Consider the following 72,089-nt stretch of genomic DNA (forward strand, 5'->3'; position numbering starts at 1 on the left):
TCACTCCTCCCTCTCTGTTGCCTCACATACCCAGTATGGTTAATAGGCCCCATCTGAGGCCATGCAAATGGGATTAGCTTCAGCCCAGCCAGTTTTTTCCGTGGTATGCCATCCCATTCCACTCTGCCCAGTAAGCCAGAGCCATTCCTTTGCTCTTGTCATTCTCGTCCTCCCCCACAAGGATCCTAGCTAGTTTCTTAGCACTATTATTACTCAGTTCCCCATAGCTTTCCGTGGTTGCAACCACTGGTCCATCCGCCAACCAAACATGTTACCTGCGCTTTGCTACCCTCAGCCTCCAATGTCAAGAGGCTACCTACCCATCCCCAACAACCAACCTCTCTTAGCCTCCCATTATTAAATTAAATGATGAAATGATATTAATGTAAAAATTTAATATTAATATATTTTTTGTTAATATTAAATTTAATAATTTTGGATTAATATAATATTATTGATTTTAATATAATATAAATTTATTATATTATAATATATACTAGCACAACCACATTAATAAATGTGATTTATATATGCCATAAGCTTGAACAAAAGTTTCATTAACACAAAAAGAGTCATACAAGTTGACTCAAATATGTTAATTTTATTTAACCTTATTTTTTTTATAAATCTAACATAATAAAATATATAATAATTTTAAAATCCTCAAGTAATCATAACCTAAAGCTACCTTTAAAGAAATCAAACCTAAACAACCTCAATTAGAGGACATGAAACGCTCTATGTATCTTTGATGGCTGGAACATTAATATTTTAGAAAATTGTAGACAATATTCCATGGAAAATTAGCATTTCCCCCCTAGGTAAATATACAACACACATTTGAAATCTTGCATTCTAAATATGTATTATATATAGAAAAAAAAATGTTGTAGGACATCTCTCTCTCTCTCTCTCTCTCTCTCTCTCTCTCTCTCTCTCTCTCTATATATATATATATATATATATAGATAAACAAAATATTTTAATTATCAAAAATTTTAAAACTTTTGAAATATAGAGTGAGAGAGAAGGGTAAGGGAGAGAGGGGTGGACACAAATATGGTGATAGGGAGAGGAGGAGAGAGTGGAGGAGAAAGAGAGGGAGCTCGAAAGATGGAGTTGGAGGAAAAGATAGGGAAAGAAGAAGTTCAAGACATATAGAGAGAGAAAGGTGGAGAGAGAGAGACAAAGTGATAAGGGAGAGATGGAGAGAGTGTGTATGTTTGGGGGTGAGATAGAAAGACAAAGAAGGAGAGATGGAGATATGGGGGAGAGAGAATGAGAGAGGGAGTGAGATAGTCAACAAATTTGCAGGACGAAGCTCAAGAGATAGTGAGAGAGTGAGTGAGTGTTGCACAATATTTTGCCTCACTCCCCATATCGTATCTTGAAGTGTTGAACTTTGTGTCGTTAATGCCACAAATGTCGCAAAATGACGAAAGTTGTTAGTGTATTCATCATGAAACATGTTCATAAGTATCCTTGAAGAAAAGAAGAAAACTTGCCTTGAAAGAATTCTGGAAAAATTTGTCAAAAACCTTGCTTTTCAGGATCAACGCGTTATGCATGCCTAATGACCCATGTTGGTAATTTGTTGAACTATATAGTCCTAGCACTGTTAGTGCGACTTTTATTAGGAAAACCCACGTTGAACCTCTTCAGGCAGTTTTTCCCAAAATGGAGGAGAAGCTTCTCTTACTAGAAATCTCAAGAACGATGAGATGGTTACAGGTGAATGCGAATTGGAACGTGACCTCCCATTCCTAGTCCTTGATCCTACTTTCATGAATCTTTTCTTGATCCTACTCTCACGGATCTTTCCCTTGAGATGTGGAATGTATCCCTCCTTTCATAGATCCTCAACTCCCTCTCCTTCCCCATAAATGATATCCCTACTATCCACTAATGGAGGGTTATTGATTGGTTGCCTTCCTAGTGTTGAACTATGCCCAAACGCTGCCCTTTTTGCTAAGGAGAAAGGAGTGCTTGAAGGTTAAGGCTAGGACCTGGAAAATCACCTAAATGAGGCTTCCAACGTCAAGGCTTAAGTTGTTGTAATGCTCCCTTTACCATCTATTAATAATAAATTATGTGTTTTCTTTCAATAAATGTGTCAATTATTGCTCATTTAGTGTAATACTCCTTGATTTGTTACATGGTTTATATTGGAATGAATTTTTCTATGTATACATTTGTTGTCTCCACATGATCTTCCTTGCAGGTATTCATCTATAACAGTGAAGAGGAGATTGAACTTGGAAGCGAAAGAATCAAGGACGACACCAATGGATGTTAGCATCAAAGTGAGGTAGGTCATCTATCCTCCTTTGTTTTTTTTGGTATAAACTAGGAAATTTTACATATATTTGTCTTTGTTTGTTGCTAGATCCTCGTATAAGACTAGAGGAATCATTTCTATCCACGTAAGGGATTGCCTGCACAAAAATATGGCGACTCTGTTAGGAAGCTTATAACCCTTCAAACCTCATTTTATGTTTGGTATTTTTGATTAGTTCGGCCAACGTCTTAGTGATTTGTATCTTAGGTTCATTATGGATCAACGTTCTGAGTAGTATGTTCTTTAAAGTGTCAAGTCTAGATCTCTATTTGAATTTATTTACATTTTCCTAAGTATTTCTCGCCCAATGTGTTTTCTGAGAAACAATTGCGTTGGCAGCCATGATTTTACCTAGTACAGTCACGCTTGTACCTCGGTCTCACATAGTGTGCCCGCGCCGATCCAAAAAAATCGAGAATTTTTAGGGTTTTTACCAGTAAGGTCTAGTGTATCTTGATCTTTGAAGTTTCCTCATACTCTGTGTGCGTAGAATTTTCCATTATTTTTGTTGATTTCTTATTGGCTGCAAAATTCGATCCCATTGTTTGAAGTAGTGAAAGTGAATTTGGTTGGTTCTTTAGTTCTTTGGGTCAATTGAATTTATTGTTTGTTGCTTAAATGTGTGGAAGGAATACTAATTTTCCTTCCATATATCAATCTTCTAGCACAGGGAATTCGATCAAATCACCTCTCTTTGAACTGAACTTGGTGAAATAGTAGAAAAACAGGAGGACATAGAAAAGGAATTGGTCAACTTCTTCTTTGATATTTTGCAAGAACCTCAACCACAGCGTTGGAAGGCCATAGACTAAATCACAACAAATATCCTAGAATTAGTCACTAAGGAACAAAACAAAACTTATATCAGACTTGTCTCAGAATTAGATATTATAGAGGCTCTCAATCAGATGGCAGATGGTGAAGCCCCTAGACCTAATGGGTCCATTGTCACCTTCTTCAAACAATGTTGTCACTTCTTTCATAGTGAAATTCATGCCATTTTTGAGGAATCATGAAGCAACAAAACCATCTTACTGGCCTTTAATGTCACCTTACTATATCTGGTTCGAAATGAGGACGATGTTGCTTCTCTAGGTAAATATCACCCCATCACTCTTTGTAATGTTATTTACAAAATCCTAACTAAACTCATAGCTAACTAGTTGAATCCCATTCTTCCCTCCCTCATATCTCCTAAGAAATATGGCTATGCGGAAGGTATACAAATCCTAGACAACATAATCCTTCCTCATGAAGCTATCCATTCCCTTAAAACCCTAAACAAGCCTAGAATGCTGATAAAGATAGAAATGTATAAGGTCCTTTACAAGCTCAACTGGGACTATATTGAAAGCACCCTTTATGCTTTTAGTTTCTATACCCACTAGATTCAATTGATTATGTACTTGATCTCCACTTCCTTCTTCTCCATCCTTGTGAATGGCTTCCCCATGGATGCCTTCCAACCCTAAAAAGGCATAAGGAAAGAGGGTCCTCTCTCCCCATTCCTTTTCATTCTCATGGCAGAAGGTCTTGGTAGATCCATCGACGTATCTCTTCAGAAAGGCTCTATCAAAGGTCTCACCATTCATGGCAGCATCACCCTCTCTCACCAACAATATGATACCCTCCTAGTGAACCACTCTTTTGTTCATGATACCAAGGAAGTAAAAACCATCCTATAACTCTTCTATGAAGCCCACGATACCTCCATCAATCTGGCCAAATCCAAAATCTTCTTCTTCAATACCCTTACCATCACCTAGAGGAACATCAATTGCATGCTTGGGTTTTCATCAACTTCTCTCCCTTCTAAATATCTGGGATCACCCCTCATTGATTCTACCATCAAGAACTCTTCCTGACAAGAACTCCTTAACAATCTTAACTACAAGTTGAGTTGTTGGACATATAGATCCTTAAACATAGCAAGTCTATTAGTCCTCTTAAAATTTGTCCTGCAAACCATGCTTATATTTTTTTATGTCTTGGAAACCCCCAAATGGGTCCTCAAAACTATCAAAAATCTCCAACGTTCATTCTTTTGGGGAGGAACATATTTAAAGAACAAATGCCCCCTCGTGAAATGGGAAATTCTCTTCCTCCCAAAAGAAAATGGAGGGCTAGGCTTACACAATCCAGAAGTGCCAATAAGGTTCTAGGTGGAAAAGTCTGGCAGAAATGGATAAAATACAAGAAATAACCATGGGTCCATTTTTGGCACATAAAATATGTAAAGGAGACCCCAACGCAGGATCTCATTTTACTCTCTTCTCAACCTTCGAGATCTCTCATCTGGAATATGGTCAGCCTTAACATATCTTTGGTTCAAATGCGCAACTTTTGGGAAATCCATGATGGAAAAACAACCATATTTTCGAATGACTCCTGGCAACAACTACCAAGATTAAGCAACATCATCTCCACTCTATTAAGTCAAGCCTCGGTCCAAAGCACAGGCTGCAACCTTGTTCATTAGTTCTAGACTAACAATGGGAGCAATAAAGCCCGCACTTGGATTCCAAAATATCTTATGCGAAAAGGAAGATTCAAAACCCAACAAAACATCCCTTCAGTAGGCTCTCCATCAAATATTCAATAGGTAGAAAGAATATATCCTCTGATGTGGCTACAACAGTGTAGGAAGCTTGTCGGTCAAGGGGGCCTATCACCTCCTAACCCAAGAAGGATCCTCTGATATTTATCCCTTTTAGAATGAGCTCTAGCACATGAGAACCTAGCCCAAAGTTTAAACTTTCACTTGGCTTCTCATCAAGCATATAACTCCCACATGGGATAATTTAGCCAAAAAAAGGTTTTCAAGGCCCTTCCTTGTGTTTTCTATGCAAATCTCAACAAGAGACCATAAACCACCTATTTATCTCTTGCACGTATGCTAACAACATATGGAGCAATATTGAGCACAACTTCCAAAGATATGATCGGGGGGAAGGAATCATCTCCCAAACTACCAAGAACTAGCCAAAAATCTATTTCCTTAATCCCATCCTCAACAACCTCTAGTCTATCTCTCTGAGCCTCTTAGCCTAGGAAATATGGAAAAAAAGGAATCAAAGAACCTTTAACAATAAGGAAAGACCTTCTAAGAGCACATGACAACTTTTCCACAAGTACTTTAAGGAAGCCATACCCCTCGCCAAATGGAATGCTAAAGACTTCCAAGCCCCATAATCAGAAAAAGAAATTCTTTCCTAGCGGAGCCTTAAGCTCCCAATGATCCAAGAAACTCCCCCTACAAGAAACACAAAAGACCGTTCTCCTGATACCTAGAAGTTGCCACCTTCCAACCATTGCAATCTCAACTTCAATGGAGCCTTCAAAGGCAACCCTGGGGAAGCAGGCATTAGAAGGGTCATTCATGATCACATAGGGTAGATTCTTCAAATCTACAAGGGATGCATAAGCCACGATACCAATAGTTGGAGGTGCTAATTCAAGGTATAAGCATAGGATAATGCCACCACTTCTTTCCTTTAATAACTGAAGGTGACATAAGAATAATCATTCTTGCAGCTCAACGAATCCTCAACGGAACAAAAATATCCACCAATGCATACAACAAATGGCATCCCTCCTTTCCCAATTAGAGGCCATAATATTCTCCTACAAAAAATGCAAATCCAACTCAATAGCAAACTTCTTAGCTAATAAGGGAGTAGAAGAGCGTGATCAATGCGAGGACTCACCCTTATCCTCCCCAACCATCGAAGCCTAGTCCCCTCACTCCAAGAACATTGCTGCTAAGGACCTTCTCCATTGGATCTAGGTGCTCCCATCTACCCAACCACTTTCTCAAGCCAGGCATGAATCTTCCCTACACTTGGCAGTCTCCCTCTTCGAACCATATATCCATGCATCTGTCAACCATTAATTCTTGTACTCTATCGAGTCTCCACACACTCTAGTTTAGCACACTCCTAAAAACCACCTTGTATGCATATATGTTGCTCACCATGCCTATGTTTTGGAATGTTCCTCCTACCTATTTGGTCATTTCGCTCCACACCCAACCCTATATTAGCGCTTACTCTTCTCTCTTGGGTCCTGTTATCCCGATGCCTCCAGTGAATTTCACCGCCATCCAACTTAAAACCATGATTCGAGAAAGAGGACAAGTTTGTCGTGGTGGTCATGGGTGGGGATGAGGTCGCTCGCTTTCCACTCCAACAATGGAAGAGAACATGGGTGTTTTTGAGAATGACATCCCTGAACACATTCGGTGTCAGCTTACAAGTCTGGAAGTTGAGGAAGGTCAAAGGGGGGGCGAGGGGGAATGAGCTTTGGGCATTCTACAATCTCTTTGCCTGACACCTCATGGCTCAAGAATGGGAATGCAACAATGCTTCCAGGATGATAGTTGAAGATAACACCCATACCAACGACATATATTCCTCCTTTCGTCGTCTCTCGCTCAACCTTGGTCTTGAATTATCCCTAGAACTCCCCTCCTCTTCCTCTCCTAGTCCCTTTGCTTTAATTTTGGTCCCTCTCAACTCCTCCTCAGCCTCCATCATCTACACTAGTGTTTGGTGCAATTCTTAGGTTCATGGGTCACTTAGCACCTTATTCCAATATATGGACGTCCAACTGGTTGGTGAAAGTCTTCTTCCCCTCATCCCAATCCATTTGGTTGTTTCATTGTGGAAGAAACACTAGAAGAAGGCCCTTCTAGTTCCAACACCGATGGTGAAGTTGTTCCAATGAATGGAGAATGTGCACATAAGAAGTCAGTCCATGCTTCCTCCAACCCACAAGGCGCTAGCTCAACATGAACAGGGCCACATCTCGACATGGTATGTTTTTATTTTTGTTCCTCTTAAAGTTGATATAGTGGTAGTAGCTACAAGATCTCCAACAAATGTTATGTTTAGCTCTTTTGTTTTTTGCTTTTTTCCTCTTAACTGTAATAATGGCACCAAATTTTCTCTTCTTAGGAAGACTATCTAGTTTCCCCTCCTTAGGGTAGATGGTCTCCCTTTTGCCTCTTTTTGTGGTGCCTATGGGCTGTGTCCCTCCAAGCATCTCTATTTTTACTTTATGTATTCCATTTTTCTTAATATAATGTAAATCGTTTGCCAACAAAAAATAATATTACGATAATCTGAGAAGATATTGCATCTTTCTATAGAAATGAAGAAGTATAACAACTTCTATAAAATTTGCCACTGAAGTAGAGGTGTTGCAATACAAATTTATGTGTTGGGATGGATGTGCAATTGGTTGTACTCATTATACTCATCTCACATCCCCATTGTTGATGCTTGAATTCTAATATGCTATTGGTCATGTTATATCAGATTTCAAATTTCTAAGTGGCAAACAAAGATAATTTCTCATTTACTTGGGCGATCGGAATAGTGAAAGTAAGATTTATTTCTAAGGCATTAAATTGATGGGTTAGAGTTGATCTCACTAATGAATTTTCCTGTCTATGCGAACATATAAAACAAATGAAAAATTAGGTAAAATTCAATTATTTTTAGTCCAATGCTTTAGTTAGCCAACTATGTTTTGTTTTTCTTTGTGTATTTCTAATCAGACATTAATTCTTCCTCATAGAGATCAAATTAACTCCATAATGTTTCTCCCTTAAACTATTATTTTTTGGGCTAGAATTATAGCCATGTCCACTTTTTGAAGGAAAATGATTTCTATCTTTGTCACTTGACAAGTGAGAGAAGAAGTAAATAGTAATTAATTCTTCCTCTTAGAGACCAAATTACCTCCATCGTGTTTCTCCCTTAAATTATTTTTTGGGCTAGAATTATAGCCATGTCCACTTTTTGAAGAAATATTATTTCTACCTTTGTCACTTGACAAGTGAGAGAAACCGTAAGTAAGAATCAAGGCTGTGTAATGACGTTCTCTCCACATGCAAGCTAGTTGTAACCACCTTGATTGCAACACATTAAATAAGTATAGGAAATTTAACATAGATGCAAAAAAGAAAATTAGAGTTTATTCAATATTTCATGTAGCTTCAAACAACCCTAATTACATTAACAAATTTAAGGTTGATTCAAAAAAGAAAATGAACTTTTATTCAATATTTCATGACTTTGAGAAACTGTAATTACATTCTTTCTCTTCATAGAGACATAGATAAAATTGGAATGATACCGTAAACATGACCCTGCATAAGGATGACACACACAATTTGAGAAATAGTCCAAAATTTATTAGCCCCAAGAGTTATCTCAATTGATTGAGTTCCATGGTTAAAACGCCTTGCTAATGAGAATTCACAAGGTGGACATAACAACCACTAGTATTTGTAAACCACACATTAATTAAAAACAAAATCCTAATTACATTAAAAAAAAATTGGTTTTATAACCTACATAAACATGCTACTTTAAAAATAACATCAGTCATACTAATTATTTTTGTCACATTTTGTTGGAAACAAAACTCAACAACAATAATTACATTTTTCATATAAATAAAAAATATAAAATTTATATGAAAGATTTGAAAAGACAAAAAATCCTGAATAACTATTATTTAAAATAATTTTTTTATACTTTATAAATAAATATAATATTGTCATAACTCCCATAAAACATTACAGTAAAAACATAAAAATTTTAAATATATAACCATTATGATGTTTACAAAGTGGTGCTGGCATATCTAATCATAAATTTATTAAGAGCATACCATAGAAATGAATGCGACATGACTCAGCTGTAAAGATATTCTCGGCATATTGTTTTGGGTTGTGTGTCCTGTGTTGTCACATTTAATTCCCTTGCAAAAGGATTTATCCTCCATGTTTAATATTGTCGGACCCATGGTAAATCGACCCTCTGGTTTCACTAAACATATCAGTTTATAGTTTTGAAGCATTGTTGTTCTCATTATCGGGTTGTAATTTAATTGCCTGCTTCGTTCCTTGGTACGTGGCGTGGGCAGGTCTGTCCGGCGACCACTATCACCTTGGGGTTCACGATGCGTCGGCGATGGATAGACAGAGGGGCGATCCTATGGCTGGTATGTTCTCGAAGTCATTCACCTCCCTTTTCCCTGAATCGATGAACCACTTTCCTTATGCATCCTTGGCTTTCGCTCTGATTTTCTGCTTCCAGTCGTGAGCTTTTCTTAGTCATTGTTTCTAGAAATCAGGTGTAGAAGGAGGTCCTTTCAGAGGTTCGGGTCTTAGATTTTCTCCCGACAAGCATACCATGGTGAGTTTAGTAATAGAAGGGTTGCTGTGCCATTATTTATATATTTTCCTAACAGTCATATAAGTTTTTCTCTCTTGAGATATAGCTGCCATGAAATCTAAACATGTTTGCAGTGTATATTTTTGTAAGGAACCTCGGCTACAAGCCCGCAGACTATAGCTGCTGCAGAATGGCAATCGTGACTATCTTGTGCAGAGACACCCTACAAGGGTTTCCATCGGGTATGAGGGTTTTCATTCCTGTTATAAGTTTGGCACTCGTATATGGCTGGGTTCTGAAGACAGAGCTTCAATTTGATAACAAATGGGTTAATCCCTTTTCCACTGTTTAGGTTAATAAATTTCTGGTGAATACCCTTAAGGGTTTAAGATTTGTATACTATGAATTCCGTTGTTTATTTCAAGAGTTCTCCACTTCGGGTTTTGTTCTAGAGGCTGTTATCATGTACATATTTGTTGAGTTAAGTTTATTCTATGGAGGGTTTTTCCCTGGTGATAAGAACTATTGAGCCACTTGGCCGGCCTTCAGGGGTCACGAACCATGTGGATTTTGTATTAAGATCAGGATTCCGACTATTACTTTATTCCTAGAATTTCTTTTTGTTTATGTAATTATATTTATATCGTGTCGTTTTGCAAATGATCTTTGTGATCCTGGTTGTATACAATCTTAGAATGGTTGCATACTTGTTCGAACGTTATCTTTCTGTATAGAATTCGTCTTTGTTCTCCTTGAAAACTAATTCTCGACTTGCTTGTCTATCTGGTTTGAAGTTGAATTATGTCGGGTAGACCATATGTGGGTATGGCCCAGTCTGACTTTTTAGTGAGACTGTCGCCAGGGTTATGGGGTTTGCAAGTATGGCTACAAGAAAACACTTATGGAACCTCTATAAGTCGCCTCGGCGCCCTGCGGTTCTCCGAGGTTCAACCTGTGGTCGTCTTTCGCACTGCATGAGGTTCTTACCTTATTGCACGCTAATATTCACTTGTGGAACATAATTTAGATTCCCTGTTCGCAGTTTATTTCTATGCATGAACAATAAAAATAAAGGTTCTCGGTTTTTCTGTCAAGATGGTTCTATTTGTTTTTTTTTAAGAAGAATATTTGTCTCGATTTTACATCCTATGTGCATTTTTAGTTATTCACTAGCTTATTTCAAATTCATGAATGTTTCAGCTATAACCTCATTCTGTGCATTTCGGTTATTTGGCTAGGTTATTTTCGAGGTCACAAATGTTTACAATTATATATAATTTTTAGTTTTGAAATACATATTCCAACTGGTTCTGGAATAGTGGGTTTTCAATTTCCTAAGTCCCAACCAAGTATTCAATTTAACAGAAGAGAAAGTACTATTATAACAGAAACATTTAAATGAGTACTTCCAATTAATTTATCTCTATTGCTTGTTTTCTCGATACTTAATGAGTAAAGAAAAGTGTTTTCTCTATTGTAGGCTTCAGATTCATCACATTACTGGTAATGTTTCTTGCACAGTAAACCCCTTTCTTTTCCTTTTGTTCTACGCTACAGAGTGTCTTTTCCAGGAGTTTCCACTTACCTAGAATGTCGTAGTTAGGAAAACTCTCCAAAGATCGGGAACACCTCTGTTCTCCCACTGCTAGTCAACCACCTGTCCTTGAGATTCGTCTTTCGGGACCAGAATCTCCTTCCTAGCTCACTTGCAGGACTACAGTCCTCAGCAAGTTGCTCGCACTCTGTGCATCGCTATCTGGTCATCACCAGACATAGCCAATCCCCCTTTCTGCCTGTCATAACAGCACAGTTTTTCCCTCCCCCCACTTCCTTTTCTTTGGAAGCCTTTTCAGTTAGGGGAGGTAGTTAGGGTTGTATTTTCAACAACTGTCTTTTCCAACTTCCCTTACCCAGAAGTTACCAGTTTAGTTGATACTTAAATCATTTTCTCATTTTCAATAATTCAAAATATTATTCAATTCAAAATAGGTAATAACACTAAATACCCAGTTTTTTCTTACTGCGGTAAAATGAGATATTTACATTTTCTTGGGGAAATTACATCTCCCCCTCCTAAAATCAAACATTGTCCCGATGTTTTCCAGCCATGAACAATTCTGGATAAGCTTCTCTCATGAGTTGTTCATCCTCCCAGGTGGCCTCATCTGGCCCAAAGTGCTGCCATTGCACTTTAACCTGGGTGATGGCTCGTTTCCGTAGCGTTACTTCTCTCTGATCGAGTATATTCAATGGATCAACCAAGATTTCTCCTCCTGGCTCAACCTGTAACACACAATATCTTAAGTCAGTTTTCTTCTTTCTTAGCCACAATCTGATTGGTTTATCAGAGATAATTTCTTACCTGTATGTACTATCAGTTGATTACATGCTTAGGGTCATAGACATATTTTTTTAATACCAATACATGGAAGACGTTGTGGACCCGTATATGACTTGGCAGAGCGAGCTGGTATGCCACCGGCCCAACTCTCGCTAAGACCTGAAAAGTTCCACAAAACCGAGGTGCCAGCTTGGCGCGCCCACTCCATTGTAACATGCTCCTCTTAGCTCAAATTCTCACATACACATGATCACCTACTTGGTATTCCTTAAAATTCCTCTTTCGGTTAGCAAAATTATTTTTCCTGTCTTGGGCTGCCTTTAAATTGGACCGTACCTTCTTGACCATTTATTCCATCTCCTTAAGCATTTTGGGTCCCAACATCAACTTGTCTTCTGGTCCATCCCATCTTGAGGGTGTGCGGCATTTTCGTCCGTACAACACTTTAAACGGGCTCATTTGCAAGGACGTATGATAGCCATTGTTGTATGAAAATTCGACTAGGTGCAAATAATATTCCCACTTGGTTGGTTGCTGCATTACAGATGATCATAACATATCTTCCACAACCTGGCTCACCTATTCTGTGTGACCGTCGATTTGAGGATGATAAGCAGTACTGAAATTCAGCTGAGTTCCCAATTCCCCAAACAAGGTTCTCCAAAAAACCGATGTAAATTTTACGTCTCGGTCATAAATTATTGTTTTTGGTAACCCATGCAGCCTAAAAATATTTTGCATAAAGATATGGGCAATCTGCACAGCTCTATAAGTAGATTGCACTGGTATAAAATGAGCTGATTTGCTTAGTTTGTCCACCACCACCATGATGGAATCATTGTTTCTTTTTGACTTGGGTAATCCTGTTATGAAGTCCATGGAGATGGTTTCCCACTTCCACTCAGGGATTGGTAGTGGATGTAATAACCAAGCAAGGTGCTGGTGTTTCGCTTTAATTTGTTGGCATTCCAAGCAACAGGTTAAGTATTCAGCTACGTCTTTCTTCATCCCTGACCAATAATACTCCTTCCGAAGTGCAATAATCATCTTCTGATAGCCCGGGTGCCCAGCATAATGAATTCTATGAAATTCATCTAGAATCAGGATTTTAATGTTATTCTGATTGCGCACATACAACCTCTTTTTATAATACAACATGCCATCAACATCCATAGTATATCCTTGCTGATTTTCTTTGCTGGTTAAATTTTGAGCTTGCTGTCCTATTTGTTGATATCTTGCATCCTGTTCTGCTGCTTTTTTAATCATCTCATCAAAGGTACTTCGCCCCTCGCTGCAAGAAATCTCGTAGAGACATTGTATTTTCCGACTTAAAGCGTCCGCTACCCAGTTCTCCTTTCCTTTCAGATGCTTAATCTCAAAGTCAAAACCACTTAGAAAATCCACCCACCGTGCTTGTCTAGCATTTAAAGTGGGCTGACTAAAATAATTAGTCAAGCTGTGATGATCCGTTAATAATAGAAATTTTTTACCCATTAAATAGTGACGCCACATCTTTAAGGCGTGAATAACAGCTGCCAACTCCAAATCATAAGTTGAATATTTCTGCTCATGTTATTTTAATTTCCTAGACTCATAGATGATTACCTTTCCTTCTTGCATCAGTACTCCTCCTACCCCTTCCTTACTCGCATCCATACACACTACATAGTCCTTACTCGGATCAACTATACTTAATATAGGTGCTGTGGTGAACAGATGTTTGAGTTGTTCAAAACCTTTTTGACATTCTTCGGTCCATTTAAAAGTTCTTCCTTTTTTCAGCAGGGAAGTGATAGGGTAAGCTACTCTCGAGAATCCTTCTATGAACCGCCTCAAATAACCAGCTAGCCCCATGAAAGATCTTATGTCCGCCACACCCTTTGGCACGGGCCATTCCATTATGGTCCTTATCTTTTCGGGATCCACAACGATCCCGTCTTTAGTGATTATGTGTCCCAAGTACTGTATTTATTCCTTCAAAAAGTCACACTTGCTCTATTTGGCATATAATTAGTGTTCTCAGAGAGTTTGCAATACCAATCTGAGGTGCTCCTTGTGTTCCTCCATATTCCGGTAATATATCAGTATATCGTCAATAAAAATTAACACAAACTTGTCTAAATATTGATGAAATATGATGTTCATTAAGCACATCAAGGTTGATGGGGTGTTGGTTAACCCAAAGGGTAACACCACAAACTCATAGTGTCCATATTGTGTTCTAAAAGCACTCTTGGTTATGTCCTCCTCTTTAATTCTGATTTGGTGATACCCTGACCGTAAGTCAATCTTTGAAAATACTGTTGCCCCTTTCACCTGATCAAAAAGTTCATCAATACAGGGTAACGGGTATTTATTCTTAATTGTAAACTTATTCAACTAACGATAGTCCATACACATACGAAGGGTCCCGTCCTTCTTTTTAACAAACAGTATCGGAGCTCCCCAGGGTTACACACTAGGGCGAATGTAATTTTTGTCCAACAGTTCCTGTAACTGCAATTTTCAGTTCTGTTAATTCTGGTGTGCTCATTCGATAAGGAGCCCAGGATACCGAGGCTGCCCCCGGCACCAATTCGATAGTGAAGTTTATGTCCCTCTTCAGTGGCAGTCCTAGTATCTCCTCCAGAAACACATCTGCAAAATCTTGTATCACCAGGATACTTTCCAATGTGGCAGTTTTGTCTTTTGAATTGGCGTAACCCACTTGGATGGCATAAATCTGACATCCCTTTCTGATACATTTTGCCAACTGGGAAGCGGTTATTGGCCAAATCTGCATTGGCCTCTTAATACCTTGCATCTCCTGCTTCTTTTCGAGCTCATCCCTATAGCGGATAGTTTTTGTTTTACAATTTATAATGGACCAGCGTCTATCCAGCTAGTCCATACCTATCAACACATCATACAAACCAAGGAGAAGTACATTTAGATCTGCCATCATTGGCTGTCCTACTATTTTCAAGGGGCAACTATTGACCTTAAGTTATTTGATATGAATGTTTATATTTTAAGTTCATAAATGGATTTATCATTAAAACATAAAATTTTGAAGAAATAATGTTAAGAGAACAATTATATATATATATATATATATATATATATATATATATATATATATATATATAGATATCTGTGCGTGTGGGGAAAAATATGGGCTTTAAAGAAAAACCATAATAATATGAAGAAAAATAAATAATATAATATTCTAATAAATTAAAAAAAATGATGATGATATTGATGGTTAATGTCCACTGAGACCAAACTTTGGTCTATCGGACCTAAAGAAATGAATTATTTTAAAGATTTTATTCCTATGCTCAAAAAGCTTGGAGAGAAACCTCCTGAGCTCACTATAATTTTGACATCGTAAAAGGCTCGGAAGGTCAGTATTGCAACAAAGATTATGAATTGAGATCTAATGTGGTTGTACCCGGGGCACTATAAGAGGAAGTGATTTTCATCCTCGATGTTCATATTCTCAGAGAGATGGCAGATCCTTTCCGTCCATGGTGTTTTAGGAACTGCCCAATGCCTCATTTCACTATGGAGCTCATGAGAGTTCGTTCTAATCTTGGCTATATTAATTTTCTTCTTTGAGCTAGTTAAAACAGAGAGATACTTTTGATCTTCTAGGGTGGGGTTGATGAACTCCTTATAATATCTTAATTTTCTTTTAGCTGCTAAATCTTTCTCACACCACATTTTTTCTTTGAACTTAGAAGTAACAATATTTTTAATGTTATTAATGTTTTGCAATGCAACATTTTTGTTGTTCTCCCAATGGTTTGATTAGGCCCTGGTGTCCTTATACCAACCTCGTTTGAGCCTTAGGTGGTTTTGGCTGGAATTTAAAGTTAGGTTAGGAAGTCTATGGTCTCCTATGTTATTGAGTTTGTGCTTGTACAACAGAAGCCTAGTCATAGCTAGGCTCTGGATAGGGGAAAGACCCACTTCTATAAGGAGAATATGATAGGGTGTATTGCTTTTAATTTTGAGGTTATGCTTTATAAAACGCTTCTGGCTTTGCTCAATATTTCTCCAGGATTCTGTAGAGATGCTGCAACCGGAAACCTCACATCCATACAAGATAACAGGAGTGACTAAAGTTTCAAAGAGGAACTTCTTTCTATCCCACATTAAAAGGTTTGTTGTTTTACAATTATTTTCAAGACCAAAATAAGCTTTCCACGCCCCATTAATCCTTTTCTCAATGCTATAATTCCAGTTGAGCTTGTGATGAATATCAATTCCTAGGTACTTGTAAGAAGATACTTCCTCCAAGTTACTATTGTCATAAATAAAATTAGCGTAAGTGTCCTTCTTGGATATGATAATCATAACTTTTGTTTTGTCAGTGTTAACAGTCATACCCATGGTAGAGCAGAAATCCTTAAGAATTCTAGGTTTCTTATCAAGACCAGATGGGCACCTTGCGAGAATAACAATATCGTTAGAGAAGAAGGATGATGACTATCCCAGCTAAGATCGTGTCAGCACACCCTATTTCCTCTAAACAACTTTCTAGCTTGTTGATGTAAATGCCAAATAGGGTAGGGGAGAGGGGGCTAAAATATATAACCATAATATTTTTATTACGTTGTTAATATATTATTATTAATGTAATAATAATAATACAAATTAATGTTATTATGAGATTATGAAATAATAATATAAAATACTATGAGATTAAAATTATTAATGATATATTGATATTAATTTAAAAATATTATGATATTGAAATTACATCATAATAGTATTATAATGATAATAATACTATATTAATGCTATTATACAAAGTTACAAATTAATATTATAATTAATTAATTTTAAGTTAATAATATGTATTAATTTTTATTTTTAATTAATCTTAATACTAGTATTCTAATATTAAACGTAGTGTTTGTTGTGAATTATGCAGGAGTGCGAGGGAAAGAGGAGGAAAAAGGGAAAGATAATCTATGGAGAAGGTAAGGGGTAAGAATATGGTAGAATTTAAGATTTTTTAAGGAGGGAAATCTAAGTGTTTGATTTTAATGTTATTTTAAATAGAGGAGGAATGACCTGTCATAGAGTTTTATGAACCAACATTTTAGATTTTTATTTTTATTTAATTAATTATTATTTGTTTAATTAATTAATTAATTTTATTATTTATTATTTATTAAATTAATTACTATATTTATTAATTTTTTTAATTATTTAATTTATTTGTATAATTAATTAATTAATTAATTTGTTTAATTCAATTTTTTTTAATACATCTATTTATTTGTTTCATTTTTATTAATAATTCTTAATTTTAGGTTCCTAAATGGAATGTCTTATATATAATTTAAACCCTTAAAGATTTGGTGAGTTAATTCACTATAATTTTATATATAATTCTAGTGTTAATTTCCAATTGTTTTAATTTGAGTTATTACGGCTATATGCTTAATTTAAATTCATATGTTACTATAATATTATAATTAATAAATTATGATTTTAGTTTTATTTCAATATTATCAAATGATTAATTATGAAATAATCAATTATTTATTTATATGTTCATATTTGTTTTTGTTTTATTGTTTAAGGAGGATGTTATATAATGTTTCCTTGTTGTTTTGCTTTTTATTTTATTAATTTTTTTATAATTTTTAATGAGAGAGGAGGGATTAACTTATTATAAGGGATATGAGTTAACTATTGATTCTTTAATATTATTGTTTATGTTTCATTTGTTAGAGTTTTTGATAATTTCTAAAACATTTTCTTAAATAATAGTTTTTTTCTGACAATAATTTAAGCGTTTTAAGGTTTATATGGTACTTGATTATGATAAATTGTTGAGTAAAAGCTTAAAAGTGTTCTTTTATTCTGATTCCATTTCCTCAATTGCCCAGACTCCTATACAACACTGGAAATAAGTACCCTACCAATAAACATTAAATGAGCATATGTACAAAATTAAATTTTAACAAATTAATTATTTCACTATAAACATATACGACTCTACTCATTTAGTACCCATTAACAAACAAAATATAAGTCACATTAGAATGAAAATCACTCACTCCACTGTTAGTTGAATCCATATTATTGATATTATTAAAACAAAAGATTTTTCAAACCAAGGAGGGAAGGACCATTTCTGTCGTGCGTGGCCTCTAGAAAATGCTCTCATTTTGCAGTGAGTAATGTCATGGAGATGACGCAAGCATACTCATTTTTAAAATTTCACCAAATTTTACTGAACAGTATTGAAAATCTACGTGTTGCCATTCTGTCACATCAATAAAGCCAAAGCTCGATGAGGTTCGTTGTTACGTCAGCTGCTCGAATCTTTAAACCTGCGCATGAGGTTCAATGGGCCGCCCTTTCACGTGAATAACCCGATAGCTATGAATAAGTTAAAACGCAGCGCTTGACCACGGACAATGGCATATCTACAGTGATTATGTCGGAATGGCAGGAAAGACAAGCAATTTTTTTATCAATTGTTTTCATTTTTCAAGTTGGTTTCGAGAAGACCAGGGTTTCATTACAGAAGAATATATCTCTGAGAAGACCGGAGTTTCATTAAAGAAAAAATATAAATATTATTTGGTGTTGTTTATCAAGGTAACCAGATTTAGATTTCTCAACAATTTTATTAGATTTTGCTCAACAATTTTATTAGATTTTGGTCAAAATTTTATAGGAATTTCTACTATTATTTTAGTAAAATTGTGAGTTCATTACACTATTCTAATTTATTTTAATTATAAAGATTTAAAGATAAAAAAGAAGAATTAATTTTTTCTTAAAACACTATGGATGGGAAAGCTCTGCCATCTCTATGAGAATAAGAACATCGATAATGAAAACCACTTCTTCTTAGAGTGCCCCGCATGCAACCACATTAGATCTCAGTTTCATAATCTTTGTCGCAATACTAACCTTCCTAGCATTTTACGATGTCAAAATTATAGTGAGCTCGGGAGGCTTCTCTCCAAACTTTTTGAGCATAAGAATAAAATCTTAAATCAAAATTTGTTTCTTTAAGTCCGATAGACCAAAATTTGGTCTACTTCCACCATCATCATCATCTAAATTTCATAATTATAATATATATATATATTTTTAATATGATTTTAAAGCTTTTTAAGTATATATATATATATATATATATATATATATATATATATATATATAACTTAAAACTAATATTAACATATTTTATTTATAGTTGATATTAATTTTTTATTATTAATAAACTTTTTAAATGTTAAATATCCAATCTATTTAAAATATAAAAGAATAGAGTTGTTTTTAGTGTGATTTTTTGGACTTTTTTGGTGTCCGAATCCGGCTGAAAAATTTGAGGTGAAATCTTGATTTGTGTTATTTAAACTAGTTTTTTTTAATTGTATATATGGATTCAGCACCCTTGAAAACCCCTAGGGCACTTTGATTGCACAGGGTTACCCATCAAGCTTGTGATTTCAATAAATTCCTGCCGGATTTTAGAGAAATTTGATTGGAAAAACCACTAACAACTCCTAAAAGAATGATGTATCTTCCTCATATTTTAAGGTATTAATGTATTCATTGAATGATGACATGTTCAAAATGCCATAGGTGTTTCACCAACTTGGCTTCTGATTGATGTTATATTGGTAGTGGTGGGACCTCCAACTTTTAAATATATAATTTTAATTTATTTATTTGAAAGACATATACTCCTAATCTAGCAACTATGTCTAGATCTTGTAATAGTACTAGATATCGATTCTAAATGATGTATAATATTTTCATAAAATTTTCAATAATATTACCAATGCCCTTGAAAATGTTTAGTTCTAAATATTTCCGAACAAATCCCAAAATCTCATAAAAGACCCAACATTATTCATGAAATTTGGACCATTATTCACCAAATTTAAGATATGTTTGAAGCTAGTGGATGGATCTGAGTACAAAGTACATTTAAATTTGGATTTAGAACATAGGTCAAACATTGTTTTTTAAGTCCTAGTTATATCAAACGGAAGCCTGCAATGGACATAAAGTACGTCGTATACAACATCCTTGTCAACGTATATCACTGTTGCAGCTATGCAGACCCCGATGGAAAAACTGCAAGCCCTCCGGATCATGACAAAGCCTCTACGTTCACATCAAAACAATGGCCAGGGCGGTTATCATCCCTCAAAAAAGAAGGCACTGCAAGATGATCAAAACAATGACCAGAGCGGTTATCATCACTGCAAGGTTTTCTAATACTGCAATGTGGAATTTGATAGTGCTAAAGGTGGAATTTTCTAATACTGCAATGTGGCTTTAACTATCTACACATTGCAATGTGTTAATGTGCTACTTTAACACACAATGTATGTGGCTTTAAGATATATTTTAAAATATTGACATATCTTAAGACAAATAAATCTTAAAACTAGTAATCGATACATATACTTTTTTCTCAAAACTATATATTTGGAATCTAAAATAGTCTACTCTATATGTATTTTTCATGTGCAAAACTAACATAAAAACATATAGTTATCAAAAGGTTTTTAGAAAAATATAAGTTTTAATGTATTTGCAAGCCAGACCACCAAGTTGTTACAGGTTTGTTAGAATATCGGCCAAACATTGCTTTTTAGTCCTACCTGGATCAAACAGAAGGCCTGGATCCCTACATTCATTAATTATTGAAGCCTGCAATGGACATAAAGTACGTGATATACAACATCCTTGTCAGCGTACATCACTGGTGCAGCTGTGCAGGCCCCAATGGAAAAACTGCAAGCAAATGTGGAAAACCCTGCAGATCACGACGAAGCCTCTACGTTCAGATCGAAAGTTTCAGCGGGGAGATTATCATATGCATCCCTTGAAAAAGGTGTTGCAAGATGGTTAGCAGGTTTAATACGTTGCTTTCCCTTTTCCTCGCAACTGCTGCTCCCATTCTCCTTCCTGGGAAGACTGTATATATCCTTTTGTGCACATGTTGTATGCTTGCCTCCACATTTACAGAAGTCCTCCCATTTGAAGGAGGGTAACGATGGCGATTTAGTTTTCAGAACTTTAACACCCAAGTCTTCAGCAGACATGGATTTAGAGTTCGAAAAATCCCAGTCCGCGTGCCCGGTTTTGATATAGTGAATTCTATCTAACACACCCACAAAATTCTTCGAAATCGTCTCCAGAACTCTCTAATCCGGTCCGCTGGCGTTGGCTTTTGGCCTCCACTTTATCTGTTTCACTTTCTGAAGGCCAATGTCGAGCGGAAGCACTTGGCTCCAACTCTAACACTCTTTTGGATGAGGACATGGATCCAATACAAACGCTTACTCAAACTTCAATCGCACAACTGAAAGTAACACTGATATCTACCGACAAAAATAAAAATAACGAAAGCTTCTCGTTGTTCAGAAACAACTCTGGAAAATTTGATAAGAAACAACGTATATATATAGAAAGAACGGATTAGGTGAGACAACAATGTAGACACAGTTTGTTCGACAGAAAATTGAGCATATCAAGACGAAAAATACGGGACCGCAGCGTATGAATTATGCATGCACGTGGCCAGAGTCACTCCCCTGTTTGTCCAATCAATATTATTAGAACACAGGATTTTTCAAACCAGGCAGAGGGAAGGACCATTTCTGTCCCATCAATATTATTGCATTCATTTTGCAATAACTAACGTCACCAAGATGACGCAAGCATTAAATTTCGCTGAGTACAGCATTGAAAATGTAGTGAGAGCCACTCTCTCACATTGGCCGAACAGATTGAAAATGTAGTTAGAGCCACTCTTTCATATTAATAAAAGGGTGAATATTTTTTAAAACTGTTTTTATTTGGTTAAGATTTTTTTGTAAGTATAAAGAAAAAGCGAAAGGCTGCCCTTCTGAACCTCGGAGGATTAATTGATTAATTATTTAAGTATTTTTTAAAACTGTTTTTATTTGGTTAAGATTTTTTGTAAGTATAAAGAATGAACCTCGGAGGATTAATTATTTAAGTATTTTTTAAAACTGTTTTTATTTGGTTAAGATTTTTTGTAAGTATAAAGAAAAAGCGAAAGGCTGCCCTTCTGAACCTGGGAGGATTAATTGATTAAATTATTTCAAGTTGTCCCCTTCCAAAACAAATAAATTAATAAATCCAAAACTCCATCACATTCGTGCTCGAGTTTTCAACCCTTCGCCTGAGATTCCTCTGCACGGTGTTCAAAATATATGTAGGCCGCTTGTTCGCGTTAAGAACCCGGTCAATTATATTTTAAAACAGTTAGGTTGGGTACAATAAAACAGAGCGTTTGACCAGGGGTGTGCCATATTTACAGTAATTAGGTCGGAATGACATGAATGGCAGCAATTGTTTTGAGAAAACCAGAGGAATACACTTTAGGAATGACATGAATGGCAGAAGAAGGTCCGGACTTTTCATCACCGAAGAATACAGTTTTGAGAAAACCAGAATTTTATTAAGAAAAATACTAGACAGTGATCGAAGCAAAATTTCTCTCTATTTGATGTGGAAATTTATCTTGATTCTAAATTTAAATGTATGTTGAGGAATTACCATTTTTTTTTCCTACAGTATGTCATAACAGTGTTTTAATTCTAATATGTTTTATTTATATTTATGATTTTTAATTATAATTTTTTCCTACAGTATGTCATAACAGTGTTTTAATTCTAATATGTTTTATTTATATTTATGTTTTATTTAAGTGTAATATTTAAATATTTATAATGTAAACATTAACAATGTGTTTTATAATGGTGAAACAAATGAAACTGAACTATCATTTACTTTGAGGCTGGAAACAACATTGAAGTTTTTTTTTTTTTTTAACTAGGGATTCTCTATTGTTTCTTCTCACATGACAAGTGACACAAATAGTAAATAAAAATTATGACTGTGTTGTATTTGCTATTGGAAATCACCTTCTCTATTTACTTAGAGACTGTAATGCATTAAATAAACATGAGTAAGTTTACATTTAATATTGATGAAAAAGAGCAAATTAACATTTATTTATTATTTCATATAGATCTAAACAATCTAGATCATATTTACAAAATGGTTTTATAAATTAAATAAAACTCCTACCTTGATGAATTAGAGTAACTTATATCATAAAGTTGTCTTCAAATTTGGTTGAAAAAAAGCATCAATAGTGTTTGTATTTTCTTTTTTTTTTTAAACCGTAGAAAATCAACCGCAAAACCAAATATGCATCGCTTTTCTGAGCCACAAATCTTATAAAATTATAATTGAAATCTGTGGATGCATGGCCCTTTTCCATGTACAAAGTCCATTTAATCCTGAATTTAGGTAGAACAACATGGGCACAACATTTTTATTTTTTATTTATTTTTTTATTTTTTTTCCAGTATAGAAAAAGATGATATATTTATTCACTATATATATAATGGTGTAACAATATATATAATTGCATATATCAGCGAAACTGGGACAAGTCCCATAGTCTTGAGAGTCATACATATTATCATCGTCCCATAGTCTTGAGAGTCATACATATTATCATCTTTTTAATTTACCTGCCTAAATACCCAGTTCTATTTGTATATACAATATTTACAATATTAAAAAAAAACAGATAATGTTTAATAATTACATGCTACTTCATGCATTGTTTGTAATAGGCAAGATATAATGTGAAAGACACTACAGAGAAGAGAAGTAGATAGAAGAGCAAAAGAAAGTGTAAATCCATCAGATAAGCAAAATTTGAAATAGGAAGAAGTGTTTTTATTGTGGCAATGGCAGCACCCCGACATCCATGCAAAAGTTCCCCATCTTGACTTCATTATGCAAACCATCCAGCTTGTCCTATAATCATTTCTTTGAAATTCCATGCTTGATTGAATTCTCTGCCAATGTGTTGTATCGTAGAGAGAGTGTGAGAATTCCAGAGGTATGTGATTTGTTGCAACCAACCTTGTAGTGAGGGCCGGAATATTTTTGCATGGCCACAGACATAGTCAATGATGATCTTGGAATCTCTGCATATGTGGATTTTAGGAATGTTCAAGAAATTTGTGAACCAGAGTAATCCCCATAATGCCATGGCTTCTGCCCTTGTATTTGTGCCCTTGCACGCACCCCAATGAACCCAAAAATCCTGATCTAGCGAATGTAGGATTAAGAAACCATATCCATAGCTGCTTCTTTGAGATGCACCATCAAAGAAACCAGCAGGATATTCAATCTTCAGGGATGTTTGTTTTTGTTTAGTTTTTTTAGTTCCCATACCAAATTGTAAACCAATAGAGTGTGTATTTTTGACGCACTCCATCACCTGTGCAATGCTTTCTTTGAAGTTTTAAAGATAATGTTATTCCTCCACCTCCAGATCTCTCAAAAGAGAATAGGGGGGATATAACGCCAGCTAATATTCTGTTGGCTCCACCATTTGAGACAATAAAAAATACAAGTGAATTGAGAGAATTGAAAACCAAATACATCAGCAAGATTATACCAAATTTGAGAAGCAACATGGCTAGTTATGAAAAGGTGGAGGTTGTTTTCTTCCGCATTCCTGCAAAGCACACATATCCTTGGACCAAACCAATTTCTCTTCTAGAGATTTGCCCACGTTAAATTTTTATTTTTCCAGACTAACCAAAGGAAAAGTGTGATTTTAGTAGGAATATTTGTATTCCAGAATTTAAAAAACCAGCATACCTCTGGTTGTAGTGCCTCCTGACAGCAGAGAATATGATATGTATCTGCCACCATAATATTTGCACCCTTCATTTTACCCCTCCAGATGATCATATCTCTATCTGTATCTCTGCAAATTCCAGCTAGTTGAAGCTGTGTTCGAAGCCTTTCCCATTCTAGTGTAGCCTATCCATTCAATCCCAACTCCTCAGACTGTATTTGCAGGTGCAACATTAGGGTGTTAGCACTGATGTTGTGATGGAGTGTTGTTGGTTGGCATTGATGTCAACCTGCTTATGGTGGCTCTCATGATGGAAATGTTTGATGGTCTAGGCTCCCATGTTCCTTCCTCTTTCTCTTGATTATTATTGAGATGGTAGTACCTTATGTTGGTGAGTTACCTCAGTCTCACGAATTCTCTAGAGAATCATGACGTATTCTCTTGAATATGAGCTACAAGGTTGATTACCATGGTGGTTCCTGTTCCTGCAGACATAATCATGTTCCTATTCTCATAAGGTTATGGCACCTTTTTGTGAGTTTTACAAATGCTTCCATGGAGTCATAGATGCGTGCAATGTGTGTGGAAGGAAGTCCAAAAAATTAGGTAGAGTTCTGTAGGGAATTGGCTTGATCTCCCTTATCCTCTTCCCCAACCACATGGAGACAAGCTCAAGCATGTGGTTGGAAGGCTCCAACTGAGATTTGGCAGGATTGTGTGTGTCGATGCAATTGAAATCTGACAGTTATGTGGGTGTGGTTGTGGATTGAACTAGAAATTGCTCTGGATTTCTTGAGCATCTTAGTAATTTTGCGGGATCAACACCAAGGTAATTACTTGTGGTTTTGTGTAGAAACTTGTATTGACTTAATCAACAACAAAAATAAGTGTATTTGAAGTGTGAATACATTGATCAAGTGAGTAGTGGAGAATATGGAGAAAATTATTTAAATAGATGAGCAACTCCATCATTTTGGGGTTGCTAAGTGCACATTTTGGAGAGCAGAATTTTTTGTAGAGACAAGAGGTCAATCTACTATAATAAAAGAATATTTGGAGATAAATGGTAGAAATTAGGACATTGGAATATGCATGAAGTAGCTATTATTTTGTGATTGAGAGGTAAGGTTCAATTTTCAGTTGGTGACAGAGTTTGTTGAAGTTGTAGCATAGATAATATAGATAGAATGTATTGAACTAGAACTTGATGGCTGAGAAATATATAGACCATGTTCATATTAAAAAAATGGAAGAAGAGTTGATGACGATGTAGATCCTTGGTTGCATGTTCGACTTATTTGTATTTGCAGGGGCTGAGAATTCATATATATGGCTACATCAATGTTTCATGTTTCATAAGGATATTAATATTGCATGATTGAGTTTTTGCATCTAGATTATTTGCAGCTAATGTATTAAAGCAGTGTGAGTTGAGGATGGTGTGTGGATGTGTGAGAGAGCTATGTATTAAGTTTATTTGCAGCTAATATATTTGTATAGTTGTTGTTGATTTAGTGATTGATACTTTGTTTGAGCAAAAAGTGTTGTTTTGTATTGAGATGTTGATTATGTGCTATGAAGATATTGTTGTTGTGATGTTCATGTTGAGAAGCTCAAGGGTTCCAGTTTAAAAATGCATGAAATGTGAACCATACAGAGGAGTGAAGTGCGGCTATGGAAAAATAAGAATCAAGAACATATTTCTTCACATCCCAATGGGTGTTCAGAAAGGCTTGTTAGTCATGGAGGCTTCCAGCAGATGATGGTCCATAGGGTCGTGAGATGAAGATCATAGTTACTTATAGATATTTTACATATGTATACTCTATGTAATTATTTGTTTGGCATATAATAAAATATATTGAGCAGTGCAGCAGCAACAAGGGTGGTTTTTGACCCAGAGGGGATTTTCCACCAAATATCCTATATTCTTAAGTGATGTGATGATTTGTGTCTCATTGTGCATGTTTACTTCATATGTTATGGCTTGCATGTGTTGATTGTTTTTGAAGTTGCATGTTCAAATCTATTTCTTATATGCTAGGTTATGACTTGTTTAATATATTGGAGAAAAAGTTTTAAAGTTGTGTAATTGTTATCACTACTAATTCACACCCCCTCTCTTAGTAGTGATCCTTGTTCCAACACAAGGTTGCAAGAAGAGCAACTATTCTATATGACCTAGTTGATCTTGACAAGGCTCATTTTTCTCAAGAAGGATTACAGGAAGAGTTGTCTTAGGGTTTCTAAACAATTACTGCAGGGTCGAAGTTGCAGAAGGGTTTCAATATTGAATCTGGCAAGTTGAAGTTGCAATGTGATGCTAGTTAGAGCAAGATCAAGAGAATGACTTGTTGGAAGGGCTGACTTGGTACTTAGAGGAGGACTTAGTCTAGGACTTGGATCTTTGTGTTTCATTTGAAGTAGATTCTATAAGAAGAGGAGAATTTTTTGGGTTTTCCCCTTGGAGGGGTTTAGCTTGGCTAAGTGCGTAATTTCTATGTCCATTGTTCTTGTTCGTTCGTTCTTGATATTTGTTTAATGAGAAAATCTAACTAAATAAAAATAAGAATATTAACCAAGTTCACAATCAAATAGTATGGTTAAGGAAAATCAAAATTAATAGCTACCACATTACATTTTCCAAAAGGGGGGCTAGATCTAATGGCCCTAGAAAACACTTGCTGTAAGAATCCCAAGAGTACCATCCCAACCAAACAGATTCACCTCCTGGTTATTGCCCTCTAGAAAGAAAAATCCAAAATGTAGCTAGGTGTTCAAGCTATCACCACCAAATACAAGTAGATCTCAGAGATCTACTCCTATCAAACCAATGAACTTCCATTATTATTGTTTCTTGGAACATACAAGGTTTGAATAACCCCTCAGAGAAGCGCATTCTCCATCAGAATATCCATTGGGATCTCCCAAAAACATTACTAATCCAAGAAACAAAATGCCCCGACAAAGACTTTGAATCCATAATGGAAAAATTATGGAAGAAGGCACACAATATGGAATTGGACATAGAAGGAGCCTCTACGGGCTTGGGAATTTCTTAGGACCCCTCTCAAATAAGTATGGTATTTCTGCCCATAAGTCCCTCTGCCCTCACTGCTTCTTTTCACTTGTTAGGCACATATCTACACTACTTCCATTCCAACGTATATTGACCTCAAGCTCCTTGCAAGAAGCAAGACATGATATGCCACCTCCACTCCATAAAGGATCAAATAAAACCCAATAAATGGATCATAAGCGACAAATTCAACATTATCACCCCTCTAAAAGAAAAAAAGTGTAGCAGAAGGCATCTAGAATCAAAATTCGAAGACCTAAGGAACTTCATAGAAGAATCAAACATGGTGGACATGAAGACGACCAAAGGCCTCTTCACTTGGAATAACAAAAGTGGGGGATCAGCCTAGCTATCCTCATGCTTGGATCATTTCTTGGTTTCAAAACATTTAATCACTAGAGGTCATGACCTCACAGTGAATATTTTCCCCTCTTCTGGATTGGACCATTTTCCCATATTTTGGTTGTCAAGATTATTTGGTAAGCCCCTTAAACATCCCTTCTGATTTGAACAAATTTTGCACTTATATCTTCATATGATCAACAAAATCAAAAGCTAGTGGAAGGGAATGAACCACTTTAGAGGACCCAAGATGTATGTCTTCCAACAAAATTTCAAGCAAATCAAGATCCTCCGCAAAAAATGGAACAAGGAGGAATTTGGAGATATCTTCCAAGAAAACCATCCCCTTGAAAATTCCATCACCACTCTCTAATAGGAGATCATCATAAATGGTCACACTGACAAAGGTGATGGTAAGGAAGAAGACCTCACCAAACAGCTCAAGGAATACTACAAGCGTGAAGAAATCTATTGGAAGAAAAAATATAGGATCAACTAGCTCAAAGAAGGAGAACATAACACCTCATTTTTCCATATATCAATCTTTTGGCACAAGGAAATCGATCGAATCACCTCTCTTTGAACTAAAGTTGGTGAAATAGTAGAAAAATAGGAGGACATAGAAAAGGAATTGGTCAACTTCTTCTTTGATATTTTTCAAGAACCTCAACCACAGTGTTGGGAGGCCATAGACCAAATCACAACAAATATCCCAGAATTAGTCACTAAGGAACAAAACAAAAGTCCTATCAGACTTGTCTCAGAATTAGATATTATAGAGGCTCTCAATCATATGGTAGATGGCAAATCCCCTGGACCTAATGGGTTCATTGTCACCTTCTTCAAAAATGTTGGCACTTCCTTCATAGTGAAATTCATGTCATTGTTGAGGAATCATGAAGCAATAGAACCATCTTACTGGCCTTCAATGTCACCTTCCTAGCTCTAGTTCAAAATGAGGACAATGATGCTTTTCTAGGTAAATATCGCCCCATCACTCTTTGTAATGTTATTTACAAAATCATAACTATATTCATAGCTAACTAGTTGAATCACATTCTTCCCTCCCTCATATCTCCTAAGAAATATGGCTATGTCGAAGGTATAAAAATCCTAGACAACATAATCCTTCCTCGTGAGGCTATCCATTCCCTTAAAACCCTAAAGAAGCCTAGAATGTTGATAAAGGTCGAAATGTCTAAGGCCTTTCACAAGCTCGACTAGGACTATATTGAAAGCACCCTTTAGGCTTTCAGTTTCTATACACACTAGATTCAATTGATCATGTCCTTGATCTCCACTACCTTCTTCTCCATCCTTGTCAATGGCTTCCCCATGGACACCTTCCAAACCTCAAGAGGCATAAGGAAAGGGGGTCCTCTCTCCCCATTCCTTTTCATTCTCATGGTAGAAGGTCTTGGTAGATCCATCAAAGTCTCTCTTCAGAATAGCTCTATCAAAGGTCTCACCATTCATGGCAGCATCACCCTCTCTCACCAAAAATCGATGGATGATACCCTCCTCGTGAACTACTCTTTTGTTCATGATACCAAGGAAGTAAAAACCATCCTATAACTCTTATATGAAGCCCCCGATACCTCCATCAATCTGGCCAAATCCAAAATTTTCTTCTTCAATACCCTTACCATCACTTAGAGGAACATCAAATGCATGCTTCGGTTTTCGTCAACTTCTCTCCCTTCTAAATATCTGGGATCACCCCTCATTGATTCTACCATCAATAACTTTCCCTGGCAAGACTCCTTAATAATCTTAACTACAAGTTGAATTGTTGGACATATAGATCCTTAAACATAACAAGTCTATTAGTCCTCCTAAATTTCATCCTGCAAACAATGCCTAAAGTTCCTTTTTATGTATTCAAAACCCCCAAATGGGTCCTCAAAAGTATCAAAAATCTCCAACGTTCGTTCTTTTAGGGAGGAGCAGATTTAAAGAACAAATGACCCCTCGTGAAATGGGAAATGCTCTTCCTCCCAAAAGCAAATGGAGGGTTAGGCTTACATGATCTAGAAGTGCCAATAAGGTTGTGGGTGGAAAAGTCTGGCAGAAATGGATAAAATACAAGACATAACCATGGGTCCATTTTTGGAACATCAAATATGTAAAGGAGACCCCAAAGCAGGATCTCATTTTCCTCTCCTCTCAGCCTTCGAGATCTCTCATCTGGAATATGATCAGCCTTAACAGACCGTTGGTTAAAATGCACTGCTTTTGGGAAATCCATGATGGAAAAACAACCAGATTTTGGAATGACTCCTGGCAGCAACTACCAAGATTAAGCAACATCATCTCCACTCCACTAAGTCAAGCGTCAGCCCAAAGCACAGGCTGGAACCTTGTTCATTAGTTCTAGACTAACAATGGGAGAAATGAAGTCTACACTTGGATTCCAAAATATCTTATGCGAAAAGGAAGATTCAGAACCCAACAAAACATCCCTTTAGTGGCTACAATAGTGTAGGAAGCTTGTCGGTCAAAGGGGCCTATCACCTCCTAACCCAGGAAGGATCCAATGATCTTTATCCCTTTTAGAATGAGTTCTAGCACATGAGAACCTAGCCCAAAGTTTAAACTTTCACTTGGCTTCTCATCAAGCATATAACTCTCACATGGAATAATTTAGCCAAAAAAGGTTTTCAAGGCCCTTCCTTGTGTTGTCTATGCAAATCTCAACAAGAGACCATAAATCACCTATTTATCTCCTGCATGTATGCTAACATCATATGGAACAATATTTAGAACAACTTCCAAATATATGATCGTGGGGAAAGCATCATCTCCCAAACTACCAAGAACTAGCCAAAAATATATTTCCTTAATCCCATCTCAACAACCTCTAGTCTATCGCTCTGAGCCTCTTATCCTAGGAAATATGGAAAGAAAGGAATCAAAGAACATTTAACAATAAGAAAAAAACTCCTAAGAGCACATGACAGCTTTTCCACAAGTACCTTAAGGATGCCATACCCCTCACCAAATGGAACGCTAAAGACTTCCAAGCTGCACAATCAGAAAAAAGAAATTCATTCCTGGTGGAGCCTTAAGCTCCCAATGATCCAAGAAACTCCCCCTATAGGAAACACAAGAGACCGTTATCTTGATACCTAGAAGTTGCCACCTTCCAACCATTTCAATCTCAACTTTGATGGAGCCTCCAAAGGCAACCCTAAGGAAGTAAGCATCAGAAGGGTCATTGATGATCACATAGGGGAGATTCTTTGAATCTAGAAGGGATGCATAGGCTACGATAGTAATAGTTGGACGTGCTAATTGAAGGTATAAGTGTGGTATAAGCATAGGATAGTGCCACCACTTCTTTCCTTTAATAACTGAAGGTGACCTAAGAATAATCATTCTAGTAGCTCAACGAATCTTTAATGGAACGAAAATATCCACCACTGCATACAAAAAATGGCATCCCTCCTTTCCCAATTAGAGGCCATAATATTCTCCTACACCAAATGCAAATCCAACTCACTAGCAAACTTCTTAGCTAATAAGGGAGCAGAAGAGCATGAGCAATGCGAGGACTCACCCTTATCCTCCCCAACCATCGAAGCCTAGTCCCCTCACTCCAAGCACATTGCTGCTAAGGACCTTCTCCATTGGATCCAGGTGCTCCCATCTGCCCAACCACTTTCTCAAGCCAGGCATGAATCTTTCCTACACTTGGCAGTCTCTCTCCTCGAACCATATATCCATGCATCTGTCAACCATAATTCTTGTACTCTATCGAGTCCTCACACACTATGGTTTAGCACACTCCTAAAAGCCACATTGTATGCATATATTTTTCTCACCATGCCTATGTTTTAGAATGTTCCTCCTATCTATTTAGTCATTTCACTCCACACCCAACCCTATATTAGCTCTTACTCTTCTCTCTTGGGTCCCGCTATCTCAATGCCTCCAACGAATTTCATCACCATCCAACTTAAACCCATGATTTAAGAAAGAGGACAAGTTTGTCATGGTGTTCATGGGTGGGGATGGGGTCGCTCGCTTGCCACTTCAACAATGGAAGACAACATGGGTATTTTTGAGAATGACATCCCTGAACACATTCGGTGTCAAGTTACAAGTCTGGAAGTTGAGGAAGGTCAAAGGGGGGGAAAAGAGCTTTGGGCATTCTACAATGTCTTTGCCCGACACCTCATGGCTCAAGAATGGGAATGCAACAATGCTTCCAGGATGATAGTTGAAGCTAACACCCATACCAACAACATATATTCCTCCTTTCGTCATCTCTCGCTCAACCTTGGTCTTGATTTATCACTAGAACTCCCCTCCTCTTCCTCTCCTAGTCCCTTTGCTTTAATTTTGGTCCCTCTCAACTCCTCCTCAACCTCCACCATCTACACTAGTGTTTGGTGCAATTCTTAGGTTCATGGGTCACTTAGCACCTCATTCCAATCTATGGATGTCTAACTGGTTGGTGAATGTCTTCTTCCTCTCATACCAATCCATTTGGTTGTTTCATTGTGGAAGAAACACTAGAAGAAGGCCCTTCTAGCCCCAACACTGCTGATGAAGTTGTTCCAATCAATGGAGAATGTGCACATATGAAGTCGGTCCATGCTTCCTCCAACCCACAAGGCACTAGCTCAACATGAACAGGTCCACATCTTGTCATGGTATGTTTTTATCTTTGTTCCTCTCAAAGTTGATGTAGTGGTAGTAGCTACAAGCTCTCCATCAAACATTATGTTTAGCTCTTTTTTTTTTGCTTTTTTCCTCTTAACTGTAATAATGGCCCCAAATTTTCTCTTCTTAGGAAGACTATCTAGTTTCCCTCCTTAGGGTAGATGGTCTCCCTTTTGCCTCTTTTTGTGGTGCCTATGGGTTGTGTCCCTCCATGCATCTCTATTTTTACTTTATGTATTCCATTTTTCTTAATATAATGTAAATCATTTGCCAACAAAAAATAATATTACAATAATTTGAGAAGATATTGCATCTTTCTATAGAAATGAAGAAGTATAACAACTTCTATAAAATTTTCCACTGAAGTAGAGGTGTTGCAATACAAATTTATGTGTTGGGATGGATGTGCAATTGTTTGTACTCATTATGCTCATCTCACTTCCCCATTGTTGATGCTTGAATTCTAATATGCTATTGGTTATGTTATATCAGATTTCAAATTTCTAAGTGGCAAAGCAAGATAATTTCTCATTTACTTGGGCAATCGAAATAGTGAAAGTAAGATTTATTTCTAAGGCATTAAATTGATGGTTAGAGTTGATCTCACTAATGAATTTTCCTATCTATGCAAACATATAAAACAAATGACAAATTAGGTCAAATTCAATTAGTTTTAGTCCAATGCTTTAGTTAGCCAACTATGTTTTGTTTTTCTTTGTGTATTTCTCATCAGTCATTAATTCTTCCTCTTAGAGATCAAATTAACTCCATAGTGTTTCTCCCTTAAACTATTATTTTTTGGCCTAGAATTATAGCCATGTCCACTTTTTGAAGGAAAATTATTTCTATATTTGTCACTTGACAAGTGAGAGAAGAAGTAAACAGTAATTAATTCTTCCTCTTAGAGACCAAATTACCTCCATCTTGTTTCTCCCTTAAATTATTTTTTGGGCTAGAATTATAGCCATGTCCACTTTTTGAAGGAATATTATTTCTACCTTTGTCACATGACAAGTGAGAGAAACCGTAAGTAAGAATCAAGGCTATGTAATGACGTTCTCTCCACATGCAAGCTAGTTGTAACCACCTTGATCGCAACACATTAAATAAGTATAATAAATTTAACATAGATGCAATAAAGAAAATCAGAGTTTATTCAATATTTCATGTAGCTTTAAAGAAGCCTAATTACATTAACAAATTTAAGGTTGATTCAAAAAAGAAAATGAACTTTTATTCAATATTTCATGACTTTGAGAAACTGTAATTACATTCTTTCTCTTTATAGAGACATAGATAAAACTGGAATGATACCCTGAACATGACCTTGCATAAGGATGATACACACAATTTGAGAAATGATCCAAAATTTATTAGCCCCAAGAGTTAGCTCAATTGATTGAGTTCCATGGTTAAAACACCTTGCTAATGAGAAGTCCCAAGGTAGACATAACAACCACTAGTATTTGTAAACCCCACATTAATTAAAAACAAAATCCTAAGTACATTAAAAAATTAGTTTTATAACCTACATAAACATGCTACTTTAAAAATAACAAAAGTCATACTAATTATTTTTTTCAAATTTTGTTGGAAACAAAACTCAACAACAATAATTACATTTTTCATATAAATATAAAATATAAAATTTATAAAAAATTTGAAAAATTTTAAAATCTTTAGTAACTATTATTTAAAATAATTTTTTTATACTTTATAAATAAATATAATACTACATCTCTTCTTAATCCTAAAAAATAAAAGACAATCTTTTCTTAATCCCAATAAAATAAAGTACAATCTTTTCTTAATCCCAATAAAATAAAGTACAATCTCTTCTGAATCCCAATAAAATAAAGTACAAATTTTCTTAACATCTTGATATGATCCTTTTTTTCCTTATAACATTTTGGTTTTAAACTAATTTGTTTGTGTAAAAATTAATCAAGTTTATTAAGAATAGTTTTCTAAATGTGAAAATAATTTAAATAATTGAAAAAGTAATTAGTTAACTAAATTTTATTTATTTGTTATAAAGAAATAGGTTAAATCAATTCAAATTAACTCTACAACAAATTATAAAATATCCTTATTTATATTTATTTCAAAAATTAAAAATGAAAAATAAAATATCTTTATAACTATTTCAAAAATAAATAAAAATTATAATCTAAAGGCATCTATTCGTAATCCCAAAAAAATAATAATACATTTATTTTTAATCCCAAAAAATAAAATACAAAATTTGCTTATAAAAAGTTAAACATAAAAAATTACAAAATTTACTTAAAAGAAGTTGAGCATAATTTTTTTTATATAAAAAATAAGTGTATTTGAAGTGTGAATACATTGATCAAGATAGTAGTGGAGAAGATGAGCAAATTATTTAAATAGATGAGCAACTCCATCATTTTGGGGTTGCTAAGGGCACATTTTGGAGAGTAGAATTTTTTGTAGAGACAAGAGGTCAATCTACTACAATAAAAGAATATTTGGAGATAAATGGTAGAAATTAGGACATGGGAATATGCATGAAGTAGCTATTATTTTGTGATTGAGAGGAAAAGTTTAATTTGCAGTTGGTGACAGAGTTTGTTGAAGTTGTAGCATAGATAATATTGAGATAGAATGTATTGAACTAGAGCTTGATGGATGAGAAATATTTAGACCATGTTCATATTACAAAAATGGAAGAAGAGTTGATGAGGATGTAGATCCTTGGTTGCATGTTTGACTTATTTGTATTTGTAGGGGCTGAGAATTCATATATATGGCTACATCAATGTTTCATGTTTCATAAGGATATTAATATTGCATGATTGAATTTTTGCATCTAGATTATTTGTAGCTAATGTATTAAGGTAGTGTGAGTTGAGGATGGTGTGTGGATGTGTGAGAGAGCTGTTGTGATGTTCATGTTGATAAGCTCAAGGGTTCCAGTTTAAAAATGCATGAAATGTGAACCATACAGAGGAGTGAAGTGCGGCTCTAGCAAAATAAGAATCAAGAACATATTTCTTCACAGCCCAATGGGTGTTCAGAAAGGCTCGTTAGTTGTGGAGGCTTCCAGCAGATGATGATCCATAGAGTCGTGAGATGAAGATCATAGTTACTTATAGATAGTTTACATATGTATAATTTATGTAATTATTTGTTTCGCATATAATAAAATATATTGAGCAGTGCAACAACAACAAGGGCAGTTTTTGACCCAGAGGGGATTTTCCACCAAATGTCCTATATTCTTATGTGATGTGATGATTTGTGTCTCATTGTGCATGTTTACTTCATATGTTATGGCTCACATGTGTTGATTGTTTTTGAAGTTGGATGTTCAAATATATTTCTTATATGTTAGGTTATGACTTGTTTAAAATATTGGAGTTAAAGTTTTAAAGTTGTGTAATTGTTATCACTACTAATTCACACCCCCTCTCTTAGTAGTGACCCTTGTTCCAACACAAGGTTGCGGGAAGAGCGACTATTCTGTCTGACCTAGTTGATCTTGAGAAGGCTCATTTTTCTCAAGAAGGATTACAAGAAGAGTTGTCTTAGGGTTTCTAAACAATTGCTGTAGGCTCGAAGTTATAGAAGGGTTTCAGTATTGAATCTAGCAGGTTGAAGTTGCGATGTGAAGTTGGTTAGAGCAAGATCAAGAGAACGACATGTTGGAAGGGCTGACTTGGTACTTAGAGGAGGACATAGTCTAGGACTTGGGTCTTTGTGTTTCATTTGAAGTAGATTCTATAAGAAGAGGACAATTTTTTGGGTTTTCCCCTTGGAGGGGTTTGAGCTTGGCTAAGTGCCTAATTTCTATGTCCATTGTTCTTGTTCGTTCGTTCTTGATATTTGTTTGATGAGAAGATCTAACTAAATAAAAATAAGAATATTAAACAAGTTCAAAATCAAATATTAAGGTTAAGGAAAATTGGAATTAATAGCTACCACATTACATTTTCCAAAAGGGGGGCTAGATCTAATGGCACTTGAAAACACCTGCCGTAAGAATCCTAAGAGTACCATCCCACCCAAACATATTCACCTCCTGGTTATTGCCCTCTAGAAAGAAAAATCCAAAATGCAGCTAGGTGTTCAAGCTATCACCACCAAATACAAGTAGATCTCAGAGACCTACTCCTATCAAACCAATGTACTTCCATTATTATCGTTTCTTGGAACATACGAGGTTTGAATAACCCCTCAGAGAAGCACATTCTCCATCAGAATATCCATTGGGATCTCCCAAAAACATTACTAATCCAAGAAACAAAATGCTCTGGAAAAGAATTTGAATCCATAATGGAAAATTATGGAAGAAGGCACACAATATGGCATTGGACGTAGGAGCCTCTAGGGGCTTGGGAATTTCCTAGGACCCCTCTCAAATAAGTATGGCATTTTTGCCCACAAGTCCCTCTGCACTCACTATTTCTTTTCACTTGTTAGGCACGTATATACAATACTTCCATTCCAAAGTATATTGACATCAAGCTCCTTCCAAGAAGTAAGACATGATATTCCATGTCCACTCCCTAAAGGATCAAATAGAACCCAATAAATGGATCATAAGCTACAACTTCAACATTATCACCTCTATAAAAGAAAATAAGTGTGGTAGAAGGCATCTAGAATCAAAATTCGAAGACCTAAGGAACTTCATAGAAGAAGCAAACATGGTGGACATGAAGACGACCAAAGGCCTCTTCACTTGGAATAACAAAAGTGGGGGATCAGCCCAGCTATCCTCATGCTTGGATCATTTCTTGGTTTCAAACTATTTAATCACTAGAGGTCATGACCTCACAGTGAATATTTTCCCCTCTTCTAGACCATTTTCCCATATTTTTGTCGTCGAGATTATTTGGTAAGCCCCTTAAGCATCCCTTCTGATTTGAACAAATTTTGCACTTATATCTTAATATGATCAACAAAATCAAAAGCTAGTGGAAGGGAATGAACCACTTTAGAGGACCCAAGATGTATGTCTTCCAACAAAATTTCAAGCAAATCAAGATCCTCCTCAAAAAATGGAACAAGGAGGAATTTGGAGATATCTTCCAAGAAAACCATCCCCTTGAAAATGCCATCACCACTATCTAATAGGAGATCATCCTAAATGGTCACACTGACAAAGGTGATGGTAAGGAAGAAGACCTCACCAAACAGCTCAAGGAATACTACAAGCGTGAAGAAATCTATTGGAAGAAAAAATATAGGATCAATTGGCTCAAAGAGGGAGAACATAACACCTCATTTTTCCATATATCAATCTTCTAGAACGGTTAATTTGATCGAATCACCTCTCTTTGAACTAAAGTTGGTGAAGTAGTAGAAAAACAGGAGGACATAGAAAAGGAATTGGTCAACTTCTTTTTTGATATTTTTCAAGAACCTGAACCACAGTGTTGGGAGGCCATAGACCAAATCACAACAGATATCCCATAATTAGTCACTAAGGAACAAAACAAAAGTCCTATCAGACTTTTCTCAGAATTAGATATTATAGAGGCTCTCAATCAGATGGTAGATGGCAAAGCCCCTAGACCTAATGGGTTCATTGTCACCTCTTCAAAAAATGTTGGAACTTCCTTCATAGTGAAATTCATGTCATTGTTGAGGAATCATGAAGCAATAAAACCATCTTACTGGCCTTCAATGTCACCTTCCTAGCTCTAGTTCGAAATGAGGACAATGTTGCTTTTCTAGGTAAATATTGCCCCATCACTCTTTGTAATGTTATTTACAAAATTATAACTAAATTCATAGCTAAGTAGTTGAATCACATTCTTCCCTCCCTCATATCTCCTAAGAAATATGGCTATGTGGAAGGTATACAAATCCTAGACAACATAATCCTTCCTCATGAGGCTATCCATTCCCTTAAAACCCTAAAGAAGCCTAGAATGTTGATAAAGGTAGAAATGTCTAAGGCCTTTTACAAGCTCGACTGGGACTATATTGAAAGCACCCTTTAGGCTTTCAGTTTCTATACACACTAGATTCAATTGATTATGTCCTTGATCTCCATTACCTTCTTCTCCATCATTGTCAATGGCTTCCCCATGGACACCTTCCAAACCTCAAGAGGCATAAGGAAAGGGGGTCCTCTCTCCCCATTCCTTTTCATTCTCATGGCAGAAGGTCTTGGTAGATCCATCAAAGTCTCTCTTCAGAATGCCTCTATCAAAGGTCTCACCATTCATGGCAGCATCACCCTCTCTCACCAACAATCGATGGATGATACCCCCCTCGTGAACCACTCTTTTGTTCACGATACCAAGGAAGTAAAAACCATCCTATAACTCTTCTATGAAGCCCCCGATACCTCCATCAATCTGGCCAAATCCAAAATTTTCTTCTTCAATACCCTTACCATCACCTCGAGGAACATCAAATGCATGCTTCAGTTTTCATCAACTTCTTTCCCTTCTAAATATCTGGGATCACCCCTCATTGATTCTTCAGTCAATAACTCTTCCTGGCAAGAACTCCTTAACAATCTTAAATACAAGTTGAGTTGTTGGACATATAGATCCTTAAACATAGAAAGTCTATTAGTCTTCCTAAAATTTGTCCTACAAGCAATTCCTATAGTTCTTTTTTATGTATTTGAAACCCCCAAATGGGTCATCAAAAGTATAAAAAATATCCAACATTCATTCTTTTAGGGAGGAGCAGATTTAAAGAACAAATGCCCCCTCGTGAAATGGGAAATGCTCTTCCTCCCAAAAGCAAATGGAGGGCTAGGCTTACATGATCTAGAAGTGCCAATAAGGTTCTGGGTGGAAAAGTCTGGCAGAAATGGATAAAATATAAGACATAACCATGGGTCCATTTTTGGAACATCAAATATGTAAAGGAGACCCCAAAGCAGGATCTCATTTTCCTCTCCTCTCAGCCTTCGAGATATCTCATCTAGAATATGATCAGCCTTAATAGATCTTTGGTTTAAATGCACTGCTTTTGGGAAATCCATGATGGAAAGACAACCATATTTTGGAATGACTCCTGGCAGCAACTACTAGGATTAAGCAACATAATCTCCACTCCACTAAGTCAAGCCTCAGTCCAAAGCATAGGCTGCAGCCTTGTTCATTAGTTATAGACTAACAATGGGAGAAATGAAGTCTGCACTTGGATTCCAAAATATCTTATGAAAAATGGAAGATTCAAAACCCAACAAAACATCCCTTCAGTAGGCTCTCCATCAAATATTCAATAGGTAGAAAGAGGGACCATATATCCTCTGATGTGGCTACAACAATGTAGGAAGCTTGTCAGTCAAGGGGGCCTATCACCTCCTAACACAGGAAGGATCCAATGATCTTTATCCCTTTTAGAATGAGCTCTAGCACATGAGAACCTAGCCCAAAGTTTAAACTTTCACTTGGCTTCTCATCAAGCATATAACTCTCACATGCGATAATTTAGCCAAAAAAGGTTTTCAATGCCCTTCCTTGTGTTGTCTATGCAAATCTCAACAAGAGACCATAAATCACCTATTTATCCACTGCACGTATGCTAACAACATATGGAACAATATTGAGAACAACTTCCAAATATATGATCGGGGGGAAGGCATCATCTCCCAAACTACCAAGAACTAGCCAAAAATCTATTTCCTTAATCCCATCCTCAACAACCTCTAGTCTATTGCTCTGAGCCTCTTAGCCTAGGAAATATGGAAAGAGAGGAATCAAAGAACATTTAACAATAAGAAAAAAACTCCTGAGAGCACATGGCAACTTTTTCACAAGTACCTTAAGGATGCCATACCCCTCGCCAAATGGAACGCTAAAGACTTCCAAGCTGCACAACCAGAAAAAAGAAATTCATTCCTGGTGGAGCCTTAAGCTCCCAATGATCCAAGAAACTCCCCCTATAGGAAATGCAAGAGACCGTTATCTTGATACCTAGAAGTTGCCACCTTCCAACCATTTCAATCTCAACTTTGATGGAGCCTCCAAAGGCAACCCTAAGGAAGTAAGCATCAGAAGGGTCATTGATGATCACATAGGGGAGATTCTTCGAATCTAGAAGGGATGCATAGGCCATGATAGCAATAGTTGGATGTGCTAATTGAAGGCATAAGTGTGGTATAAGCATAGGATAGTGCCACCACTTCTTTCCTTTAATAACTGAAGGTGACCTAAGAATAATCATTCTAGTAGCTCAACGAATCTTGAAAATATCCACCACTGCATACAACAAATGGCATCCCTCCTTTCCCAGTTAGAGGCCATAATATTCTCCTACACCAAATGCAAATCCAACTCACTAGAAAACTTATTAGCCAATAAGGGAGCAGAAGAGCATGAGCAATGCGAGGACTCACCCTTATCCTCCCCAACCATCGAAGCCTAGTCCCCTCACTCCAAGCACATTGCTGCTAAGGACCTTCTCCATTGGATCCAGGTGCTCCCATCTGCCCAACCACTTTCTCAAGCTAGGCATGAATCTTCCCTACACTTGGCAGTCTCTTTCCTCAAACCATATATCCATGCATCTGTCAACCATAATTCTTGTACTGTATCGAGTCCTCACACACTATGGTTTAGCACACTGCTAAAAACCACCTTGTATGCATATATTTTGCTCACCATGCCTATGTTTTGGAATGTTCCTCCTACCTCTTGGTCATTTCGCTCCACACCCATCACTATATTAGCGCTTACTCTTCTCTCTTGGGTCCCGCTATCTCGATGCCTCCAATGAATTTCACCGCCATCCAACTTAAACCCATGATTTGAGAAAGAGGACAAGTTTGTCATGGTGTTCATGGGTGGGGATGAGGTCTCTCGCTTGCCACTCCAAAAATGGAAGACAACATGGGTATTTTTGAGAATGACATACCTGAACACGTTTGGTGTCAGGTTACAAGTTTGGAAGTTGAGGGAGGTCAAAGGGGGGGAAATGAGCTTTGGGAATTCTACAATCTCTTTGCCCGACACCTCATGGCTCAAGAATCGGAATGCAACAATGCTTCCAGGATGATAGTTGAAGCTAACACCCATACCAAAAACATATATTCCTCCTTTCGTCGTCTCTCGCTCAACCTTGGTCGTGAATTATCACTAGAATTTCCCTCCTCTTCCTCTCCTAGTCCCTTTGCTTTAATTTTTGTCCCTCTCAACTCCTCCCCAGCCTCCATCATCTACACTAGTGTTTGGTGCAATTCTTAGGTTCATGGGTCATTTAGCACCTCATTCCAATCTATGGACGTCCATCTGGCTGGTGAAAGTCTTCTTCCCCTCATCCCAATCCATTTGGTTGTTTCATTGTGGAAGAAACACTAGAAGAAGGCCCTTCTAGCCCAAACACCATCGATGAAGTTGTTCCAATCAATGGAGAATGTGCACATATGAAGTCGATCCATGCTTCCTCCAACCCACAAGGCGCTAGCTCAACATGAACAGGTCCACATCTTGACATGGTATGTTTTTATTTTTGTTCCTCTCAAAGTTGATAGAGTGGTAGTAGCTACAAGCTCTCCAACAAGTGTTATGTTTAGCTCTTTTTTTTCTGCTTTTTGTCTCTTAACTGTAAAAATGGCCCCAAATTTTCTCTTCTTAGGAAGACTATCTAGTTTCCCCTCCTTAGGGTAGATGGTATCCCTTTTGCCTCTTTTTGTGGTGCCTATGGGTTGTGTCCCTCCATGCATCTCTATTTTTACTTTATGTATTCCATTTTTCTTAATATAATGTAAATCGTTTGCCAACAAAAAATAATATTACGATAATTTGAGAAGATATTGCATCTTTCTATAGAAATGAAGAAGTATAACAACTTCTATAAAATTTGCCATTGAAGTAGAGGTGTTGCAATACAAATTTATGTGTTGGGATGGATGTGCAATTGGTTGTAATCATTATGCTCATCCCACTTCCCCATTGTTGATGCTTGAATTCTAATATATGCTATTGGTTATGTTATATCAGATTTCAAATTTCTAAGTGTCAAAGCAAGATAATTTCTCATTTACTTGGGCAATCAGAATAGTGAAAGTAAGATTTATTTCTAAGGCATTAAATTGATGGGTTAGAGTTGATCTCACTAATGAATTTTCCTATCTATGCAAACATATAAAACAAATGACAAATTAGGTCAAATTCAATTATTTTTAGTCCAATGCTTTAGTTAGCCAACTATGTTTTGTTTTTCTTTGTGTATTTCTCATTAGTCATTAATTCTTCCTCTTAGAGATCAAATTAACTCCATAGTGTTTCTCCCTTAAACTACTATTTTTTGGGCTAGAATTATAACCATGTCCACTTTTTGAAGGAAAATGATTTCTATCTTTGTCACTTGACAAGTGAGAGAAGAAGTAAATAGTAATTAATTCTTCCTCTTAGAGACCAAATTACCTCCATCTTGTTTCTCCCTTAAATTATTTTTTGGGCTAGAATTATAGCCATGTCCACTTTTTGAAGAAATATTACTTCTACCTTTGTCGCTTGACAAGTGAGAGAAACCATATGTAATAATCAAGGCTATGTAATGACGTTCTCTCCACATGCAAGCTAGTTGTAACCACCTTGATCGCAACACATTAAATAAGTATAGGAAATTTAACATAGATGCAAAAAAGAAAATTAGAGTTTATTCAATATTTCATGTAGCTTTAAAAAACCCTAATTACATTAACAAATTTAAGGTTGATTCAAAAAAGAAAATGATCTTTTATTCAATATTTCATTACTTCGAGAAACTGTAATTACATTCTTTCTCTTCATAGAGACATAGATAAAATTGGAATGATACCCTGAACATGACCCTGCATAAGGATGATATACACAATTTAAGAAATAGTACAAAATTTATTAGCCCCAAGAGTTAGCTCAATTGATTGAGTTCCATGGTTAAAACACCTTGCTAATGAAAAGTCACTAGGTAGACATAACAACCACTAGTATTTGTAAACCACACATTAATTAAAAACAAAATCCTAATTACATTAAAAAAAAAAATTGTTTTATAACCTACATAAACATGCTACTTTAAAAGTAACATAAGTCATACTAATTATTTTTTTCAAATTTTGTTGGAAACAAAACTCAACAACAATAATTACATTTTTCATATAAATAAAAAATATAAAATTTATATGAAGATTTGAAAAAATAAAAAATCTTTAGTAATTATTATTTAAAATAATTTTTTTATACTTTATAAATAAATATAATATTACATCTCTTCTTAATCCTAAAAAATAAAAGACAATCTTTTCTTAATCCCAATAAAATAAAATACAATCTCTTCTTAATCCCAATAAAATAAAGTACAAAATTTCTTAACATCTTTATATGATCTTTTTTTTTCCTTATAACATTTTGGCTTCTCTAAGGAGATTGGTTCATATCAATCAGAAGTGCATTCAGTTATCCCATTTCTTTTTCTTCTCTTCAGTTAGATTTGTCCTAACAGGATTCCATTCTTCCTAGCAGATCTAATTCCTCTAAGGAAGAGATGGGCCTTTCGCCGTAGGTAATAAACAGAAAAGAAAAAGGTCCGGAGGGCTTGCACTTCTGAGGGCAAGGAATTTATAGAGGAAGATTCATCTTATCCCAATAGTAATACGCTACGCCCTTAGACGGCTCTTTAGTAGAGTGCTTTCAGAATTAAATTCTTCTATATTATATTCTGGATCGAGATGCTATGCCTAAAAGCAAGTTTTCCTAGTCAACGGAAGACTTTACCGAATCTCCTGGGCCAATTTGTTTGTGTAAAAATTAATCAAGTTTATTAAGAATTGTTTTCTAAATGTGAAAATAATTTAGATCATTGAAAAAGTAATTAATTAACTAAATTTTATTTATTTTTTATAAAGAAAATAGATTAAATCAATTCAAATCAACTATACAACAAATTATAAAATATCCTTGTTTATAACTATTTCTTTTTTTTGTGCTGAAGCAAGCGCCGAACCTACTATTTCATTAATTCAAAGGATAGTTTACAAAGTGTACAAAAACCTGTCAATAAGAACGCAGGAGGACAGGTATGCCTGTCAAGGACAATGATCCACCCACTACCTCACAGAAGCACCTAACTCTAGGGAACCCAGAAGGCCAACAACAAAACGTTCAAAACACTACCCGGAGTCAACTAGCGACTGCAGTCAAACCCAACCCCCCAATTCACATAAAGGAGGGAAAGGACGAAACGCGCTGAAAGACAACGGAGAGGTGGCCTGATGGGCCCCACTAAACCACGTGGACTATCTCAACCGTCCAACCCGATTGCCAAATCCGACGACCCGGATCAATATCGCTGCTCCGAACCCAACCCCACTTTATCGCGCGATCAAGGGCGGTTTCCCCAACTGCCCCCATGCCACGTGTCATTCACTCTATGGGATCGCTCTCAAAATAACAAAACCACTTACCACTTAGAAGCTGTGCGATCACCCGAAACCCGCCTTTCGCCAGGACAACTATCCCAGAAGCGGGAAAGGGACGCCTACGGCTGTACCCCATTAAATGCTCCTTCCGCCAACACGTACTGTGAAACCTGGAGCTGATCCCGAGTTTAATTAGGAGATAGAACCACAAAGAGCCAACCAAAACCCTGGGAAACCCGGACGAGATGAGCCAGGAGTAGTTGAACCCAAACAAGACGCTCAACCTCACTGGAATATCTTGCTAGGCCGAGATGGTACCCCCCGGTGACAACAAATCGTGGAATTCAACCCCGCTCGAAATTGGAAAACCTCCCTGTCCTCCGCAGCTTGATCCTCGCAGATAGCCTTTAGATGACTTGGAGGAATTTCCTGCCACTTCATAGCCATTCCACACTCTGCATTGCTTGCACCTTGATTGGCCAGTAAGTCAGCCAGTTTATTGGCATTCCGTCGAACATGGTTGAAGCTTATGGTTCGAAGGCCCTGTAGATGTAGTTGGATTCTTTGATAAACCTGTATAAGTTTCCAATGATTCGAGACTCTTTCCGGCCCAGAACCACCACTGATTCTTTTCACTATGTTGATGGTTATCTCACTGTCTGCTTCCAAAATGATATTAGAGCACTGATTCTGTGATAGAAACTCTAGACACTGCTCTAGTACCATCACTTCTACCATGTTGTTAGTAGCTCTGCCTAAATGGTAGTGGAAGATAAATATAATATTTCCCTCCTCATCCCTTAAAGCTCCTCCATAACCTGCAGTTCCCGGATTGCCTTTGGAGGCACCGTCAATGTTGTATTTTAGAAAGCCTTTCGGTGGGGGTTGCCAGTAGTCCTTCTCTGTTACCATGGTATTATTCTTTCTGTTTCGACCTTGAGGCGTTATCCCCTGCAATCCCAATTGCCTGAGAATTCTCTACTCTTCATCTGATGGGGGATTCGAGGGGCTATTATTAAGAGTAGAGCTGACTGTCTCTCTAATCTGTTTCAAGATAAGATCAAGAAGATGTTGTGTTGAAGACTTACCATTCTTGAAAATTCTTTTATTTCTTTCTTTCCAAACGTTCGAGATAATAAAGCAAGGTGTGAAGGCCCAGGCCAAATTTAGGACTTCATTCTCCTTGAAATTCTTTCTCCAGTTGTTTAGGGTGTTTGTGATACTTCCTCTATCCCTATCAGACTGCTGGAAAATTGAGGAGAATGAATCCCACAGCCAAGTGGTATAAGAGCAGTTATTGAGAATATGTTCCGTTGTCTCCTCTTGCTCCTCACAGAGCTGACATATAGAGGGCCCCATAATTCCCCTTCTCCTAATATTCTCCCAAGTTAATATTTTCTTGTGATGAACCAGCCACATAAAAATCTTGATCTTCATCCAACCTTGCTGCCTCCAAAGATGTGTCCAGGTCTTGTCTGGAACACTATAATTTAGCCCAAGAAGACATCCTTTAGCTTCCTTGAGATTAAAGGCTCCTTGCTTGTTATTACCCCATCTCAACTGATCCTGCCCTTCTGTTTTTAAGATCATCCTTTTCTTGAGCAAGTCCCCCAGAGCCTCTGCTTTGATTTTTAGGGGCTGTCCTCACCGCATTCAATGTTTCTCCAGCTTCTCCATTTTTCAGGGGTTTGTGAAAGATCCCAGAAATCCTTAACTCTGATTAACCCTTGGGCATCTGTTTCCTGCTTGAGGCTAACAAAATTCTCTGTTAACAGTGTTGGTTCCTACTGCCATTTGTCCTCCCAAAAAAGAGCAAGATCTCCTGCTCTAATTTCCCAGAAACTATTCTTTTGAACTAGAATTCTGTTCTCCCAGGCTCTGTTCCATATGTATGATCCTTTTATAGTTCCAGCCATTCTTATGAGATCATTATTGTGCCACGAGCTAGCATACTTCTCTTTCCATATCCTGGCCCACTGAGCTTTTGGATCCTTCACCCATCTCCACCATAGTTTGGCTCCTAGAGCTTTACAAAGAATCTCTTGGTCATCCAGGCCAAGGCCCCCCTAACTCTTGGGTTTGCATATTTTTTCCCAGGAAACCAGGGCCCATTTCTTTCTAGTTTCCTCCTTTCCCCACAAGAAGTCTCTTTGAATGTCTCTGATTTGCTCTAAGACACCTTTTGGAGCTAGGAGAGCTGATAACATAAAAACTGGGATGGATTGAAGAACAACCTTTGTCAGAACTAACCTACCGGCCAGGTTCAAGGCACGGAAGGTCCACTTATTTACTCTATCCTGCATCTTATTAAGTACTGTTTCCCAAATAATCTTATGCATGGGTCTGGCAGTAAGAGGAATTCCTAAATATTTAGAGGGGAGGGAATCCCGTTGAAATCCAAGAATTCTCGAGATGTTTCTTTGGATGGAAATGTTAGTGTTGAAGAAGAAGATTTTTGATTTAGAGAGGTTGACTTCCATACCTGTAGCCATGGCAAAATCTTTGAGAATTTTTTTGAAGGCCAAAGCCTCTTTGACTGTAGGAACCCCTTGCAGTAAGGTATCATCAACAAATTGTTGATGAGTCAGCACAGAGCCGTTCTCAGAAATTTGAAGACCCCTAATTTTACCCATATCCTTGGCCTGCTTAATGGATCTCCCAAGCCCTTCCATCATAAGAATAAAGAGGAATGGAGAAAGAGGGTCTCCCTGTCTGAGGCCTCTAGAAGGAATGAAGATTTCTGAGGGGGATCCATTAACTAGAATGGAAAAGCTGGAGGAGGACACCAGTGCCATAACCCATCTGACCTAGTTGTGGTCGAACCCAAAGGCATAGAGAACCTTCTTGATATAATTCCAATTCACCTTGTCATACACTTTGGCAATGTCCAATTGCATGAGTATCCCCGCTTGTTTTTTGTTGGTTAGCGTGTGCACCACCTCGTGTGCTTGAATAATGTTGTCCAGAATCTGTCTGCCCTCCACAAATCCTGATTGTTCTTCAGACACTAGTGAGGGGAGGAGAGGTTTGAGTCTATTAGCCACTACTTTGGATATTATCTTGTAAACCACATTACATAAGGCTATAGGTATGTACTTGTTTGTAGATTGAGCAATGTCCTGTTTGGGAATAAGCGAAATAAAGGAGGTGTTGAGGGCTTTCAGGATAGTTTTGCTTTTCCTAGAATCCTCAACCACATTCACAATGTCCTCTTTGACAATATGCCAGCACGCTTTAAAAAAATCCACATTGAACCCATCAGGGCCTGGTGCTTTGCCATTATGCATATCTTTGAGAACCTCACTGACCTCCTCCTCCTCTACTGGTCTATTGAGGTTAAAATTGTCCTCTTTGGACCCTAGTTTGGGGATATGCCCTGTGATTCCCCTGATGGACTGTTCCCTGTCAGGAGTGTCTTCCCGAGTGATGTTCCAGAAATGTTGGACCAACACAGCTTCAATATCTTTATGAGTGGTCTGGATTTCTCCTCCCTCATCTTTAATCATGGAGATTCTGTTGTGAGCTCTGTTAGCTATTGTGGATTTGTGAAAAAATTTGGTGTTCCGTTCTCCTTCCTTAAGCCATTGAATTCTGGATTTTTGTCTCTAAAATATTTCCTCTTGTTTACATAAGTTTTCCCAAACTAGATGGTATTTGTCAACCTGCTCACTCTTATCTTTATCAAATCCATATTTTATCAGATCCTTGTTGAGTTCTAGAATTTTGATTTCCACTGATTGTTTCTCCTCAAAAATGTTACCAAAATCTTTCTGGTTCCATTCCTTTAGTCTAGACTTAATGTGCTTAAGTCTTTTATGAAGAAGAAACATCTTAGATCCTTGTATTTGCAAGTCTTCAACCCACCATTTTTCAATGTTACTAATGAAATCCGAGTGGGAGAGCCAGATGTTTTCGAATCTGAAGGGTCTATTCTTGGGAGAATCTATACCCTTGATTTCCAGCTAAATCGGCCAGTGATCCGAACCTCCAAAAGGAAGCACTCTGGCTGTTATTTCACTATTTAGAAACATTAATTCCTCTGATATCATGAACCTGTCCAACTTAGACACTACCTGCACCTCCCCTCCTCTTTTATTGTTCCATGTAAAAAGGCCATTGCTTGAATTTGACTCAATGAAATTCATATTGTCTGTAAATAATTGAAACGATAAGGAGTCTTTTTTGAGCACTCTGGAACCTCATTTTTTTCTGAGAGACTTTTGATCATGTTAAAATATCCTCCCAAGATCCAAGGCATTCCCGCCTGTCTGCTTTTGAGGTCACTAAGGGCTTCTAACAATCTGAGTTTATCCTCTAATTTTTGAGGACCGTAAACATTTGTTACTAGGAATGTTTCCGAAACCCCAACAGGTTGAATGACCACTGAAAGATAATTTCTTGATGCCTCTGCATCCAAAATGCTGATCCTTTGGGGATTCCAAAGAGTAAGAATACCCCCCGCTGTGTTCTCTGCTTTAACCTCTAGAAACTCATATCTCATGAGCCATTTACTGTGTATAAGTTTTATTTTCTGAATGGAACATTTAGTTTCCTGGATGAAAATCATGTTCGGCATATCTTGCTTCATTCTAGAACTAAGCAATCTTTGTTTTTTTTTACTTCCTTAACCTCTGATATTCCAAGATGTAAATTTCATATTTAAAGATTTGTAAAGGAGTAACTGGTTAGGTATTTCATCTTACCCGAATCTATCATTAGCTTTCCACATTCCATCAAAAGTTCCTTCTGCTTTTTCCAGCCTCTCTTTTTACCAGCATTTCTAGGAGCTAGTCTCGGGGATGGTTTCATTGTTTTCACTCCTTTGATTTCTAGCTTGTCAGTGGTTATTCCTGTTTTTGACCCTCTTTCCTGAGTCTTCCATAAAAACAACTGCTATATTCTGTTGCAGTCCTCTTGGGGTAGTGAATCTATCCCTCCTTTGGTTCCCTACATCAAGAACCCTTCCAGATCTAAATGTTCCTTCTCTAGAATTTCTTGCAGTTCATGGTCTTCCTGATCTGTTTCACTTTGAGTCATTTCCATATCCATTTTTGCTTTAGTCTCCCTATTCATAGTTTCTTGCCTGTTGCAAATCTCTTGTGTTATGTTGTAGTTCTCCCCCTCCTCTTGTTCTTTAGGTCCTTCCTCCATTGCTTGGTCTACACTTGTCATTTCTTCCTTTTCTTCCAGCACTTGAAACTTGTTTGGGTTGTTCTTTTCCCCCTCGCTGCACTGTTGCCTTGAGCCCTTTCTACCTCCTTTTCCTCTACTTACCACTTTCTGAAAGTTTTCAGAATCCTTCACATTATTAGGTTCTCCTTTATTGTCTGCTCTACTAAGGGGACAGTCTCTAATCAGGTGCCCATGTTCGTGGCATCTACGACATCTGAATGGGATATGCTCATAATCCACCGTTTGGACCCATTCCTCATCAAAAACTTCCAGGATTACTTCATCCGGGAGAGTACCTGATAGATCCATTTCTACACAAATCCTAGCATAGGAAGTATATTTACCCCTTCTTGTGGCTTCCGAAGCTTTCACAAAATGACCTAGTTTATTGCCAATGGCAGCAAGCGACCCATGTTGCCAATAATCGAGAGGTAGGGAGTAGAGCCTTACCCATACAGGTACCGAGGTGAATGTCTCCCTTTCTGGAACGAAATTCATCTTCCACAGCCTCATATAGAGGCTTGCTACTGCGAAAAAATAGGGTTCTCCTTCAAATATTCTATCTTTATCTTCAATGATAGTAAATACCACGATGAAAAAACCCTTTGACCCCAGATGGAGATCAATACTGCCTTTGGGTTTCCAGTGGTATTTGATCCATGTCTGTAATGCCTTTTCAGATGGCCAAATTCCCATGAATTTGCAGATTATGGCGTAAGTCCCCATATGTTCCCTGTGCTCCTGCAGAGCAGGATCATTCAACACCACTCTCGGAGTAATCTCCGTTTTGGGTCTGCACGGTCCCTTTTGATATTTGTCCCTTGTTCCCTGGATTTTGTCTTCTTCCTCTTTGTCCTTTGCGCTACTGTTTTCCTTGGACCTGGCCCCATCTGACTCCTTTTCATTATTTTTCCCCCTCCTCACCAAAACTTTTGACTTTGCCCAGTGGTGACTTGCCTCTGCCGGCAGTTGCTTCCTTATAGGAGGGAGTGGAGCTCCCTCCTCTGTTGCGCTCCATCGGGAGCAACCTTCGAGCCCCTCTGTAACCCTATCTTCGCGTCCTCGAGTTCGCAGTCCCCCTCTCGATTGGAGCCAGCCCCATAGAAGAAGTTATTATCTTATTTATAACTATTTCAAAAATGAAAAATGAAAAATAAAATATCCTTATAACAATTTCAAAAATAAATAAAAATTATAATCTAGAGGCAAATATAATATTACATTTATTCTTAATCCAAAAAAATAATAATACATTTATTTTTAATCCCAAAAAATAAAATACATCCCAAAAAAATAATAATACATTTATTTTTAATCCCAAAAAATAAAATGCAAAATTTACTTATAAAAAGTTAAACATAAAAATTTACAAAATTTACTTAAAAGAAGTTCGGCATAAAATTTATAATATCTTAATTTTTAATCCAAAAAATAAAATGCAAAATTTGCTTATAAAAAGTTAAACATAAAAATTTACAAAATTTACTTAAAAAAAGTTGAGCATAAAATTTATAATATCTTAATTTTAAACTAACTTGTTTAAATAAAAAATAATCAAATTAAAAAATATATATATATAAAACTCTAATTTTTAATAAAAAATAAAAAATTTATTATTAAATAACTAAATTAAATCGACTACACTAAATTGAATTCAATATTTAAAAACCTCTTTATACATTTGTATTTTGCAAAACCATTAACCATCCCAAATTGCAAGGGAAAAAGAAAAACAATAAAAAGTATCTCATTATACTAAAACTCTACTGAAGTGTCTCATTTTTTTGAATAACGTCGGTCAGTTAACTTTGAATAGTTAAAATCACGTCCGCCTGTGACTGAGGTTGCTTTTACCTAGGCGCCCGCATGTTGAATTTAGTAATCTATGGACAAATGGATTTTTCAGGCTACCACTTTTTTACATATATTTTTTTCGCACTATTATATTTGTACAAATTTTTATCAAAACAAATAGTTAATTTCTGCACAATCAAAGCGTTCTAAGGATTTTTCAGGGTGCTCAATCCAAATATGCAGTTAAAAAACCATTTTAAATAATACAAATCAAGATTTAACCTCAATTTTTTCAGCGAGATTCCGTCACTGAAATCTCCAAAAAAACGCACTAAAGACAACTCCAAACAAAAATATCAATAAAAAATTTCTTTGTATTATTTTTTCAGTTATAAATTAAAAAATTATATATTTTCGAAAAAAATCAAAAATATTAATAACAAATTTATATGTGTATTATTTTTTAAGTTGTAAATTAAAAAATAATATATTTTTAAATATAAAATTATATATTTTTGAAAAAAAACAAAAATATTAATAAAAAATTTATATGTGTATTATTTTTTAAGTTGTAAATTAAAAAATAATATATTTTTAAATATATAAATAAATCTAATATTTGGTTTAGAATTTCAAATTTATCATAGTTATTTTATATGAATGTTTATATTTTAAGTTCATAAATAGATTATCATTAAAACATAAAATTTTAATAATATTAAGAGAAATATCTCTATATATATATAAAATAAAGTGGAGAAATATCGGCTCTAAAGAGAAAACCGTAATAATATAAAGAAGAATAAATATATAATATTTTAATAAATTAAAAAAAATGATGATGATGATGGTTAATGTCCACTGAGATCAAATTTTGGTCTATCGGACCTAAAGAAACGAACTATTTAGTTTGATTTAAGATTTTATTCCTTTGCTCAAAAATCTTGGTGAGAAACCTCCGAGCTCACTATGATTTTGACATCGTAAAAGGCTAGGAAGATTAGTATTGGAACAAAAATTATGAACTGAGATCTAATGTGGTTGTATGCACGACACTCTAAGAGGAAGTGATTTTCATCCTTGATGTTCATATTCTCACAGAGATGGCAAGTCCTTTCCATCCATGGTGTTTTAGAAACTGCCCAACTCCTCGTTTCACTATGGAGAGGAAGTGATTTTCATCCTCGATGTTCATATTCTCACAGAGATGGCAGATCCTTTCCATCCATGGTGTTTTAGGAACTGCCCAACACCCCGTTTCACTATGGAGCTCATGAGAGTTCATTCTAATCTTGGCTATATTAATTTTCTCCTTTGAGCTAGTTAAAACATAGAGATACTTTGATCTTCTAGGGTGGGGTTGATGACCTCCTTATAATATCTTAATTTTCTTTTAGCTGCTAAATCTTTCTCACACCACATTTTTTCTTTGAACTTAGAAGTAACAATATTTCTAATGTTATTAATGTTTTGCAATGCAGCATTTTCGTCCATCTCCCAATGGTTTAACGAGGCCCTGGTGTCTTTATACCAACCTTGTTTGAGCCTTAAGTGGTTTTCGCTGGAATTTAAAGCTAGCTTAGGAAGTCTATGGTCTCCTATGTTATTGAATTTGTGCTTGTACAATATGCTCTCGATAGGGGAAAGACCCACTTCTATAAGGAGAATAGGATAGAGTGTATTTCTTTTAATTTTGAGGTTATAGTTTATAAAACGATTCTGGATTTGTTCAATCTTTCTCTAGGATTCTCTAGAAATGCTGCAACCCCAAACCTCACATCCATATAAGATAACAGGAGTGACTAAAGTTTCAAAGAGGAACTTATTTCTATCCCACATTATGAGGTATGTCGTTTTACAATTATTTTCAAGACCAAAATAAGCTTTCCACCCCCCATTAATCTTTTTCTCAATGCTATAGTTCCAGTGAGCTTGTGATGAATATCAATTCCTAGGTACTTGTAAGAAGACACTTCCTCCAAGTTACTATTGTCATACATAAAATTAGGGTAAGTTTCCTTGTTGGATTTGATAATCATAACTTTTATATTGTCAGTGTTAACAGTCATACCCATGGTAGAGCAGACATCCTTAATAAGTCTAAGTTTCTTATCAAGATCAGATGGGCACCTTGCGAGAATAACAATATTATCAGCATAGAGAAGAAGGATGATGACTATTCTAGCTACGATCGTGTCAGCACAGCCTGTTTCCTCTAAATACCCTTCTAGCTTGTCAATGTAAATGACGAATAGAGTAGGGGAGAAGGGGCCAAAATGTATAACCATAATATTTTTATTACATTGTTAATATATTATTATTAATGTAATAATAATAATACAAATTAATGTTATTATAAGATTATGAAATAATAATATAAAATACTATGAGATTAAAATTATTAATGATATATTGATATTAAGTTAAAAATATTATGATATTGAAATTACATCGTAATAGTATTATAATGATAATAATACTATATTAATGCTATTATACAAAGTTACAAATTAATATTATAATTGATTAATTTTAAGTTAATAATATGTATTAATTTGTATTTTTAATTGATTTTAATATCAGTATTTTAATATTAAACGTAGTGTTTGTTCTGAATTATGCAGAAGCGTGAGGGAAAGAGGAGGAAAAAGGGAATGATAATCTATGGAAAAGGTAAGGGGTAGTTAAACTTCGACGGAGCGGAGCGGAGCGCTTGCGACGTGGGAACCAGGCGAACTACCAACATCCTTTCTCCAGGGGTCCTCATTTGCCCAATCCTGACCCGAGATGTAGATCCTCTGGCGGACGCGTGAATGGTGGGTTTCTTGCGACCCCCCTGAACCAATCAATGGCCTACGCGAGGGCCCTCACCTTTCCGACACGCCCTCCATGCATGCATTGCGAATGTTGGGCTATGGTGTCATAATTTGTGCCAAGTTAGAACTCTTGCTTTTATACCTCAATCGGCTTCTGCACATGTCTTTTTCCACCACCCGGGACTCAGGTGTCTGTATGTTTCGATTCACGCTCTCTTCTCTGTTCCGTCAACTTTTCCCATATCTCTGCATGGCCTCTTTATTCCTCTTCAGAACATAAGTTTTTATACTCGCGACGCTGGCTAGATGTCTGGTGCATGTTTCATCTGGAGCTCACGTTCGGGGTGTTTCGGCTCTCGCTCCAGGTCAGTTTTTGCTTATCTCAACATTGCTCTCAGTTTCATACTTTCTTCCCATTTCTGTTATTAGATTTCATAGGATGATCTTTCTGTTTACCATATGACATGTCTGTATGATATCTACCCGTTTTATTTCATGCTTAAGCGTTATATGAGCCACAGTGCATCAATCTCTGGTTTTGATGAAGAGATCTCAGGATGATAAAAGCACTTCTTCTTAGACTTAGAAATCTAATTGTCATATATAAACCTTGCACAGATGTAAGGTTTAAAATAGGATATTGGTGGTGCATCTTCAAGGTTTATTGTTGTTGTTTGGGCTGTGATGAACCTTCTTCATAGCATATAGCGTTCTCCAGAGGTCTCGAAATCGAGCCCCCCGGACCCTGGCCAGTTTCTCTGTTCTATCCTCCCCTCCGGAATTTTTTCCGATGGCCGGTCATGTTCTTGTCCTTTCCCGGATTTTTTCAAATTGGTCCTGGTTTTATGTTTTGAGTTAAGTCTCCTTAAATCCTTGTACGAGTCCTATCAACCAAATCCTAAATATATCCTTTTTGGGGTCCTTGGCGGCATAGATGTCACTCTCTGTACATCCTCTGCAGGCTGATCCTTTATGAATTGTTCTAGTCTCTCTCTCACAGTGTCCTTCTTCTGTACCCCCATCCGCCTTGATATTTATTTCCCATAGGACGAGGTTGGCATCGATTGTCAGGTTCCATTTGATTTTGGGTACTTTTCTGGATTTGGATCTATCCAGACTGTCTTCATATCCCGAGGTAAGTTTTTGGCGGTGCATGGAGGGGGTCTCTGACGCTATTGCCACGGATGACCTTATCAAAGCCACCGTGGAGGCTGAGCAAGCATGGGGTGCTGCCTCTTTGGCAGGGGATTGGAAATCAACTCTAAATGACTTGGTGGTCAAGCCATCCACACAGAAATATGATTCGTCCACCCTGAAAGATGTAGAGGTGTCACAGGAAGGTAGGAGCATCGGGGGTAAAATTCCCAGCTATAACAAGATGCACAAGCCTGTCAAAACTTCTCCCCCCCCGCCGGCGATAAGAATCGAGAGTGCGCATCTTGATGACAGGATAGAGAGCTTGCAGAACCTTGCTCTTATTGGAAAGTGGCATTTCCCCGAAATGTCCGATTCTGACATGAGGAAATGGCTTGCGAATTTCTGGAAACCAGTCATTGGCTATGTTCCGGTCATATCAAGCCTAATGAGAGAGTGGTATTGTTTCCACTTCTTAAGTGTTGCTAACGCTGACGCCATCCAGAGTCGGCCATGGGTTTTCAAAAGGAGTTTTCTTGCCCTGTATAGATGGTATATCGGCTTTAATCCTCTGAAAAACACCCCCATGAATAATCTTATTTGGGTTAAATGCCCAAACCTTCCCCTAGAGCTCTGGTCCATTGAAACTCTGGAGGTGATTGGCAATGCTATAGGACGTTTCATCTACGTCGATCCTTGGTGTCTGGGTGAAAAGGATAAAAGAATCGCCTGGATTCTCATTCAAAAGCCGTTTAGGGGAGGTTATCCTGACCATATCGAGATTACTTGGAAAAACCAGGTCATTAATCAGAGATTGGATTTCTGGGGTATACCTTTTAGGTGTGCCGCTTGTCGCAAAATGGGCCACTTAGTTAAAAATTGCCCCAGTGTCAAATTGTATGGTTTCAAACGGGACAGGCAAAAGACGTTCGGAAACGACTTACCATCTTCTCCATCCTCCCCGAGAATCCCGTTTCACTGTCCCAGAAATTCTGCGTCCCCACGTGTTCAATCTTTGGATCTGTCTTTGCCCCCTGATTCCATCCCTGACTGTCCGATTACTTCAAATAGCCCTGTCATTTGCAGTCTTTCTGGGATCCAAAGATCCCCCATTCCTGAGCTGAGAGAGGATAGGCCTGTCCCATCACCATGTCCCATGAACTAGAAGGAGTTCTTACCTGACTCTCATCATTTTCTTTCTAAGGGAGAAGACTTTTCCGTGGGTTTTATCCCCATTCCTATCTCATCCTCATCTCCGCAACCTGATCTAGCTAGCCCGGGCCACAATAGAGGAAAGGAGCCGTGTGTCTTGCCTACCCCCTTAAATTCCCCAGCCTCATCCCCTGTCAATCCCTATGACAGTGATCTGGATCACTTGCTTAACAAGAAATCCCTCGAACTGGAGCCGCTTACGATACACAAGCCCGGGAACATTGCAATGCCTGTCATCAGCCCGGACTTGGCAAGGAATATAACAGTCCGGAAGAAGGGTAGGGGCGGCAGCAGACACTTTAGAGGGAGAATTACAGTTATAGATAGAGGAATCAGAAACTTGTCTTTGGTTGAGGTGCCCATCTATGATTTGCCTGATTCACAGCCCCTTAGAGACAGCTTGGATGGCGAATCATCTAAATGATCCCTATTATCTCTCTGAATATTAGGGGTCTTGGCATTGATCCCCAATACATAACGCTAACAAATTTCTTTTTCTATTCCAGGGCTAGTATAATCCTCATCCAGGAAACAATGCACAACCGGGAGGACACTTTATCTTATTTCAGGAAAATGCTTCCTACATGGTATATGGTTGCAACAGAGGCTCGTGGTTTATCAGGGGGCCTGGCTACTCTCTAGGATCCAGTTCGAGTAAGAGCAAAGGCTTACAGGTGTTGTGCAGGGATTATCATTGCGGCTTCCATCAGGGGATGCGACTCTCCCATCAATATTCTTAATATATACGCGCCATACAAAAACCGAGTTCCCTTCTGGAAAAGCATTTTTGCTATAGATCTGTTTGACATCGACCATCTCCTTATTGCTGGCGATCTGAATGCTGCTTTGAGCTCTGAAGAGGTATGGAGCCAGGGGAAGTTAAACAATGCACTTGCTGATTTCATCAATTTAGAGATGCTCAACAGGAATATGGTGGATATTATGCCCGCGGTGATGAAACCGACATGGTCAAATGGCAGAGTCGACAAGGCCTATATAGCTAAAAGAATAGATCGGTTTCTTGTACATATCAGCATCCTTGACAAAATGGGCATGCCAAGCTCAACTGTGGAAAATATTATGGTCTCGGATCACAGACCTATTCTTTTAACATGGCCTGGAAATCAATTCAGAATGGGATACTCTTTTAAGTTTGACAGAGGCCTCCTCCAAGATACAGCTTTCAACGAATATATCCAAAATGCATGGAAAGAGATTAAGGAAAGGGACAAGCTCCACTTCTTCTCAACCTTCAGAGAAAAAATGGCCGAGATCAGGAAGTTGGTAAAAAAATGGCAGATCCAAAAGCGACAGAAAGATAAAAGAGATTTACAGAGGGTTCAACAAGAGCTGGACTCGCTACTGGGATCAACAGATTATGCCTCTTGCTCTTTCGAGATGAAGTGCCGTTTAAGGAATTTGGAGAAGGAAAAATTCATTTTGCTGCAACAGGAGGAAGAAAAATGGAGGCTCAAAAGCAAAGCTTTATGGATTCAGGAAGGCGATAAAAACACCAAGTTCTTTCATAACTATGCAAGTGCAAGAAGAGCCAAAAATTCCATCTGGAAAATAAAGGATGATAAGGGCGGGTATGCTGTCACACAGGAGGATATTACAAAGCAGGCAGTCAGTTTTTTCAAGGAACAGTATTGCAGTAGAAAAGATATTGCTTTCAGGGATATTCTATGGGGCATTGACTTGATTCCGGAAATGTTTGACGATGAGAAGAACGAAGCTCTGTTTCAGCCAATCACAGAAAATGAGCTTTTTGGAGTTATGAAGTCTTTCAAGAAAGACAAATCCCCTGGCCCCGACGGATGGACAATTGATTTCCTGATCCATTTCTTCGACCTCTTCAAATTGGATCTTCTCAGTATGGTGGAAGCATCCAGAATGTCGGGCAACATTCACCACCACACTACATCCACTCTGATTGCCCTTATCCCAAAGAAGGGAGAGCCTGAATCATTCCTTGACTTCAGACCGATTTCTTTATGCAACATAACATTCAAGATCATTACTAAGATTATAGCTGAAAGAATCAAAGTGACGTTGGCATCCTGTCTTTCTCCAAATCAGCATGCTTTTTTAAAAGGTTGCAATATACTAGATGTTGTCGCCAGCACACAGGAGTGCTTACATTCTATGTTCTCACACAATTCAGAAGCTGCTATTATGAAAATCGACCTCCAGAAAGCTTATGATGTTTTGGACTGGGGATTTATGCAAAGTCTCCTGGCGAAAATAGGTCTGAAACCTGGCCCTATTCGATGGATCATGGCATGTATTGAAAATGTTAACTATGCCGTCATAGTTAATGGTGTTCCCTCTCCTTATTTTCGTGCGGAAAGGGGCTTGCGACAGGGCTGCCCACTGTCGCCTCTCCTTTTTATCTTGGCCATGAATTCCTTGAGTTTACACATCAACCGAGCAGTTGAGGAAAAAGCGTATGTTCCGATAAAGATCTGCAAGCAAATCTACATTTCTCATAATCTGTTCGTTGATGACGTCCTGTTATTTGCAATGCTGTCTAGAGCATCTTGGACATGCATTAAAAATATCCTTGACCGCTTCCAAAAGGCGACTGGGCTTATTATTAACAAGGCCAAATCGTTCCTGTATCACAATGACTCCGACCGGGACATGATTTTATGGATCTCACAGCTCTTCGGGATAGAAACTAGATCTTTGACAGATGGAATCAAGTATTTGGGATTCCACCTCAAAGCGAAAGCTTATTCAAAGAACGATTGGAGATGGCTAGTTGAGAGATTTTTTAACAAGATTTCGATGTGGGAACATAGATCTTTATTATCGTTGGGAGGTAGAGTTGTCCTCACCCAATCTGTCTTGATGCAACTGGCGGTTTACTGGGCCCATCTTTTTATTCTCCCGGCCAGTATTATCCATTCCATGAACAGGATTTCCGCCAACTTTATCTGGGGTGCTAAGGCAGACCGAGGCAAAATCCATCTGTCTAAAATGAATCTCTTAACGATGCCAAAAAAGCTCGGGGGTTGGGGTCTGATGGATCAAAGGCTATTCGGAAAGGCTCTGGTTTGCAAAACAATGTGGAGAGGCATCTTCGGCGCAAATCCTTGGAGTGCTATCATTCATCAGAAGTATCAAAAAGGTAGAAGTCTGGAGTTCTGGTTCAGGCTCGGCTCCATTGGAATTAAACAGGGTTCTGCAATTTGGCACAGTTTCAGAAAAATTGAAAAATACTTCTTAAACAATCTGAAATGGAGGATGTTCTCTGGAAGAAAAATCTTCATTGGTATCGACTCATTTGCTGGCTATAGGGGGAATCTCCATGTTCCAGACCCTCTTCTCTTTGTCCTTCACAGAATGGGTATTTTTACTTGGGACAAGATCATTGCGGATTGGAGGGGCCTTGTGCCTTCTCTGAAGGACGCTGCTGAAATTGGCCTACCACCTGCCTTGTTATCACCTTGGGAAAATGTCAAGAATGCTCTAGCTGAAGGAGGGATAAAGCGTGCCGAGCCAGAAGATCATTTAGTATGGTCTCTATCTCATTCTCATTCGACAACGACTGTAAAAGATATCTACTATGATCTTGTTTCCAAAAAGAATATGCCTGCCAGACAGATTTTTCCGTTGCAATGGTGGAAACTCGGTTGTCCTCTCAAAGTGATTATCTTCTCATGGTTAGTTTTCTACAACAAAAACTTAACATGGGAAAACTTGAGGAAGAGGTGGTGGCACGGCCCCAGCAGATGTGTGTTGTGCAACGCTGAGGAGGAGACAAACTTCCACATGTTCTTCAAATGCGTGGCCTCCCAACAAATCTGGTATGAATTGGCTTCTTCTTTACATTTTCCTCACCTGAGTTTCATTTCTATTCATGCAGCTTTTGACTGGTGGGGAAGACAAGAGGAATCTAAGCGTCCAATCCTTCCCATTGTGTTATGGTGTGTCTGGAAATGGAGAAATTTAAAGATTTTTGAAGACACAAATATCTCCTTCAAGACTGTTTTGTTAAGCTTCTCCACTCTCTATGAATCGATCCAAAGATAGGACAAAGAGCTCTACAGGTTCATGGTCTGGAGCGGAACGCAGCGCTTTTGTCGTGGGTGACCAGGGCTTCTATCGGCTTCTTACACCTGGGGAATCAGCTGGCCTGATCTTCTGCATTGTCAAGCTTCCTCCGGCGAATGTGCGAACGGCAGTCGACTAAGATCCGAGTGATATCTCGGGCACATCTCATTCGCTGTTTTTTGGCTATGGTTGTCAATTAGTCCATCCATCAGCATGTTTTGGCATTCTTATGTTTTATATGTTTTTATGTGCTCCGTTTATCTCATATGCTTCTATACGGATGCCCAGTGGTTTTTATATATGTCTCTCATTTTCATGTAAAATCTGTTCAAATCTGTCTTTTTGAGTCTGGTCACCATTTTTATGGGAACCAAAATGCCTCTCTGTACTCTACAGGTCATGTTGCATATATTGCCTCAATATAATTATATCGCTTTTTCTTCTGGAAAAAAAGGGGTAAGAATATGGTAGAATTTAAGATTTTTTAAAAAGGGGAATCTAAGTGTTCGATTTTAATGTTATTGTTTATGTTTCGATTGTTAGAGTTTTTGATGATTTCTAAAACTTTTTCTTAAATAATAGTTTTTCCTGATAATAATTTCAATGTTTTAAAGGTTTATATGGTACTTGATTATGATATATTGTTGAGTAAAAGCTGAAAAGTGAACAAACATGATGTTCTTTAATCCTGATTCCATTTCCTCAACTGCCCAGACTCCTATGGAACACTGGAAATAAATACCCTGCCAATGAGCGTTAAATGAGTCAAGACCACATATGTCCAAAGTTAGATTTTGGCAAACTAATTATTTCACTATAAACAGATACAACTCTACTCATTTAATACCCATTAACAAACAAAATACTAAGTCACATTACAATGAAAATCACTCCAATGTTAATTAAAACGATATTATTGATATTATCCACATTATTGATATTACTAATACAAAAGATTTTTCAAACCAAGGAGGGAAGGACCATTTCTGTCATGCTTGGCCTCTGGAAAATGCTCTCATTTTGCAGTGAGTAATGTCACGGAGATGACACAATCATACTCATTTTTAAAATTTCACCAAATTTTATTAAACAGTATTGAAAATCTACGTGGGGCCACTCTGTCACATCAATAAAGCAGGAAAGACAAGCAATTTTTTTTATCAATTTTTTCATTTTTCAAGTGGGTTTCGAGAAGACCAGAGTTTCATTACAGAAGAATTTTTCTCTGAGAAGACCGGAGTTTCACCAAAGGAAAAATATAAATATGATTTGGTGTTGTTTATTGAGGTAATCAGATTCATATTTCTCAAAAAATTTATTAGATTTTGTTCAAAATTTTATGGGAATTTTTACTATCTTTTTGTAAAATTTGAGTTCATTACACTATTCAAATTTATCTTAATTATAAAAATTCAGAGATAAAAGAGGAATTAAATTTTTCTTAATGCAATAGATGTAATATGTAAATTTCATAACTATAATATCATTTTATTTTTTATGTTTTTTTATGTGCTTTTAAGGCTTTTTAAGTATTTATATAAAAAATATATTAAAATATTTTACTTAAAATTAATATTAACATATTTTATTTATAGTTGATACTAATTTTTTATTATTAATAAATATTTTTAAATGTTAAATATCCAATCTATTTTAAATATAAAAGAATGATGTATCTTTCTCATATTTTAAGGTATTAAGGTATTCATTCAATGATGACACGTTCAAAATGCCATAGGTGTTTCACCAACTTGACTTCTGACTGATGTTATATTAGCAATGGTGGGACCTCAAACTTTTGAATATATAATTTTCATTTATTTATTTATTTGAAGGACATGTGCTCATAATCTAGCAACTATGTCCAATCTTGTTGTGGTACTAGATATCTATTGATTCAAGGAGGGGTTTAGAGATATTCATTTTGCTTCTAAATGATCTATGATATTTTCATAAAGTCTCCAATAGTGTTACCAATGCCCTTGAAAATGTCTGGTTCCCAAAAATATTCAGGAAGGAGAACAAGTCCCAAAATCTCATAAAGGACCCAACATTATTCATGAAATTTGGACCATTTTCAAAAACCCTTTCTCGATCTTCTAGATTTGAAATGATAACCGTAACAGAACCTTTGGCCCTCAATCTCAGCTCCACTGCCCCTTTTGGTGGCCATTTTAATTGAATCCACTTCACAATGTTTGGTTCTTGGGGCTAGATGCCCATGAATTTGCTAATCAAGGTTTGATGTTTCATGAACTACCTTGATTTCTCTAGTATATTATTGGGTTTGACAAACTTTGGGTTCGTTCAGTCGTTTGGAAGGCATCTCCCATTCAATTGATCTTGTCATTGTGCACCCAACAATGAGGTTTCATCCATAAATTTGCTTCCTTGAGAAGAACCAACATTTCCTTTGATAGACTTATGGCATCCAATAACTATATTGCTATAGGAGGGGGCTTTCACCCCTCCCTAAAAAACATTTCATTGAACCAATTAAGATAAACTACTTGATGGGATTAACTTTAAAACGAGTTTCCAAGTCATGATTAAATTTCCAACTCTTAGTATAGAAAATTTTGCAAAGCCCTAACAAAAATCGCCACCCAAATTACATTTATTTTATGCTTGTGAAGACAAAAATACATTAAAATATGTTCAATAATAAATTAATCAAATTCATTGAGAATGATTTTCGACTTAATATAAAAATGACCTATTCATTCAACTTTATTCATTAATTCATTAATTCATCCCAAAAACAAAATTCTATCCTACACTGAATTATTAAACATTCTAAGAAATTCAATATCTTAAAAAAATTATTATACATTTATATTATATAAACTTAACAAATTACAAATTACAAATTTCTTAATTTTAATCAAATTCTAACCAGCTAAAAATTACTTATAAAAAAAAAACAAAACCTTTTTAAATAACCCCTTTGAGTATTTGTAGTCGTCATGTACAATGATCAAATTTGAAGGGCATGTCTTAATTTCGTTTCGAAGGGCGTACATTCTAGTCACCCTTCCATAATGAAAAACATAAAAAAAAGAAGCAATTCAATTGACAACAGTAAATTATCGTCCCATTTTTTTTTAACACATTGTAAATCGGTAAGTGCTTAGACTAATCTAAGGGAGACCCCATATCAACCCTCGTTGCTACCACTATAACACCAAGAGTATTCCAAGAGTATTTCCAGCAACCTGCAAGCTAGAGATACCAAATCTTATGATTTAAGTAGAATCGAGACTCATTGATAAGGGGAGTCTACTCCTTGAGCCAAGATCATAGCATGACACCAAGAGTTCCCATTTCTGGTGAAAGTTTTGAAAGATCGAAGGTTGTGTTGATTGATCAATTCCAAGTTCCCCACTAGGCAATTCAATCCTTAGATTCTACACTTCCTTGAAATTCTTTAAAACCTCACTAAGAGAATGATGGGAAACCTCTACAACCATGGATTTCTTTGGGCCCAAAACATGTTGCAATGTCTGCCATGACCTAACAATGCTACCTAGTACCCATCATGATTCTCATCAAATAGCTCCATATCCCCTTGTTTTTATCATTGTTGTTAAAGTTGGTTTATTCACTGGATATAACACAATCCACCTTAACTCCTATAGTCTGAACTTGGGGGACTATATTTGAGAACCTCTTTGTAACTGCACAACATCATCGCAAGGTCTTAATATCACCACATTTGTTGAATATAAGCAGCAAAAGTGAATCTGGGAGCCTCTCAAGGTGGTCTACCGATGAATTAAACCCCATGTTTGGATCAATATAGATATTCCTAAATATAGCACATAACCATGTAAAACTCAATTGGTTTAGGACTTGATCAGAAACTACTTCACAATCAAATACAAATCTTTAAATCTTTGATACATCTTAGATATCATGAATTCTCATAATCATTTACACAAAATCTCATACTATTATGGCTAGGGAAACCTATAAGAACCTTCAGATTTATAGCAAAACAAATAACTGTCAGGCTCATTGTAGTGCAAATCTTCAATATTGTTCCATCTCATGCAACCTCATATTATCCATTACCAAATCCAATCCCTTAGCAAAACGAACTTTAACACACTGATTAAACTCCAAATTTTAATGAATTCCCACAACGATTCATATTAAGCTGAATATCATTAGCACCTAGAAAACTCCAGATTTAAGATGGATCTAGGCTGGTGTTTTAGCAGAGACCATATTATGATAATAGTTTTACTCCTTGCATGTTGTGAAAGACTGAACACCAAAATATTTAGTATTTGTATCTTGGAGTATTTGTTTCTGAGTTCACACTTCACTTGTTGTTTGATTGGCAAATTGATGGACATGAACTACAAATAATATTTATAGGAACATATTGCACGTCTGGCATGAAACAAGGATCATAAAAATTGCTTCCAACAGCTTTGAAGGAGAATTCAATCATTGCAAGAAGATATAACTTATATTCAGAGAAAATTATTCAAATTTTCCATCTCTTCCATTATCGGTATGGCTGCAGCTTAATCAAATTTTGAGAACTTGCTCTATCAAATTGCAATTCCATACTTTCTCAAGAACCATAAATGGTAGACTTTGGCAAGAGCTTTAAAATGGTTTCTCTTTGAATGTATAGTAAGCCCATTTTCATTTTGTAACCTTATTTGGGATTATATACAATTGTAAAGCAACATCGTATATGACTTGCATGTACTCATTCCGACATAATCTTGAATAATCCATACTAAAAATTTAGGATGAACTTCAATATAGCTTTCACGGTTCGGAATTATGGCTTCTCAATATTTTGTCACTTCTAATTCAAGCTGGATATTGTTTAAGAATGTACATCAATCTAATAAAATAAACCCTGAAATTGCCCGCATTTGACAAACAATTTTCAAATTCTAGCCAGAAATATTCATGCCTAATTATGCTTCTACATAATCCAACTAACAAGAAAACGTCAGTATAGTGCTTCCATCTCTAGAATTAGACGAGGAACATTGATCCCTCGTTGAAAATTGATCCAAATAAGTACTAATAGACAAGAAATGTTGTAATTAAATAATCATTTTGTTAGGTAATAACTACTCAACTGGCTTGGCCAATCACCCAATACATAATCAATTGTGTCTGAATATAGTTTTCCCTTTTACTCCTATAATCTATGTAGCTTATCCCTCTCCTATGTGACTAATTCAAATTAGATCTATTGTGTATCGTACTTGCAATTGTGCATTTGTTCTGTTTATCTGGCAGTCCATGTTCTTTCCAATAAACAAATTACTTAGACCTGTAACCAGTTAGCTCACATGACATAGAAGTATGTTTAAGGAAATTAAGGGTACCTGCACTTATCTACTTAGTATTTATCATTCTTTATCAGTTGTAAGCAAAGACGTGGTTCCTGTACACTCATTCTTCTTCTCCCCAGAAAATTCACATAGAACTTTGTTTCATCACATATCATACATGGGGTTGAGCTTAGGATAATTGGTAAAAGCACTAAGATGGTAAGCAAATTTTATTTTAAGAGGCCCTTCAATTTAGGAGGAACCCAACTGGGAATCAATGTTTTCCTTTGGAAAAGGGGATTTGGATCTTTAGGGGTGAGACTTTTCCCAAAAAGGAAATCATTGAACAGGGCGAAGATGAATTATTCCCAGTAGTCACGCAACTCTCGGAATATAAAATAATAGACAGTAGATTTTTCCGTGTTAGAAAACCTAAAAAAAAATTCTTTGAAATTTCATTCACCCCCTCGTTTCCATTATTGGAAGGTAAGGGCAAACCACCCATTTCATAGATAAAAATAAATTTTGATTAGTCTAAGCTTGTTAGTTGTCGATGTCTTTATAATGTTGCAAGCTGCAAGATATTCCTCAGTTTATCAAGAATAATAGCCCCTTGCAACACAACTGCAAGTCTAATATTCATCATACAATTTATACGCATTGTAACTGACAAGTGAATTTCAAATAGGCCAACTGTGTTCATAACATTTATGTTCACCAAATGTTATGTTTTATGTCTTTTTCCTTGAATTACAGTTATATTAAGCAGAGGTTGGTGTAAGAACATCCAAAAAAGAATTAGTTTGTGACGAAATAAAAAAAAACTTTACATCTCAATGTGTAGTTGAAGATTAAACTCTGAAAACGTGAGGTAGAAGAGCCTCAATAAAGTGATTTCACAGTACAAATGCCATTGTGCCAAGAGTCATTTGATGTAGTATGAGAAATTGCTATTAAATTGATATCAGTAGTGAAGAACATATATGTAAGAAATACAATGTTATCCAAATAGTAAAAGGCAATGCTTTCGATGGATAATCAAATTACGGTTAATGGGATTTGTAATTACAAACATGCTATATTGGATTAAAAGGGTGCCTTTGGTAGTTTTCCAATGATGAGTAAAATAGATGTGGCATTTGAGGATTCAATAAACATTTTGCCAAAGAAATGCGTACACTAAGACAACTAAAAAATTTCTATTCATTTTGCCTTCATGTGAAGAACTTTTGTTGAGACGTGGTTAGCAAGATTCAAAATCATACCAAAGCCTTTGGATGGTTGTATTGTCTTGGTGTTAAGTGTACAGAAAGTAAATCATATAGTCAACTTGGAACTACTTACATCATTGGTACTCTAGTGAAGTTAAAGAATAAGGAAGTTTCATAAGAATTGGCATAATCTGCTAGTACAAGCAATGTCATTGCAATATAGTGCTAGTTATGATTTATTTTATGGACATCCTCCGAAGGTGGCAAAACCTATCAAACTCAGGTGTCAAACCAACAGTGAGGACAACCATCTCTGGCTGCTATCCGTGAATGTTGATTTGACTCATCACCGTTATCAAGGAAAACCACGCCACCTGTAATAACCCGCTGGTGGTCCGTAAGGGAGCAGGCTTTCACTCCTGCCAGATGCCTCTGGGTCTTGGGCCGTTAACCTGTTTCCTTACGTCCGAGGAAGACGAGCTCTTAGCCAAGAAGAAGCAGTTTTACGGCATACTCCAGGCCGAGATTTATTTTATGGACATGCTAAGAAAGTCAAGGCCAAAAATTGGCAAAAAAAAAAACTTGGCAGTACGTTGGCAAAATGGAGATTTTTTAACGTTGTTATCCAAAATAGAATGCATAAGATTTTCTAATATTGCAATGTGGAATTTGAGATTTTTTAACCTTGTTATTTAAAATAGAATGTATATGTTTTAATTAATGTATGTGTTGAGTACTTTAATGGTGTGATTTTTTTAAAATAAATTTGTAAATTGTAGCGTGGTGTGAAATTTGATATTTTTAATATTAATATGATAATATTTTAATGGTGTGATTTTTTTTTTTTTTAATTTTGTAAATTATAGTGTGGTGTGAAATTTGATATTTTTAATGTTATATATATTTTTAAAATTATGAAAACTATTATATGCTTAAAATTAAAAAGCCTTATATTAATGCAAGTACAAAGGTCCTAACATTATCAAATAATGTGTTTTTAGATTGCAAATATGTGTTTTACTATTACAATATATAACTTATTTTTAAAATAATTAAATTAATAAAAACTATAGAAAAAATAAAAGATATGTCTGATATATCTTAAGACAAATAAATCTTAAAACTAGTAATTGATCCATATACTTTTTCCTGAAAACTTTATATTTGGAATCTAAAATACTCTGCTCTATATGTATTTTTCGTGTGCAAAACTAACGTTAAAAAAAATAAAAGGTTTTTAGAAAAATAAAAGCTTTCATGTATTTGCAAGCCAAACCATCAAGTCGTTACAGGTTTGTTAGAATATCGGCGAAACATTGATTTTTAGTCTTAGCTGGATCAAACAGAAGGCCTGGATCCCTACCTACAGTCATTAATTATTGAAGCCCGCAATGGACATAAAGTACGTCATATACAACATCCTTGTCAGCATACATCACTAGTGCAGCTGTGCAGGCCCCAATGGAAAAACTGCAAGAAAATGTGGAAACCCTGCAGATCACAACGAAGCCTCTACGTTCAGATTGAAAGTTTCAGCGGGGCGACTATCATATGCATCCTTTGAAAAAGAAGGTGTTGCAAGATGGTTAGCAGGTTTAATACTTTGCTTTCCCTTTTCCTCACAACTGCTGCTCCCATTCTCCTTCCTGTGAAGACTGTATATATCCATTTGTGCAGATGTTGTATGCTTACCTCCACATTTACAGAAGTCCTCCATTGATTTTACACAAAAGCTACCTTGATTTATGGAATTGCAGCTTTTCTTAACTTATGGAAACCAACTGCAGTAGTTTCCTTAAGTTAAGAAAATCAACTGCAATTACTAAATTTATAAGTGGGAGCTACTAAAGTGGTCCATCACTTTGATCTGATCTCTACCTTGATTTGTGGGACATCTAACCAATAGCTATTAGAAGCTTGATGGAAGCTTAGCTATATATTCATCTGTTTGGTCCCCAAGCTTATATCTCAATCCCCTTCAGTTCTACACCATCTAGCTGAGATTGGAAGTGCCTTCAGATCATTTGTCTTCTTTCCCTTTTGCTTGTGCAGCTGGAGCGTGGTGTTTCATAAGGAAATTGCATCAACAGTTTCACCAATGGCTGGAGGTAATTCGTATCCCTGGGCATTAAGTTTCAGTGATTCTTTTCAGTTCTTTCTGCATGCAGAATCGCTGTTTAAGTTTATTAGTTTTCTAACAGTTGGTATCAGAGCCCTTTTACCTCTGCCTTGGGTCTTTAAGTGCGCCGAACTCCACATTCTTTAAGTGCGCACTTTACATTTCTTTTATGCGTTTTAAGTTTTAAATTTGGGTCATCGAGCGATTAAACTTGAAAGCCGATCCTCGTCCTCTCCGAACGACACAGAAATTTCTCTTGAATTTATTCCCACAGTTTGCAGTAGAGTCGTTTTGCTGGTGATTGCGGTCTTTTTCCGCTGTAAATTTTGGGTTTATATTGACCGTTTCAGCCACAATAATTAAGAATTTTAAGGTTGGATTGCATACCTTTCATTTTTATCTTGAGAATCGCGACTCTTCATTTCTAGGCTAACAGATTTGTGACTGTTATTCCCTTTCTTTTGTGTACATAAAGTTCTGTTTTTGATTTCAGTATAATGCTATTCTTTGTATTGTGTCTTTGCTGCTTTTGATACATATTAAGGGATCCAGCCCAGTCGATTTTATGTATTTTGTGATATGTTTCTGTTAAGTAAAGATGAATCCAAGGCAGAACATCAGTCTATCACGCCGACATATAGATCAGCTGGCTGGTTATGGGATTCTAAGTTCTAGCAGTTACATTGAATTCCCAGTAACAGTGATATAGATAGATATGTTGCATTGAAATCATTTAAATCATTTAATTGCGATGGGCATGCTGGGTTACGTGCTAAGATGATTTAATTGATTTAAAGGATATATTTCACAATTTTTTAAAATGACTGCTTGAGATGTATGCCCTTTGTCAATAGAGCTGCGTGCAGATGCGCGAATGTTTTGACTATTACCGTGTTCATTTCATAGACATTACCGTGTTCTTGTTGCTTTGTTTCACCAAAGAAATTTGGCGTGATTATTTTCCCGTGGTTTTATAAGATAACCATGGATTGTTTCCTTTGAAAATTCGCATTTTTTTTACTTTGCATAAATGATTCCGATGTCGTAAATTTTATTTCGATTCTATAATGCAAAGTCCATCTGAATCCTTTATTTCAATGGCATTTTAGAATATGGGCATTTTTTATTTTAATTTTGTTGCATAACCTGCATGTTATGGCCATGGTCTATTTTCTGGTTTCTTCCGGGCGATTATGTGAATGATTCTGAGTCATTTTTCCCCTTGGAGATTACGGGAGTTAATCGCCGAATCCTTGTATTGCCGATGCCCATCTTCTTTTATCATCTGCTGTTAAATACACTTGTAAATTTTATGGGAGGGTTGAAGTTCAATCACCTTAGTCTTTTTAACAGCATTTAGTATTCATCACATTGGACTGAGCTCGTGGGCCGAATATATGTTAATCTCGTGGACTGTTGCCAGTTTTTTTTTTTCAGTCAATTTAAGCTGCCACCAATGGATACTTTTCCCTTCTTTGGTCAATTTGAATTTCTTTCGAGTCTCTGTCTCGAACAGCGCATTAAGAATGTCTCTAGACAGGTAGTCAACATCCTTAAACAGCGTATGGGCGGACATAGGTAGTTATCTTTAAAGTAAGTTGGAAGTTGCGGCCTATGTCGTGTGTTGGTTTTCGAAGGGATATTTCATAAACCGATGATATTTGATATATATATATATATATATATCGAAACTTCATTGGAGAAGGATAAGGTGAATTTCCAGGCGTGATCTCTGCTATTCTGGAAAGGGAATCCTTGATTGAGTGATTGCATTATATTCGCCTCGATTCCAAAATGCCCATCAAGAAACTCGGAAACTATATAAATTCCCACTGGTTTGTATGAATTGGTTCCACAATGTAAATCAAGGAAGTGTCGAACTATTTTTCGGCTGTGCATGTTGCACATGTTGGAGTAGTAGCTGCCTCATTTGTGTTTGCTTCTGCTTCGTTTTGTATCATGCAACGTTGGTTTTCTCTTGTATTTTCTCATGTTTGTAGCTTATATGTGTAGATGTATACACATATAATGTGTTAGTTTTATATGCACTCAGCAGCAACGTTGCTCATGGCGATTTCACTGCTGATTGACTTTAAGCGCTTTCTCATTATTTTGTCCAAGACGTGCATCTTCCAATCACTGTTGCACATGTTTGCTAGTGTCTGATGCATCAGTTGATGTTTGACAATGAAGCGTTATATGCTTGATTATATGCAGCCCATATGAATGAATTGAATGATCAGTTGGATTAGATTCTTGAAAATGAAATGGGACATTATCCATTTTAGA

General features: G+C 36.6%; 2 non-coding genes and 1 pseudogene across 2 annotated transcripts; all 3 read left to right on the forward strand.

Moving 5' to 3' along the window:
• The first annotated feature begins 8,438 nt into the window (after positions 1–8,438).
• LOC149213833 (U6 spliceosomal RNA) lies at positions 8,439–8,538 on the forward strand. The gene has a single exon (XR_016251716.1). It is a non-coding gene; the product is annotated as a U6 spliceosomal RNA (small nuclear RNA).
• Positions 8,539–33,909: 25,371 nt separating this feature from the next.
• On the forward strand, positions 33,910–34,007 carry LOC149213834 (U6 spliceosomal RNA; annotated as a pseudogene).
• A 9,347-nt stretch (positions 34,008–43,354) lies between these two features.
• Positions 43,355–43,454, forward strand: LOC149213835 (U6 spliceosomal RNA). The gene has a single exon (XR_016251725.1). It is a non-coding gene; the product is annotated as a U6 spliceosomal RNA (small nuclear RNA).
• Positions 43,455–72,089: the final 28,635 nt, after the last annotated feature.

Source organism: Pinus tabuliformis, chromosome 1_1 (assembly GCF_031772625.1).
Source record: "Pinus tabuliformis cultivar Carrire ecotype Pingquan chromosome 1_1, CPIR1, whole genome shotgun sequence".
NCBI lineage: Eukaryota > Viridiplantae > Streptophyta > Pinopsida > Pinales > Pinaceae > Pinus > Pinus tabuliformis.